The following is a 72,089-nucleotide window of genomic DNA, read 5'->3' on the forward strand; positions in this document are numbered from 1 at the left end:
TTATTTCCTTCTGAAAGCTCATGAGCCAGGTGTGCATTTCTGTTGGTATTCTGGTCATCTGAACACCAGAATCCCTGTTCAACTCTTCTTACAATAATCTAAAGCTTTTCCAGCTCACTATTAAAAAGTCTTACAAAGTCTTTGTGGGTCAAAGGTTTCTGATCCACACAATGAGTTTATTCAGAGGAGTGTCCCCACTTCTCACTACACAAATGTCTGATTCTGTTAGCTTTGATTTCACTCTAACCAAAGCCTCTGATAAAAAACAAACTAGAGGATGGGCACATGATCCCAAGGGCTCAGTCCATAGATGGCCAACTCCAATTCTCTGGGTCCAAGGTGAGTCAGTGCACTATGAGGGAAAGGCCCAGTGGAGGAAAGCTGTTCCTCTCATGGCAGTGAGGAAGCAGAGAGACAGGAAGGGATCACAGGAAAGTAGGAGCTTTCCTGGCATGACCACAGTGACCTAGCTCCTCCAGCTGCACCCCACCTGCCTACAGTTACAACCCGAACTGAAACTTGGATGCTCTAGTTAGGTTACAGGTTCCACAATCCAATAATTTCAGCACTACTGCATGAATATAGGAGTGTGTGGGGTGAGTGGACTTATGTCCAAAGTTTAACAGACTGTAAGCCTATGTACTCTGTTTACTGAGGCTGAACGATCACACATTCAAGCCCAGCCTGAGCAACTTAGCAACATTTTGTCTCAAAATAAACATATAAATAAATAAGTGGCTGGGGATGTACCTCTGTGTTAGAGAATTTCATATGTTTGAGACCCTGGGATCAATCACCAGTATGTCCCCTCAGCCAAAATAAAAAATAAAAAGTAAGTGCTTGAGGGATTGAGTTCAAAACTTCTTCCCCTTTCATCATGTGAGGATATGGCCACAAAATATTCTGATTTTGAGCTGGGAGAAGTGAAATACTACCAATAAATTACCCATTCCAAGGTATTTTGTTACAGCAGCAGGAAGAGACTCGTTCATCTGGGAAGACCTCCATTTCTTCTCTCTGTGGGAAGGACACTTTTGTCAGTGCTAGGATTCTTGGCGTCCACATTTTGTTTTATATCACTTTGAATATATCAACCCACTCTTCTTTGAATTCCAGAGTTTCCAATGAGAATTCCCTGGTAGGACTGTATGGGGCAATTAGGATGAAGCTTTACTCCCTCTTAGCCCCATAGGTGTTAAGACTGTGCTTAGGGAACAGATCATGTTGTTTCAGTATCACAATGGGAGCCAAGTGCTACTCTATTTTGACACCAATGATTTGGAAGAAAAAGAAATTGAATACCTTGAATGTAGATATGATAAGGTCTTCAGAAGCCCAGAATTATTAGAAATGTTTAGAACTGAAAAGACAAGTCCTTTTAATTTGCAAACAAGTAAATATCAGTCTCCATAACCAATGGGAGCAAAAAAAAAAAAAAAAAAAAAAAAAAATTATGTCTGGAGTCCATTTGTATTCTTGTTGTGACATGGAAACAATTCTGGAGGCCCCAAAGGGAGATGACCACTGAGGGTTTAGGCCAGGCATGATTGGTCCTTTTGTTGCTCTGACCTCACAAGGAGCCATTGTGAGGAATCTTCAAAGAGCGGGTATATAAGAAAGTGGCCAGGGCTGGGTTTTTGTCCACAAGTACAGGAAGCTCTTGGTGGTGACCTGTCGGACTCCCAGATAGTTAGTGCGTTTGGTGGTTGGTGGTTGGTATTCGGTGGTTGGTGGTTGGTGGTTGGTGGTGCTGTGGTGTTTGGCTTTTGGTTTTTTGATTTGGGTTTGTTGTTTTGCTTTGTTTTGGTTTTTGGTTTTGCTTTGTTGTTTTGGCTTGTTATTTTTTTTTAAGCTAGCATCCTTAGTTGGTGTTCCTGCTTAGGATGTTTAGCCAGAGTAGTGAGAGTAGTGAGAGTAGAGTAGCAGCACTGCAGGTGCCAGGCTCCTGCAGCGTGGCAGCCTTCCTGGAGCACTATGAGTTCCTGAAGGTCATCGGGCGTGGTGGGTATGGCCAGGTGAGCCTAGCCCTCCATCGCCTCTCAGGGGCACAGGTGGCAGTGAAAGCCCTGGATCTGGAAGTGGAGAACATTCCGGCCTTCAACGAACCCAAGATAATGATGAGTCTGGAGCACCCCAACGTGGTCCAGCTGTTTCACGTGATTGGCACCGAGAGCACCATCTACATGGTGATGGAGCACGTAGGTGGGGGACGACTGCTTGATCACATCACACGTGGCATGCAGGTGGAGGAGGTCCGGAGGGTTTTCAGGCAGATCCTGTGTGCGGTGGGCTACCTCCATGACAAGGGCATCGTGCACCGAGACCTGAAGCCAGAGAACATCATGCTGGACACCAGAGGCCAAGTCAAGCTGATCGACTTTGGTGCCGCCACGTGGTTCAGCGCTGGGGAGAAGCTGAGGCGGGTCTGGGGCACACTCCCATACCTTGCCCCTGAAGGTGTCTTGCGGCAAGAGTATGAGGGACCCCCGATGGACGTCTGGAGCCTGGGGGTCATCTTGTATTTTATGTTGACACGGAGCCTCCCATTTGACTCCACCTCCTCTGAGGACCTGCTGAAGCGGATCACTCACGCCAGGTACCGGGTCCCTGACTCAGTGCCTGTGGGAGCCCGAAGGCTCATCCACAGCATACTGACTGTGAAGCCCCCGAAGCGGCCCACAGTCAAGCAAATCTCTCGGCACCCATGGCTGAAGCAGGGTGGGGAGTGTGTACCCCAACAGAGTAGTGAGGGTCTTCCCAAACACCCAGACCCCCAAATAATGGCGCTCCTGGTTGACAATGGTCTCGATCCATACCAAACCTGGGTATCTCTGGCCAAGAGAAAGTTTGATGCAGGGATGGCCAACTACTTGATTCTGCAGCACCAGGAGAGCCAGGGGGGAGAGTGCATGTTCCCAGCGCAGCCTGTGCCTCGCAGGGTTCGGCTTTCCTCTTGTCCTGCGGGCCTTTCCCGGGGCCCTGTGCTCCCCAGGAGGAGCACGAGTGAGCCTGCCCTTGGAGCCTTGCCCTTGCCCCATAAGCGCCGGCTGCCTGAGGAAGCCGAACAGCCAGGGCAGGTGGGCATCAGAAGGGCCAGCCTGCCTGCTCTTCCTCGGGACTTCCAGCCTGCTGAGGCCCCGCCTCCTGACGAAGCCTCCCAGTCCAGCTCAGTGTCCTACTTGCCCAGCCGCTGGAAGCGCCTGGTCAGGTTAGTAGAGACAGTCCGCAGCAGTTCCGCCCAAGATGTATCCCCAGAGCAACCCCGAGAACCCAGGAAGAGCTGGACCAGGAGGATCGCTAACTGTGTCCAAAGACTGTGTTGTTGTTGCATGCCACGTGTCCGTGTCCGCAATAGAGTGTTTCCAAGGGTTCGCAGGAAAAGTGAGCCAGAGCCGGATCAGGAGACCTTTTCTGGCTCCGAGGTCGAAGTGGAGAGCTGAGCCAGACAGGACCAGCGGACAGCCTGGGATTCCTCTGCCCCCACCTGCCGAAGACACCAGAGACTGTTCTGCCTGGGACACTTCACCCTGCCCTGCCCCCTTTCCCTTCTCCCATTCCTCTGACATGTTTCTTGATACATTGATTTTGGACAAATTGTATAATAAATTTTTTGTTGCAAAATTTTAAAAAATGCTCTGATTCAAAGGAGGGTGGGCTCTGATTCAAAGAAAGGAGGGTCCTCAGGGTGGGTCAGGTCCCACCAGCCATCATCTCCCAGGCCTGGACCACTGTGCCTCCCTCTCCAGTGTAGACTCCCTTGCCCTTAGAATAGATGAGGACTCAACTTGTCTTGGTTGAGCCAGTGTAGAACATTCACTTGCTTTCACCTAATACAATCTGGTTTCTCTTGATCCAGTGTGCATGGAGTCTCTCCCATTGAGCCATTGTAGACATGCCCTTTAGCTGGTGACCATGGTCACGAGGAATACCTCCAAGAAGGCATGGAAGACCTCAGTGTTCCAGGGTATAATAATGATACATTGTGAGTAGGGAAGGTAGGGAAGGAAGAGTTGGCCAGTACAGCAGTGGCTGGGTGCCTCAGCACCTGCCATGCAGCCGCCTCACTCAAAATTGTCATGACTGTTGCTATGGGACAGAGTACTCAGGATTTCAGGACTGGAGGGGTCAGTTCATTCTATGGATGCAATTATCCATTAAGGCAAGGTGCACCCACATGGATTTACTCTTACCTTTGGATTCGATTACTAGGCTTGTCAAAGGTGACAGCCTGGGCACCTTGTTTCTCTGACATGTCCACTGGTCTGGCACCAGGAGCTACACTGACACCAGCTTCCGGCTCTTGCCCTTTGTGGTCAGAAATGTATACTATGTCAAACTGTCATCCTTGTGTAGAGGTCTGTAACCAAGAGGTCTGTCACCTCCTTGGTTACATTTATTTCTAATTTTTATAAATTTTTTTGAAGTTATGGAACACCTTTGCAGCAGATTCATTATTGGAGTAAAGAAAATGGACTGTTTTATATGTGTGGATCTTCTATCTTTCTACTTTGGTAGCTACTTTGGTAATGTCTTTGGTAATTGCTCTAATTGCTTTGGATACAGTTATGGTCTATGTTGAATCATAGTGGGGAGGGGAGAATGGACATGTTTTCCTTATTCCTGGTTTTGGAGGAAATGTTTTCAGTTTTTCTCCATTCAGAATAATGTTGGCCTTTGGTTTGTCATATATAGGCTTTAAGATGTTGAGGGAAGTTCCTTCTGTCCTTAGTTTCTCTTGTTATAAAAATGAATGGGTAGTGGCCTTTGGCAAATTCATCTTCTGCGATTCTTGTAATCCTGTGATTCTTGTCCTGAATTCTAATTATGTGGTTTGTTACATTGATTTCTGCATGTCTTCAACTGATATTTGGATTATTTATTTTCCTCTATGACCTTGAGGTGTAACATTATTGGATTATTTTTCTTCTCTATGACCTTGATGTGTAACATTATTAGATTATTTTTTTTCTCTATGACCTTGAGGTGTAACATTAGTTAGCTCTATGGTATTTTGGGTATATTATAATCTTTATAAGTTATCAAAAATCTATGACAGTGTGAAGAGAACTTAAATTTTTAGCAATGGGTTTCTATATTTTTTTTAAAAAAAATTATATAAGTTGTCTTCACTCTGTCACATAGATTTTTGTTATCTCCATTCTGATTTCTTTCCTACAATTCAATGTGTAGCATTTAATGTTCAATTGTAGGTGCTGGAATTCCTTTATTATTCCTTTATTATATTTCATCCATTATTATCTATGCAAGGAGTACTCTGTCTTTATTTGTGTTTCCTAACATTTGCTCCATCTCCTAAAATATGAATAGTCAAACAGATGTGATTACAAAGTGAATTGCTTTGTCAATGAATGAAATATTTTATTGATAAAGACATCCATTTGATTCATTGTTTTTGAAATATTTTTAGTTCTAAATAATTTTTATTTATGTCTGGATGCCATATCTAATGGTTAGAGAGCTTTGTTTAAATCCCCCAGTATTTTTTGTATTTTGATCTATTTCCTTCTTTATATTGAGAAGTTTGCTTTCTGTATGCAGAAGCACAGTTGTTTGGAGCATAAATATTAATAATCAGTATATCTTGTTGCTGGATTTCCCCCTCGTCAGTATGAAGTAATCTTCTTTATCTCCTCTAATTACTTTTGACTTGAAGTCTACTTTGACATGAGAGGAGCTACCCCTGCTTCCTTGCTTTTCCCATTTTCATGCATGTCTCTGTCTCCAAGGTGAGTGTCTTGTCAGCAACATGTTGCTTTGTATTGTTTTTTTTTAATCCAAACTGCCAATATGATTTTTGCTTTCATTATTATTATAGACAGATGATTTTTATTTCCTGCCATTTCAATTTATTTCTAATGCTAAATTCAAACTTGGTTATCCTTTAATGGACTACTCTATTGTATTCTTCTCTGCATGAAATATTCCATCAAGGACATTTGGCAGTGCAGACTACATGGTTACAAATTATTTTTGTTTCTGCTTATTGCGAAGGATTATTTTGCTGGTTATACTAATCCTGTTTGGAAGCTGTTTTTTTCCCAAGACTTAGCATGTATCTTTCCATGCCCTCCTAACTTTTAGGGTCTATGTTGAGATATCAGTTGAAATCCAAATGGGTTTACCTCTGAATGTGACCTGCTGTATTTTTCTTGTTGCTTTTAACACTCTAAGCTTCTTCTGTATATTAGGCATTTTCATTATAATGTGTCTTGGAGACGCGCCTATTTGGAATTCTATATGCGTCTTGAGTGTGGATTTCATCTTGTCCCTAAGATTTAGAAATTTTTCTCATATTCATTGAGAAGATTGTGTATTTCTTTAGTTCACCTTTCAGGAGTCTTCAAACACAATGATTCTTAAATTTGTTACCTGCAAACTGTCTCTGATTTCTGGAACATTCTGCCAATGGTCTCTTTGCATCTTTATTTTGACTCTATTTTCAAAATTATGTACTTTGTTGTTTAGATCACACTGAAAATCTATTTTCAAAGTGGTCTAATCTATTGGTAACATTTTGCCACTGAGTTCTTAATCCAGTTTGTTTATTTAGTTTTCATTTTCTTCATTGGAAAATATCCAATTGAAAAGAATTAAAACTATATTTGTTGTGTTCTTTCATCACAAAGGACTTAAACTAGAAAATAGTAAGATGAAAGAACATCTCCAAAACTTTGGAAAATAAGCACACTTCTATGTAACCTATGGATCAAGGAAGTCTAAAGGTGAACTAACTGAAAGATCATTGGGTCATTGGGCAGGAGGAATTTACAAGACCATACCATCAAGGATATGTACTTCAGGACAAGCCCACAAAGTTGTATGATTGCATGGATTGATGTAGAAATAGCACATGACAAAATTCAATACCAATGGATAAAAATTCTGAGAAAAGTAGGATTAGAGAGTGTTATGGGTTAAATTATATCTTCCAAAGCAATTGTTTAGGTTCTAATCCCACACCTAGCAATCACGGCTCCCCCTAACAAATGACTGAATTGTGATGTAATTACCATAATGGTGTCATAAGGGAGTAGGTCAAGCTCTTGGTTCTGTATGACAGACTCCTCATAAGGGGAGCGGGCAGGCTGCTCATTCAATGGCACTTTTGACCATATTTTTTACAGCAGAGCACATTACAATTTTTATTACATATATAGAGCACATTTTTCATATATCTCTAGTTGTTTACAAAGTATATTCACGCCAATTCCTGCCTTCATGTATTTTAGATAGTAATGCTTACCACATTCCACCATCATTAATTACCTTATGATTACCTCATACTCCCTCCCTTCACCTTCAACACCCTCTGCCCTATCTAGAGTTCATCATGTCTCCCATGCTCCGGCTCCCTGTTGTTATGAGGGAAAGCTGAGTAACACAGTACCTCGATATTTTTTAAAGTCCTTTGCTTCCCAACTTGGTAAGGACATTTTCCATGTATTGAATGATTATCTATACTGATCTTTAAAATTATTAATGTCCAATTTCCCTTTTGATCTCTATGTCTTTAGCTATATGTTATATACTAAGGATATAGAAATTTGATTCATTTACATTTATGCAGGAGGACTGGCTATCCTATTTCATCAATATAATTGAGAGATCCGATTTCAAAATTGACAACAACAAAGCATCAGGAGAATGCTTCCTCAAATGCTGAATAATGGTAGGAGTGTGTGCATTAGTACTCACTAATCAATCCAGTAGGTAAATATAATTGCACTTTTTTCATTTGTCCATTAGTTATGAAATTCATCAGCCAATTTTTTTCCTAAATGAGAGAGCTCAAACTTTCTGAACCACCTCCCTTTTCTTCCTTAAGTTGTCCAGACATGATATGCACTTACTTGCTCTTAATTGAGGGCTTCCATTCATGTTCCAATAGCAAAGTGAAGCAAGAGAACTGGAATGTTTCTTCAGAACCACTGGCATTTCTTAATCATGCTGTCACAACAATAATTTTAAACATCAGTCCTCTGTAACTTAATAATATTTGCAAAGTTCAGGTGATGCAGAGATTATTTTGGATCCTGCTGAGATCCAAGATTTTGGCTTATTTATTGGATCTCATTTCCCAAAGTACTGCCACATGCCAGGCAGATGAAGCTGCAGAAGGCTGCAAATTTGGTTTCATGCCTGGGTCAAGACAAGCCCTCCTGATATGGTTATGTTAGACCCAGATCACAAGGCCAGGTGTTCTCTACTATTGTGGTGAATTCATTCCTTTTCGGAGTCTTTTCATGCTAGAAAATTTGCTGTGACCTTATTAGTTCATTCCCACTGTTTCTCTAAGTTTGCAAACATGGGGTGAAAGGCACTGATATTGTGATCTTTCCCTTTCAGAATGCACTCAGCTCCTTAGACTACCCCAAGTTTGACTCTCTAGGACACACAAAAGCATTTTATAAGGCAAATAAAGGCTTCTACCATGTGAATTTTCCAAACAAGGTGTTTCTGCTTCTGATTTGAGAAGAAGAAAGCTTCCATGTTGACTTTTGGCAGCTTGTTTTACTAAAAAAATAAGCAACAACATTGCTTCTTATTGATCACTCTGATAAGAATGATATAAGCAAATTGCAAAGATATTTTTGTTTTTACATTCAGAGCTGGTTAGTATAAATTCTGGTGATGGCTTTATTCTTTTTATTGCTGAGTAATATTCCATTGTCTATGTATGCCACATTTTTTATCCATCCATCTATTGAAGGGCATCTAGGTTGCTTACACATTTTAGCTATTGTGATAATCATATATTTCTGTCTAATCTATTGTCCATCTGTCCCTCTGTCTTTAGAGCTAAATATCTCCATCACCCTAAATCCTTGAGGATGACATTTTGCAGATGCAGGAACTTTCTGCTGGTTTTGGAGTTTGTAGTTTCTTAAATAATAAGTTGTTATTCTTACTTTTCCCCTCCATTTTATTCATCTCCCTGTCAGACCAAAGTAGAGAATACAAAACAACAACTGAGTGAACAAGTGAAGAGCTGACAATGACACTTGGTGCCCAATGCCCGTTGAACTGTGATCACTGTAAGCAGCTGGCAGAAGCCCTAGCAGTTGCTGTAGTTTATGAAAACAAATGCCAGTTTATTTGTGCTCTGTATCTTTGTTCCCATAGGCAGCCAGAAACTTGATCTTTCTCTACAACAGATAAATGAAACTAATAATATGACTGAATTTCAAGTGTTCCTTTGGATCTACACCTATAATTCATCATCTGCTTAAATCAAAGGCAGTCCATTTTTTTTGTTGTTGTTGTTGTTGAATGAAGTGTTTCTTGTTTCCTTCATACAGTTCAGGTTTGCATAGACTCCCAAGACAGGGTGACTCTTGACCTACAAATGCTTATATGTGGTGCTCTCATTTCTGATATCCTCTTAAAGGTTTTAATTGCTGAGACAAGTCTTTTTCTTAATGTTTGCTACTTGGTATTTTTTCCAAATATGTGTGTGCTAACCATTGGAACTTTATTCTATTCCAGAAACACTTTTACACTTTACAGGGTGAAAAGATGCATAGGGATGAACTCTATAATGTTTTAGGATGCTATAAGTTGTTGGACTTTTAAGAGTTTGGTTCTCTGGAAAATGGTGTAAGTTTTTAAAACATCCTCTTAGTTCAAATAATTAAGTTAAATTCTTCAGAGAGGTGGTCCACACCTCACCACCAAGGGCAGGTTAGGAGAACAGTTGCTGGGGATGCTGATTCAGCCACCAGAGATGGAGCTTTATGACATCAGTGGAAAGGAAAATTAAGTCATCATTTAACAGATAATTGGCCTTTCAAGGTCAGGAAGGTGTAGATATTTCAATGTTCTAATCAGAGCTCTTATCCCAAACTTATATTTAGGGGAAGCCTCCTCTACTGGACAAGATCTAGAAGTTCAGTTGTTCAGCATGGAAAGCATCCTCCTGATTTGCTTCCCATGCAGCCTTTTGCCCCTGGATTCCCTTGCTCTGATTAACATGGTTTCCCTCACACTGACTCACTCCATTTTCAAAATCTCTACAGTTTCTTTCATGGCTGCCTCTGGAGCCATCCTCGGCACCCCTTCCTTGTCAGGTTGCCTTCCTGCTACAGTTGTCCACTCACTACTTGTGAATAAAGATCCCTTACAATTACTAATGTTAGATTTTCTTTTCACTTATTAGCTCAATGTTTATATTTTATAGTTTAGCCTTCGCAAATTTCCATTCTGTGTAATTAAAAGGATATGTGCAAATATTTTCCTCTTTGTTTTCCTTATTGAAATATTATTTGTTATACACGATGGTAGACAATGCAATTCAGTTCATATTACACATATACAGCACAATTTTTCAAGTCACCACTTGTACAAATAGTATTTTCACACCATTGTTGTCTTTACACATATACTTAGGGTAATGATGTCTAACTCATTCCTCTGTCTTTCTTACCCCCTTCCCCCTTCCCACTCCCCTTTGCCCTATCTAATATTCCACCATTCCTCCCATGCTCCCCCAACCAATCACCATTTTGAGTCAGCACCCTCTAATCAAAGAAAACATTTGGCCTTTGGTTATTATTATTATTTTTTTTTTGGCATTGGCTTCCTTCCCTCAGCATTATATTCTCCAACTCCATCCATTTACTTGCAAATGCCATGATTTTATTCTGTTTTAATGCTGAGTAATGTTCCATTGTGTATATATGCCACATTTTCCCTATCCATACATCTATTGAAGGGCCTCCACCATCAAAAACTAATTGACTATATGATAGAAGATAACCAAACTCATCATTTCTGATTTTAGTAAAAAAACTGCAAATGTAAATATAGAAGCTGATATAAGGATGCACGTTGGGTACAATGAGTGCTGTAATATTGATCTCTCCCTTAAGTGGGAGGTATTGGTAACCTGTAGGGAAACTGTAAGACAATAGGGCAGAAGCTGTAATACCTTGGGTCTACACTGGAAGAGAATTAGACACATTGACATCAAGAAAAACCAAGGGAGGAAAGTACTCCAACCAAACCAAGATGCTACAAACAATGGGATCCATAGGTACTATGGTAGTTGAAATGTAGGAGAAGGAGTTCAGAATATACATAAATAAAATGATCTAAAAATTAAAGAATGATGTAAGAGAGCATATGCAGGCAAAAATTGGTTACTCCAACAAAGAGATAAGAGAACAAATACAGGCAACCATTGATCATAACAACAAGGAGATAAGTGAGCAAATGCAAGTTGCAATAGATTTATTTCAGAAAAGGATAGAGATATTGAAAACAAACAAACAAACAGAAATTACTGAAATGAAAGAAACAATAGGCCAATTAAAAAACTCAATAGATAGCATCACCAACAGACTAGATCAAGTGGAAGACAGGACCTGAGACAATATAGACAAAATATACAATCTCGAACATAAAGTTGATCTCACAGTGAAGATGGTAAGAAACCATGAACAGAATATCCAAGAATTATAGAATACCATCCAAAGACCAAATTTAAGATTTATTGGGATAGAGGAAAGTTCAGAGATCCAAACCAAGGGAATGCACAATCTCTTCAAAAAATAATATGATAAAATATCCAAAGCATGAAGAAAGAATTGGAGAATCAAATACAAGAGGCCTGTAGAAGGGGTCAGGGTTGTGACTCAGTGCTCATCTAGCATGTGTGAGGCCCTGGGTTTGATCCTCACCACCACATAAAAATAAATAAAATAAAGGTATTTTAAAAAGATGTAAGCATAAAAAAAGAGCCTATAGGACACCAAAGGTACAAAATCACAACAGATCTACACCAAATCACATTATCATCAACAAGACTAGTATACAGATGGAGGATACAATTTTAAAGGCCACAGAGAGAAAAATCAGATTACCTATAAGGAAAGACCAATTCATATCTCAGCAGATTTTCAACACACACACTCTCAAAGCCAGGAGATCCTGGAAAACCATATACCAGCACTAAAAGATAATGGATGGGAATTTTCTTACTAAAAATGATACTAGAATAAATAAATGGGATAATATCAAACTAAAAAGCTTCTTCACCTCAAAGGAAACAATCAAGAACATGAATAGAAAGCCTAGACAATGAAAGAAAATCTTTGCAACTTGTACCTCAGATAGAACACTAATCTTCAGGATATACAAAGAATTGAAAAAAAAAAAAACTTAACACTAAGAAAACAAATCACCCAATGAATAAATGAGCAAAGGAACTGAAATAGCACTTCACTGAAGGAATGATTGGTGAAGAAATATATGAAAAAAATATTCAGCATCTCTAGCCATTAGGGATATGCAGATCAAAACCACATGGAGATTCCATCTCACTCCAGTCAGAATGGCAATGATCAAGAATACAAGTAACAATAAATATGGGAGAGGATGAGAAAAAAAAGGTTCACTTATACGTTGCTGCTGGGACTGCAAATTGGGGTAACCATTAGAAAAAGCAAAATGGAGCTTCCTGAGAAATCTTGGAATGGAACCACCATTTGACCCAGTTATCCCACTACTCAGTACATACTAAGATAACTTAAAATCAGCATACCATAGTGATGCAGCCACACCAATGTTTATGGAGCTCACCTAACAATAAACATGCTATTGAACCCAGCTAGGTGCCCTTCAACAGATGAATGGCTAAAGAAAATGTGGTATAGTAAACAATGAAATAATATTCAGCCATAAAGAAGAATGAAATTATAGCATTTGCTAGTAAATGGATGGAACTGCACATATCAAGCTAAGTGAAATAAGCCACTCGCCAAAAGCCAAAGGCCAAATGTTCTCTCTGATGTTTGGATGCTAACAAACAACAAGGGATGGGGGGTAGGGGAAGAATAGAAGTTCATTGAAGTAGACAAATGGGAGGGAAGAAAAGGAGTGGGGATAGGAATAGGAAAGACAGTACAATGAATTGACATAACTTACTTATGTTCATACATAAATACATGACCAGTGTCACTTCACATCATGTACAACTGCAAGAATGGGATCCTAACTAGAATAACTTATATTCTGTGTATGTACAGTATATCAAAGTACTCTACTGTCACATATATCTATAAAGAACAAATAAAAACATTTAAAAAATACTATAAAGAAAGATACAATTACTTGATGTGTATTTTGCCTTATTTGTTTTAGTTTATATTTTGTAAGTCTCACTTCTTAAGCCCAATTTAACACCTAAAGTCTAATTCGTTCCCTGCCACTGCCATGCCTCATCTTTCCATTATCTATAGCTTTCTGCTCAGGATATTATCTCTTTGCATTTGGTTCATTTACTTTCACGGACTCTAGGAGACTGTTAAAAAGATATTTTTCTTGTAAAATGTTTTAAAGCTACTCTTTTTTCTCCATCAATTTGAATGAAGCATCGGATCTCTGGTTCCTTTATATAAACATCCTTTCAAAATGTAATGTCCTTCATATGACAAAATCATATTCTGTATAAAATCAAACACTTATTTCTTGGAATTAAAAAAGGGGGCTCAAAACATGGCTAAGTTAAAACTTTGTAAGTTAGGTTTCAAATCGTTTATTTGTATGTCTGTATACTTTTTGTTTCTTGGAGTATAACACCTGTTTAAACTTTCATTCATTCACTCATTCAACAATCTTTTTTCTTGGATGCCTATAATGGGCTGTACAACAGAGATTTGTTTATATTCTAGTAGAAGAGGAAGAGCAAGAACTAACTTAAAAGTGATACATTATATCATGCATTATGACAATATTTCTATGTTACCACTACATTTATGTGACAGCATACATGGAAGAAGCAGCACAAGTAGAATGAAGTAGAAAATTATTGAATAATGGGATGGGGTAGGGTTTACTGAAATACTAAATAAGGTCACTTGTGTAGAGCTTTCAAGAAGAAAACATTTGAGTAGAGATTTTAAGGAAGAAAGAAATTAGATAAATAATCAAATGTTTTGCCAGATTATAACACAAGTAGTCTGTAGTCCAACTCCTGATAGAGTCTTTATTTCCTTCTGAAAGCTCATGAGCCAGGTGTGCATTTCTGTTGGTATTCTGGTCATCTGAACACCAGAATCCCTGTTCAACTCTTCTTACAATAATCTAAAGCTTTTCCAGCTCACTATTAAAAAGTCTTACAAAGTCTTTGTGGGTCAAAGGTTTCTGATCCACACAATGAGTTTATTCAGAGGAGTGTCCCCACTTCTCACTACACAAATGTCTGATTCTGTTAGCTTTGATTTCACTCTAACCAAAGCCTCTGATAAAAAACAAACTAGAGGATGGGCACATGATCCCAAGGGCTCAGTCCATAGATGGCCAACTCCAATTCTCTGGGTCCAAGGTGAGTCAGTGCACTATGAGGGAAAGGCCCAGTGGAGGAAAGCTGTTCCTCTCATGGCAGTGAGGAAGCAGAGAGACAGGAAGGGATCACAGGAAAGTAGGAGCTTTCCTGGCATGACCACAGTGACCTAGCTCCTCCAGCTGCACCCCACCTGCCTACAGTTACAACCCGAACTGAAACTTGGATGCTCTAGTTAGGTTACAGGTTCCACAATCCAATAATTTCAGCACTACTGCATGAATATAGGAGTGTGTGGGGTGAGTGGACTTATGTCCAAAGTTTAACAGACTGTAAGCCTATGTACTCTGTTTACTGAGGCTGAACGATCACACATTCAAGCCCAGCCTGAGCAACTTAGCAACATTTTGTCTCAAAATAAACATATAAATAAATAAGTGGCTGGGGATGTACCTCTGTGTTAGAGAATTTCATATGTTTGAGACCCTGGGATCAATCACCAGTATGTCCCCTCAGCCAAAATAAAAAATAAAAAGTAAGTGCTTGAGGGATTGAGTTCAAAACTTCTTCCCCTTTCATCATGTGAGGATATGGCCACAAAATATTCTGATTTTGAGCTGGGAGAAGTGAAATACTACCAATAAATTACCCATTCCAAGGTATTTTGTTACAGCAGCAGGAAGAGACTCGTTCATCTGGGAAGACCTCCATTTCTTCTCTCTGTGGGAAGGACACTTTTGTCAGTGCTAGGATTCTTGGCGTCCACATTTTGTTTTATATCACTTTGAATATATCAACCCACTCTTCTTTGAATTCCAGAGTTTCCAATGAGAATTCCCTGGTAGGACTGTATGGGGCAATTAGGATGAAGCTTTACTCCCTCTTAGCCCCATAGGTGTTAAGACTGTGCTTAGGGAACAGATCATGTTGTTTCAGTATCACAATGGGAGCCAAGTGCTACTCTATTTTGACACCAATGATTTGGAAGAAAAAGAAATTGAATACCTTGAATGTAGATATGATAAGGTCTTCAGAAGCCCAGAATTATTAGAAATGTTTAGAACTGAAAAGACAAGTCCTTTTAATTTGCAAACAAGTAAATATCAGTCTCCATAACCAATGGGAGCAAAAAAAAAAAAAAAAAAAAAAAAAATTATGTCTGGAGTCCATTTGTATTCTTGTTGTGACATGGAAACAATTCTGGAGGCCCCAAAGGGAGATGACCACTGAGGGTTTAGGCCAGGCATGATTGGTCCTTTTGTTGCTCTGACCTCACAAGGAGCCATTGTGAGGAATCTTCAAAGAGCGGGTATATAAGAAAGTGGCCAGGGCTGGGTTTTTGTCCACAAGTACAGGAAGCTCTTGGTGGTGACCTGTCGGACTCCCAGATAGTTAGTGCGTTTGGTGGTTGGTGGTTGGTATTCGGTGGTTGGTGGTTGGTGGTTGGTGGTGCTGTGGTGTTTGGCTTTTGGTTTTTTGATTTGGGTTTGTTGTTTTGCTTTGTTTTGGTTTTTGGTTTTGCTTTGTTGTTTTGGCTTGTTATTTTTTTTTAAGCTAGCATCCTTAGTTGGTGTTCCTGCTTAGGATGTTTAGCCAGAGTAGTGAGAGTAGTGAGAGTAGAGTAGCAGCACTGCAGGTGCCAGGCTCCTGCAGCGTGGCAGCCTTCCTGGAGCACTATGAGTTCCTGAAGGTCATCGGGCGTGGTGGGTATGGCCAGGTGAGCCTAGCCCTCCATCGCCTCTCAGGGGCACAGGTGGCAGTGAAAGCCCTGGATCTGGAAGTGGAGAACATTCCGGCCTTCAACGAACCCAAGATAATGATGAGTCTGGAGCACCCCAACGTGGTCCAGCTGTTTCACGTGATTGGCACCGAGAGCACCATCTACATGGTGATGGAGCACGTAGGTGGGGGACGACTGCTTGATCACATCACACGTGGCATGCAGGTGGAGGAGGTCCGGAGGGTTTTCAGGCAGATCCTGTGTGCGGTGGGCTACCTCCATGACAAGGGCATCGTGCACCGAGACCTGAAGCCAGAGAACATCATGCTGGACACCAGAGGCCAAGTCAAGCTGATCGACTTTGGTGCCGCCACGTGGTTCAGCGCTGGGGAGAAGCTGAGGCGGGTCTGGGGCACACTCCCATACCTTGCCCCTGAAGGTGTCTTGCGGCAAGAGTATGAGGGACCCCCGATGGACGTCTGGAGCCTGGGGGTCATCTTGTATTTTATGTTGACACGGAGCCTCCCATTTGACTCCACCTCCTCTGAGGACCTGCTGAAGCGGATCACTCACGCCAGGTACCGGGTCCCTGACTCAGTGCCTGTGGGAGCCCGAAGGCTCATCCACAGCATACTGACTGTGAAGCCCCCGAAGCGGCCCACAGTCAAGCAAATCTCTCGGCACCCATGGCTGAAGCAGGGTGGGGAGTGTGTACCCCAACAGAGTAGTGAGGGTCTTCCCAAACACCCAGACCCCCAAATAATGGCGCTCCTGGTTGACAATGGTCTCGATCCATACCAAACCTGGGTATCTCTGGCCAAGAGAAAGTTTGATGCAGGGATGGCCAACTACTTGATTCTGCAGCACCAGGAGAGCCAGGGGGGAGAGTGCATGTTCCCAGCGCAGCCTGTGCCTCGCAGGGTTCGGCTTTCCTCTTGTCCTGCGGGCCTTTCCCGGGGCCCTGTGCTCCCCAGGAGGAGCACGAGTGAGCCTGCCCTTGGAGCCTTGCCCTTGCCCCATAAGCGCCGGCTGCCTGAGGAAGCCGAACAGCCAGGGCAGGTGGGCATCAGAAGGGCCAGCCTGCCTGCTCTTCCTCGGGACTTCCAGCCTGCTGAGGCCCCGCCTCCTGACGAAGCCTCCCAGTCCAGCTCAGTGTCCTACTTGCCCAGCCGCTGGAAGCGCCTGGTCAGGTTAGTAGAGACAGTCCGCAGCAGTTCCGCCCAAGATGTATCCCCAGAGCAACCCCGAGAACCCAGGAAGAGCTGGACCAGGAGGATCGCTAACTGTGTCCAAAGACTGTGTTGTTGTTGCATGCCACGTGTCCGTGTCCGCAATAGAGTGTTTCCAAGGGTTCGCAGGAAAAGTGAGCCAGAGCCGGATCAGGAGACCTTTTCTGGCTCCGAGGTCGAAGTGGAGAGCTGAGCCAGACAGGACCAGCGGACAGCCTGGGATTCCTCTGCCCCCACCTGCCGAAGACACCAGAGACTGTTCTGCCTGGGACACTTCACCCTGCCCTGCCCCCTTTCCCTTCTCCCATTCCTCTGACATGTTTCTTGATACATTGATTTTGGACAAATTGTATAATAAATTTTTTGTTGCAAAATTTTAAAAAATGCTCTGATTCAAAGGAGGGTGGGCTCTGATTCAAAGAAAGGAGGGTCCTCAGGGTGGGTCAGGTCCCACCAGCCATCATCTCCCAGGCCTGGACCACTGTGCCTCCCTCTCCAGTGTAGACTCCCTTGCCCTTAGAATAGATGAGGACTCAACTTGTCTTGGTTGAGCCAGTGTAGAACATTCACTTGCTTTCACCTAATACAATCTGGTTTCTCTTGATCCAGTGTGCATGGAGTCTCTCCCATTGAGCCATTGTAGACATGCCCTTTAGCTGGTGACCATGGTCACGAGGAATACCTCCAAGAAGGCATGGAAGACCTCAGTGTTCCAGGGTATAATAATGATACATTGTGAGTAGGGAAGGTAGGGAAGGAAGAGTTGGCCAGTACAGCAGTGGCTGGGTGCCTCAGCACCTGCCATGCAGCCGCCTCACTCAAAATTGTCATGACTGTTGCTATGGGACAGAGTACTCAGGATTTCAGGACTGGAGGGGTCAGTTCATTCTATGGATGCAATTATCCATTAAGGCAAGGTGCACCCACATGGATTTACTCTTACCTTTGGATTCGATTACTAGGCTTGTCAAAGGTGACAGCCTGGGCACCTTGTTTCTCTGACATGTCCACTGGTCTGGCACCAGGAGCTACACTGACACCAGCTTCCGGCTCTTGCCCTTTGTGGTCAGAAATGTATACTATGTCAAACTGTCATCCTTGTGTAGAGGTCTGTAACCAAGAGGTCTGTCACCTCCTTGGTTACATTTATTTCTAATTTTTATAAATTTTTTTGAAGTTATGGAACACCTTTGCAGCAGATTCATTATTGGAGTAAAGAAAATGGACTGTTTTATATGTGTGGATCTTCTATCTTTCTACTTTGGTAGCTACTTTGGTAATGTCTTTGGTAATTGCTCTAATTGCTTTGGATACAGTTATGGTCTATGTTGAATCATAGTGGGGAGGGGAGAATGGACATGTTTTCCTTATTCCTGGTTTTGGAGGAAATGTTTTCAGTTTTTCTCCATTCAGAATAATGTTGGCCTTTGGTTTGTCATATATAGGCTTTAAGATGTTGAGGGAAGTTCCTTCTGTCCTTAGTTTCTCTTGTTATAAAAATGAATGGGTAGTGGCCTTTGGCAAATTCATCTTCTGCGATTCTTGTAATCCTGTGATTCTTGTCCTGAATTCTAATTATGTGGTTTGTTACATTGATTTCTGCATGTCTTCAACTGATATTTGGATTATTTATTTTCCTCTATGACCTTGAGGTGTAACATTATTGGATTATTTTTCTTCTCTATGACCTTGATGTGTAACATTATTAGATTATTTTTTTTCTCTATGACCTTGAGGTGTAACATTAGTTAGCTCTATGGTATTTTGGGTATATTATAATCTTTATAAGTTATCAAAAATCTATGACAGTGTGAAGAGAACTTAAATTTTTAGCAATGGGTTTCTATATTTTTTTTAAAAAAAATTATATAAGTTGTCTTCACTCTGTCACATAGATTTTTGTTATCTCCATTCTGATTTCTTTCCTACAATTCAATGTGTAGCATTTAATGTTCAATTGTAGGTGCTGGAATTCCTTTATTATTCCTTTATTATATTTCATCCATTATTATCTATGCAAGGAGTACTCTGTCTTTATTTGTGTTTCCTAACATTTGCTCCATCTCCTAAAATATGAATAGTCAAACAGATGTGATTACAAAGTGAATTGCTTTGTCAATGAATGAAATATTTTATTGATAAAGACATCCATTTGATTCATTGTTTTTGAAATATTTTTAGTTCTAAATAATCTTTATTTATGTCTGGATGCCATATCTAATGGTTAGAGAGCTTTGTTTAAATCCCCCAGTATTTTTTGTATTTTGATCTATTTCCTTCTTTATATTGAGAAGTTTGCTTTCTGTATGCAGAAGCACAGTTGTTTGGAGCATAAATATTAATAATCAGTATATCTTGTTGCTGGATTTCCCCCTCGTCAGTATGAAGTAATCTTCTTTATCTCCTCTAATTACTTTTGACTTGAAGTCTACTTTGACATGAGAGGAGCTACCCCTGCTTCCTTGCTTTTCCCATTTTCATGCATGTCTCTGTCTCCAAGGTGAGTGTCTTGTCAGCAACATGTTGCTTTGTATTGTTTTTTTTTAATCCAAACTGCCAATATGATTTTTGCTTTCATTATTATTATAGACAGATGATTTTTATTTCCTGCCATTTCAATTTATTTCTAATGCTAAATTCAAACTTGGTTATCCTTTAATGGACTACTCTATTGTATTCTTCTCTGCATGAAATATTCCATCAAGGACATTTGGCAGTGCAGACTACATGGTTACAAATTATTTTTGTTTCTGCTTATTGCGAAGGATTATTTTGCTGGTTATACTAATCCTGTTTGGAAGCTGTTTTTTTCCCAAGACTTAGCATGTATCTTTCCATGCCCTCCTAACTTTTAGGGTCTATGTTGAGATATCAGTTGAAATCCAAATGGGTTTACCTCTGAATGTGACCTGCTGTATTTTTCTTGTTGCTTTTAACACTCTAAGCTTCTTCTGTATATTAGGCATTTTCATTATAATGTGTCTTGGAGACGCGCCTATTTGGAATTCTATATGCGTCTTGAGTGTGGATTTCATCTTGTCCCTAAGATTTAGAAATTTTTCTCATATTCATTGAGAAGATTGTGTATTTCTTTAGTTCACCTTTCAGGAGTCTTCAAACACAATGATTCTTAAATTTGTTACCTGCAAACTGTCTCTGATTTCTGGAACATTCTGCCAATGGTCTCTTTGCATCTTTATTTTGACTCTATTTTCAAAATTATGTACTTTGTTGTTTAGATCACACTGAAAATCTATTTTCAAAGTGGTCTAATCTATTGGTAACATTTTGCCACTGAGTTCTTAATCCAGTTTGTTTATTTAGTTTTCATTTTCTTCATTGGAAAATATCCAATTGAAAAGAATTAAAACTATATTTGTTGTGTTCTTTCATCACAAAGGACTTAAACTAGAAAATAGTAAGATGAAAGAACATCTCCAAAACTTTGGAAAATAAGCACACTTCTATGTAACCTATGGATCAAGGAAGTCTAAAGGTGAACTAACTGAAAGATCATTGGGTCATTGGGCAGGAGGAATTTACAAGACCATACCATCAAGGATATGTACTTCAGGACAAGCCCACAAAGTTGTATGATTGCATGGATTGATGTAGAAATAGCACATGACAAAATTCAATACCAATGGATAAAAATTCTGAGAAAAGTAGGATTAGAGAGTGTTATGGGTTAAATTATATCTTCCAAAGCAATTGTTTAGGTTCTAATCCCACACCTAGCAATCACGGCTCCCCCTAACAAATGACTGAATTGTGATGTAATTACCATAATGGTGTCATAAGGGAGTAGGTCAAGCTCTTGGTTCTGTATGACAGACTCCTCATAAGGGGAGCGGGCAGGCTGCTCATTCAATGGCACTTTTGACCATATTTTTTACAGCAGAGCACATTACAATTTTTATTACATATATAGAGCACATTTTTCATATATCTCTAGTTGTTTACAAAGTATATTCACGCCAATTCCTGCCTTCATGTATTTTAGATAGTAATGCTTACCACATTCCACCATCATTAATTACCTTATGATTACCTCATACTCCCTCCCTTCACCTTCAACACCCTCTGCCCTATCTAGAGTTCATCATGTCTCCCATGCTCCGGCTCCCTGTTGTTATGAGGGAAAGCTGAGTAACACAGTACCTCGATATTTTTTAAAGTCCTTTGCTTCCCAACTTGGTAAGGACATTTTCCATGTATTGAATGATTATCTATACTGATCTTTAAAATTATTAATGTCCAATTTCCCTTTTGATCTCTATGTCTTTAGCTATATGTTATATACTAAGGATATAGAAATTTGATTCATTTACATTTATGCAGGAGGACTGGCTATCCTATTTCATCAATATAATTGAGAGATCCGATTTCAAAATTGACAACAACAAAGCATCAGGAGAATGCTTCCTCAAATGCTGAATAATGGTAGGAGTGTGTGCATTAGTACTCACTAATCAATCCAGTAGGTAAATATAATTGCACTTTTTTCATTTGTCCATTAGTTATGAAATTCATCAGCCAATTTTTTTCCTAAATGAGAGAGCTCAAACTTTCTGAACCACCTCCCTTTTCTTCCTTAAGTTGTCCAGACATGATATGCACTTACTTGCTCTTAATTGAGGGCTTCCATTCATGTTCCAATAGCAAAGTGAAGCAAGAGAACTGGAATGTTTCTTCAGAACCACTGGCATTTCTTAATCATGCTGTCACAACAATAATTTTAAACATCAGTCCTCTGTAACTTAATAATATTTGCAAAGTTCAGGTGATGCAGAGATTATTTTGGATCCTGCTGAGATCCAAGATTTTGGCTTATTTATTGGATCTCATTTCCCAAAGTACTGCCACATGCCAGGCAGATGAAGCTGCAGAAGGCTGCAAATTTGGTTTCATGCCTGGGTCAAGACAAGCCCTCCTGATATGGTTATGTTAGACCCAGATCACAAGGCCAGGTGTTCTCTACTATTGTGGTGAATTCATTCCTTTTCGGAGTCTTTTCATGCTAGAAAATTTGCTGTGACCTTATTAGTTCATTCCCACTGTTTCTCTAAGTTTGCAAACATGGGGTGAAAGGCACTGATATTGTGATCTTTCCCTTTCAGAATGCACTCAGCTCCTTAGACTACCCCAAGTTTGACTCTCTAGGACACACAAAAGCATTTTATAAGGCAAATAAAGGCTTCTACCATGTGAATTTTCCAAACAAGGTGTTTCTGCTTCTGATTTGAGAAGAAGAAAGCTTCCATGTTGACTTTTGGCAGCTTGTTTTACTAAAAAAATAAGCAACAACATTGCTTCTTATTGATCACTCTGATAAGAATGATATAAGCAAATTGCAAAGATATTTTTGTTTTTACATTCAGAGCTGGTTAGTATAAATTCTGGTGATGGCTTTATTCTTTTTATTGCTGAGTAATATTCCATTGTCTATGTATGCCACATTTTTTATCCATCCATCTATTGAAGGGCATCTAGGTTGCTTACACATTTTAGCTATTGTGATAATCATATATTTCTGTCTAATCTATTGTCCATCTGTCCCTCTGTCTTTAGAGCTAAATATCTCCATCACCCTAAATCCTTGAGGATGACATTTTGCAGATGCAGGAACTTTCTGCTGGTTTTGGAGTTTGTAGTTTCTTAAATAATAAGTTGTTATTCTTACTTTTCCCCTCCATTTTATTCATCTCCCTGTCAGACCAAAGTAGAGAATACAAAACAACAACTGAGTGAACAAGTGAAGAGCTGACAATGACACTTGGTGCCCAATGCCCGTTGAACTGTGATCACTGTAAGCAGCTGGCAGAAGCCCTAGCAGTTGCTGTAGTTTATGAAAACAAATGCCAGTTTATTTGTGCTCTGTATCTTTGTTCCCATAGGCAGCCAGAAACTTGATCTTTCTCTACAACAGATAAATGAAACTAATAATATGACTGAATTTCAAGTGTTCCTTTGGATCTACACCTATAATTCATCATCTGCTTAAATCAAAGGCAGTCCATTTTTTTTGTTGTTGTTGTTGTTGAATGAAGTGTTTCTTGTTTCCTTCATACAGTTCAGGTTTGCATAGACTCCCAAGACAGGGTGACTCTTGACCTACAAATGCTTATATGTGGTGCTCTCATTTCTGATATCCTCTTAAAGGTTTTAATTGCTGAGACAAGTCTTTTTCTTAATGTTTGCTACTTGGTATTTTTTCCAAATATGTGTGTGCTAACCATTGGAACTTTATTCTATTCCAGAAACACTTTTACACTTTACAGGGTGAAAAGATGCATAGGGATGAACTCTATAATGCTTTAGGATGCTATAAGTTGTTGGACTTTTAAGAGTTTGGTTCTCTGGAAAATGGTGTAAGTTTTTAAAACATCCTCTTAGTTCAAATAATTAAGTTAAATTCTTCAGAGAGGTGGTCCACACCTCACCACCAAGGGCAGGTTAGGAGAACAGTTGCTGGGGATGCTGATTCAGCCACCAGAGATGGAGCTTTATGACATCAGTGGAAAGGAAAATTAAGTCATCATTTAACAGATAATTGGCCTTTCAAGGTCAGGAAGGTGTAGATATTTCAATGTTCTAATCAGAGCTCTTATCCCAAACTTATATTTAGGGGAAGCCTCCTCTACTGGACAAGATCTAGAAGTTCAGTTGTTCAGCATGGAAAGCATCCTCCTGATTTGCTTCCCATGCAGCCTTTTGCCCCTGGATTCCCTTGCTCTGATTAACATGGTTTCCCTCACACTGACTCACTCCATTTTCAAAATCTCTACAGTTTCTTTCATGGCTGCCTCTGGAGCCATCCTCGGCACCCCTTCCTTGTCAGGTTGCCTTCCTGCTACAGTTGTCCACTCACTACTTGTGAATAAAGATCCCTTACAATTACTAATGTTAGATTTTCTTTTCACTTATTAGCTCAATGTTTATATTTTATAGTTTAGCCTTCGCAAATTTCCATTCTGTGTAATTAAAAGGATATGTGCAAATATTTTCCTCTTTGTTTTCCTTATTGAAATATTATTTGTTATACACGATGGTAGACAATGCAATTCAGTTCATATTACACATATACAGCACAATTTTTCAAGTCACCACTTGTACAAATAGTATTTTCACACCATTGTTGTCTTTACACATATACTTAGGGTAATGATGTCTAACTCATTCCTCTGTCTTTCTTACCCCCTTCCCCCTTCCCACTCCCCTTTGCCCTATCTAATATTCCACCATTCCTCCCATGCTCCCCCAACCAATCACCATTTTGAGTCAGCACCCTCTAATCAAAGAAAACATTTGGCCTTTGGTTATTATTATTATTATTTTTTGGCATTGGCTTCCTTCCCTCAGCATTATATTCTCCAACTCCATCCATTTACTTGCAAATGCCATGATTTTATTCTGTTTTAATGCTGAGTAATGTTCCATTGTGTATATATGCCACATTTTCCCTATCCATACATCTATTGAAGGGCCTCCACCATCAAAAACTAATTGACTATATGATAGAAGATAACCAAACTCATCATTTCTGATTTTAGTAAAAAAACTGCAAATGTAAATATAGAAGCTGATATAAGGATGCACGTTGGGTACAATGAGTGCTGTAATATTGATCTCTCCCTTAAGTGGGAGGTATTGGTAACCTGTAGGGAAACTGTAAGACAATAGGGCAGAAGCTGTAATACCTTGGGTCTACACTGGAAGAGAATTAGACACATTGACATCAAGAAAAACCAAGGGAGGAAAGTACTCCAACCAAACCAAGATGCTACAAACAATGGGATCCATAGGTACTATGGTAGTTGAAATGTAGGAGAAGGAGTTCAGAATATACATAAATAAAATGATCTAAAAATTAAAGAATGATGTAAGAGAGCATATGCAGGCAAAAATTGGTTACTCCAACAAAGAGATAAGAGAACAAATACAGGCAACCATTGATCATAACAACAAGGAGATAAGTGAGCAAATGCAAGTTGCAATAGATTTATTTCAGAAAAGGATAGAGATATTGAAAACAAACAAACAAACAGAAATTACTGAAATGAAAGAAACAATAGGCCAATTAAAAAACTCAATAGATAGCATCACCAACAGACTAGATCAAGTGGAAGACAGGACCTGAGACAATATAGACAAAATATACAATCTCGAACATAAAGTTGATCTCACAGTGAAGATGGTAAGAAACCATGAACAGAATATCCAAGAATTATAGAATACCATCCAAAGACCAAATTTAAGATTTATTGGGATAGAGGAAAGTTCAGAGATCCAAACCAAGGGAATGCACAATCTCTTCAAAAAATAATATGATAAAATATCCAAAGCATGAAGAAAGAATTGGAGAATCAAATACAAGAGGCCTGTAGAAGGGGTCAGGGTTGTGACTCAGTGCTCATCTAGCATGTGTGAGGCCCTGGGTTTGATCCTCACCACCACATAAAAATAAATAAAATAAAGGTATTTTAAAAAGATGTAAGCATAAAAAAAGAGCCTATAGGACACCAAAGGTACAAAATCACAACAGATCTACACCAAATCACATTATCATCAACAAGACTAGTATACAGATGGAGGATACAATTTTAAAGGCCACAGAGAGAAAAATCAGATTACCTATAAGGAAAGACCAATTCATATCTCAGCAGATTTTCAACACACACACTCTCAAAGCCAGGAGATCCTGGAAAACCATATACCAGCACTAAAAGATAATGGATGGGAATTTTCTTACTAAAAATGATACTAGAATAAATAAATGGGATAATATCAAACTAAAAAGCTTCTTCACCTCAAAGGAAACAATCAAGAACATGAATAGAAAGCCTAGACAATGAAAGAAAATCTTTGCAACTTGTACCTCAGATAGAACACTAATCTTCAGGATATACAAAGAATTGAAAAAAAAAAAAACTTAACACTAAGAAAACAAATCACCCAATGAATAAATGAGCAAAGGAACTGAAATAGCACTTCACTGAAGGAATGATTGGTGAAGAAATATATGAAAAAAATATTCAGCATCTCTAGCCATTAGGGATATGCAGATCAAAACCACATGGAGATTCCATCTCACTCCAGTCAGAATGGCAATGATCAAGAATACAAGTAACAATAAATATGGGAGAGGATGAGAAAAAAAAGGTTCACTTATACGTTGCTGCTGGGACTGCAAATTGGGGTAACCATTAGAAAAAGCAAAATGGAGCTTCCTGAGAAATCTTGGAATGGAACCACCATTTGACCCAGTTATCCCACTACTCAGTACATACTAAGATAACTTAAAATCAGCATACCATAGTGATGCAGCCACACCAATGTTTATGGAGCTCACCTAACAATAAACATGCTATTGAACCCAGCTAGGTGCCCTTCAACAGATGAATGGCTAAAGAAAATGTGGTATAGTAAACAATGAAATAATATTCAGCCATAAAGAAGAATGAAATTATAGCATTTGCTAGTAAATGGATGGAACTGCACATATCAAGCTAAGTGAAATAAGCCACTCGCCAAAAGCCAAAGGCCAAATGTTCTCTCTGATGTTTGGATGCTAACAAACAACAAGGGATGGGGGGTAGGGGAAGAATAGAAGTTCATTGAAGTAGACAAATGGGAGGGAAGAAAAGGAGTGGGGATAGGAATAGGAAAGACAGTACAATGAATTGACATAACTTACTTATGTTCATACATAAATACATGACCAGTGTCACTTCACATCATGTACAACTGCAAGAATGGGATCCTAACTAGAATAACTTATATTCTGTGTATGTACAATATATCAAAGTACTCTACTGTCACATATATCTATAAAGAACAAATAAAAACATTTAAAAAATACTATAAAGAAAGATACAATTACTTGATGTGTATTTTGCCTTATTTGTTTTAGTTTATATTTTGTAAGTCTCACTTCTTAAGCCCAATTTAACACCTAAAGTCTAATTCGTTCCCTGCCACTGCCATACCTCATCTTTCCATTATCTATAGCTTTCTGCTCAGGATATTATCTCTTTGCATTTGGTTCATTTACTTTCACGGACTCTAGGAGACTGTTAAAAAGATATTTTTCTTGTAAAATGTTTTAAAGCTACTCTTTTTTCTCCATCAATTTGAATGAAGCATCGGATCTCTGGTTCCTTTATATAAACATCCTTTCAAAATGTAATGTCCTTCATATGACAAAATCATATTCTGTATAAAATCAAACGCTTATTTCTTGGAATTAAAAAAGGGGGCTCAAAACATGGCTAAGTTAAAACTTTGTAAGTTAGGTTTCAAATCGTTTATTTGTATGTCTGTATACTTTTTGTTTCTTGGAGTATAACACCTGTTTAAACTTTCATTCATTCACTCATTCAACAATCTTTTTTCTTGGATGCCTATAATGGGCTGTACAACAGAGATTTGTTTATATTCTAGTAGAAGAGGAAGAGCAAGAACTAACTTAAAAGTGATACATTATATCATGCATTATGACAATATTTCTATGTTACCACTACATTTATGTGACAGCATACATGGAAGAAGCAGCACAAGTAGAATGAAGTAGAAAATTATTGAATAATGGGATGGGGTAGGGTTTACTGAAATACTAAGTAAGGTCACTTGTGTAGAGCTTTCAAGAAGAAAACATTCGAGTAGAGATTTTAAGGAAGAAAGAAATTAGATAAATAATCAAATGTTTTGCCAGATTATAACACAAGTAGTCTGTAGTCCAACTCCTGATAGAGTCTTTATTTCCTTCTGAAAGCTCATGAGCCAGGTGTGCATTTCTGTTGGTATTCTGGTCATCTGAACACCAGAATCCCTGTTCAACTCTTCTTACAATAATCTAAAGCTTTTCCAGCTCACTATTAAAAAGTCTTACAAAGTCTTTGTGGGTCAAAGGTTTCTGATCCACACAATGAGTTTATTCAGAGGAGTGTCCCCACTTCTCACTACACAAATGTCTGATTCTGTTAGCTTTGATTTCACTCTAACCAAAGCCTCTGATAAAAAACAAACTAGAGGATGGGCACATGATCCCAAGGGCTCAGTCCATAGATGGCCAACTCCAATTCTCTGGGTCCAAGGTGAGTCAGTGCACTATGAGGGAAAGGCCCAGTGGAGGAAAGCTGTTCCTCTCATGGCAGTGAGGAAGCAGAGAGACAGGAAGGGATCACAGGAAAGTAGGAGCTTTCCTGGCATGACCACAGTGACCTAGCTCCTCCAGCTGCACCCCACCTGCCTACAGTTACAACCCGAACTGAAACTTGGATGCTCTAGTTAGGTTACAGGTTCCACAATCCAATAATTTCAGCACTATTTCTGCATGAATATAGGAGTGTGTGGGGTGAGTGGACTTATGTCCAAAGTTTAACAGACTGTAAGCCTATGTACTCTGTTTACTGAGGCTGAACGATCACACATTCAAGCCCAGCCTGAGCAACTTAGCAACATTTTGTCTCAAAATAAACATATAAATAAATAAGTGGCTGGGGATGTACCTCTGTGTTAGAGAATTTCATATGTTTGAGACCCTGGGATCAATCACCAGTATGTCCCCTCAGCCAAAATAAAAAATAAAAAGTAAGTGCTTGAGGGATTGAGTTCAAAACTTCTTCCCCTTTCATCATGTGAGGATATGGCCACAAAATATTCTGATTTTGAGCTGGGAGAAGTGAAATACTACCAATAAATTACCCATTCCAAGGTATTTTGTTACAGCAGCAGGAAGAGACTCGTTCATCTGGGAAGACCTCCATTTCTTCTCTCTGTGGGAAGGACACTTTTGTCAGTGCTAGGATTCTTGGCGTCCACATTTTGTTTTATATCACTTTGAATATATCAACCCACTCTTCTTTGAATTCCAGAGTTTCCAATGAGAATTCCCTGGTAGGACTGTATGGGGCAATTAGGATGAAGCTTTACTCCCTCTTAGCCCCATAGGTGTTAAGACTGTGCTTAGGGAACAGATCATGTTGTTTCAGTATCACAATGGGAGCCAAGTGCTACTCTATTTTGACACCAATGATTTGGAAGAAAAAGAAATTGAATACCTTGAATGTAGATATGATAAGGTCTTCAGAAGCCCAGAATTATTAGAAATGTTTAGAACTGAAAAGACAAGTCCTTTTAATTTGCAAACAAGTAAATATCAGTCTCCATAACCAATGGGAGCAAAAAAAAAAAAAAAAAAAAAAAATTATGTCTGGAGTCCATTTGTATTCTTGTTGTGACATGGAAACAATTCTGGAGGCCCCAAAGGGAGATGACCACTGAGGGTTTAGGCCAGGCATGATTGGTCCTTTTGTTGCTCTGACCTCACAAGGAGCCATTGTGAGGAATCTTCAAAGAGCGGGTATATAAGAAAGTGGCCAGGGCTGGGTTTTTGTCCACAAGTACAGGAAGCTCTTGGTGGTGACCTGTCGGACTCCCAGATAGTTAGTGCGTTTGGTGGTTGGTGGTTGGTATTCGGTGGTTGGTGGTTGGTGGTGCTGTGGTGTTTGGCTTTTGGTTTTTTGATTTGGGTTTGTTGTTTTGCTTTGTTTTGGTTTTTGGTTTTGCTTTGTTGTTTTGGCTTGTTATTTTTTTTTAAGCTAGCATCCTTAGTTGGTGTTCCTGCTTAGGATGTTTAGCCAGAGTAGTGAGAGTAGTGAGAGTAGAGTAGCAGCACTGCAGGTGCCAGGCTCCTGCAGCGTGGCAGCCTTCCTGGAGCACTATGAGTTCCTGAAGGTCATCGGGCGTGGTGGGTATGGCCAGGTGAGCCTAGCCCTCCATCGCCTCTCAGGGGCACAGGTGGCAGTGAAAGCCCTGGATCTGGAAGTGGAGAACATTCCGGCCTTCAACGAACCCAAGATAATGATGAGTCTGGAGCACCCCAACGTGGTCCAGCTGTTTCACGTGATTGGCACCGAGAGCACCATCTACATGGTGATGGAGCACGTAGGTGGGGGACGACTGCTTGATCACATCACACGTGGCATGCAGGTGGAGGAGGTCCGGAGGGTTTTCAGGCAGATCCTGTGTGCGGTGGGCTACCTCCATGACAAGGGCATCGTGCACCGAGACCTGAAGCCAGAGAACATCATGCTGGATACCAGAGGCCAAGTCAAGCTGATCGACTTTGGTGCCGCCACGTGGTTCAGCGCTGGGGAGAAGCTGAGGCGGGTCTGGGGCACACTCCCATACCTTGCCCCTGAAGGTGTCTTGCGGCAAGAGTATGAGGGACCCCCGATGGACGTCTGGAGCCTGGGGGTCATCTTGTATTTTATGTTGACACGGAGCCTCCCATTTGACTCCACCTCCTCTGAGGACCTGCTGAAGCGGATCACTCACGCCAGGTACCGGGTCCCTGACTCAGTGCCTGTGGGAGCCCGAAGGCTCATCCACAGCATACTGACTGTGAAGCCCCCGAAGCGGCCCACAGTCAAGCAAATCTCTCGGCACCCATGGCTGAAGCAGGGTGGGGAGTGTGTACCCCAACAGAGTAGTGAGGGTCTTCCCAAACACCCAGACCCCCAAATAATGGCGCTCCTGGTTGACAATGGTCTCGATCCATACCAAACCTGGGTATCTCTGGCCAAGAGAAAGTTTGATGCAGGGATGGCCAACTACTTGATTCTGCAGCACCAGGAGAGCCAGGGGGGAGAGTGCATGTTCCCAGCGCAGCCTGTGCCTCGCAGGGTTCGGCTTTCCTCTTGTCCTGCGGGCCTTTCCCGGGGCCCTGTGCTCCCCAGGAGGAGCACGAGTGAGCCTGCCCTTGGAGCCTTGCCCTTGCCCCATAAGCGCCGGCTGCCTGAGGAAGCCGAACAGCCAGGGCAGGTGGGCATCAGAAGGGCCAGCCTGCCTGCTCTTCCTCGGGACTTCCAGCCTGCTGAGGCCCCGCCTCCTGACGAAGCCTCCCAGTCCAGCTCAGTGTCCTACTTGCCCAGCCGCTGGAAGCGCCTGGTCAGGTTAGTAGAGACAGTCCGCAGCAGTTCCGCCCAAGATGTATCCCCAGAGCAACCCCGAGAACCCAGGAAGAGCTGGACCAGGAGGATCGCTAACTGTGTCCAAAGACTGTGTTGTTGTTGCATGCCACGTGTCCGTGTCCGCAATAGAGTGTTTCCAAGGGTTCGCAGGAAAAGTGAGCCAGAGCCGGATCAGGAGACCTTTTCTGGCTCCGAGGTCGAAGTGGAGAGCTGAGCCAGACAGGACCAGCGGACAGCCTGGGATTCCTCTGCCCCCACCTGCCGAAGACACCAGAGACTGTTCTGCCTGGGACACTTCACCCTGCCCTGCCCCCTTTCCCTTCTCCCATTCCTCTGACATGTTTCTTGATACATTGATTTTGGACAAATTGTATAATAAATTTTTTGTTGCAAAATTTTAAAAAATGCTCTGATTCAAAGGAGGGTGGGCTCTGATTCAAAGAAAGGAGGGTCCTCAGGGTGGGTCAGGTCCCACCAGCCATCATCTCCCAGGCCTGGACCACTGTGCCTCCCTCTCCAGTGTAGACTCCCTTGCCCTTAGAATAGATGAGGACTCAACTTGTCTTGGTTGAGCCAGTGTAGAACATTCACTTGCTTTCACCTAATACAATCTGGTTTCTCTTGATCCAGTGTGCATGGAGTCTCTCCCATTGAGCCATTGTAGACATGCCCTTTAGCTGGTGACCATGGTCACGAGGAATACCTCCAAGAAGGCATGGAAGACCTCAGTGTTCCAGGGTATAATAATGATACATTGTGAGTAGGGAAGGTAGGGAAGGAAGAGTTGGCCAGTACAGCAGTGGCTGGGTGCCTCAGCACCTGCCATGCAGCCGCCTCACTCAAAATTGTCATGACTGTTGCTATGGGACAGAGTACTCAGGATTTCAGGACTGGAGGGGTCAGTTCATTCTATGGATGCAATTATCCATTAAGGCAAGGTGCACCCACATGGATTTACTCTTACCTTTGGATTCGATTACTAGGCTTGTCAAAGGTGACAGCCTGGGCACCTTGTTTCTCTGACATGTCCACTGGTCTGGCACCAGGAGCTACACTGACACCAGCTTCCGGCTCTTGCCCTTTGTGGTCAGAAATGTATACTATGTCAAACTGTCATCCTTGTGTAGAGGTCTGTAACCAAGAGGTCTGTCACCTCCTTGGTTACATTTTTTTGAAGTTATGGAACACCTTTGCAGCAGAGTAATATTCCATTGTGTATATATGCCACTTTTTTTAATCCATCTATTGAAGGGCATCTAGGTTGTTTCCACAGTTTAGCTATTGTGAATTGTGCTGCTATAAGTATTGATGTTTCTTTGTCCCTGTAGTATGCTGTTTTTACGTTTTGGGGGTATAGACCAAAGAGAGAGACAGCTGGGTCAAATCGTGGTTCTATTCCCAATTTTCCAAGAAATCTCCATACTACTTTCCGTATTGGCTGCACCAATTTGCAGTCCCACCAGCAGTGTATGGGTGTACCTTTTTTTCCCACATCTTCACCAACACTTATTGTTTGTATGCATAATAGCTGCCATTCTGACTGGAGTGAGATGAAATCTTAAGAGTGATTTTAATTTATTTCTCTAATTTCTAGTGATGATAAACATTTTTTAATGTATTTGTTGATTGTACATCATCAGTTCCTTGACTCATTAATTGATTGGGTTATCTTTTTTTTTTTTTTTTTTTTTTGGTGTTTAGCTCTTTGAGTTCTTTTTATACCCTAATAACATTTGTGACCTTATAAGGAGAGCAGGGTGGCTGCTGGTTAAGTGAGATTGCATCATTATAAGAACAGGGCAGGTGGCTCATTCACTGTGACTTGTGTCCTTTTAAGGAAAGAAGGGCAAGCTAATCACTGTGCGTTGTATCCTTAATTATTATCTTTTCCCCTATCTAATTGATTTTTGAAGTGAAATATTTGAATTCCCATGCCTCTCATTGTTTGGATGTTCTATAGCTATTTCTGTGTATTTAGCAAAAACAATCTCCTTACCATGAGAAAGAGAAATGACTGGTGTGAACCTGTAACAGCATAACTTCAGTAACATGGAGAATGCTGGTCTTGGACATTTCCATCCCCACCCGCCTCAGTTACTGATGTCACAATGTAACAAACATGCATTGGGCAGAATCAAAGCTGAGGTGGGCTCTGAGGGCCTATGTGCCTCAGCATGGTAAACAATCTTTTAGGCATCCTTTGGGCCATCAGTATCAATAATGAACTGCTGAGGGTGAATGTTTAAATAAAACTATTTAGAAAAATAGGCACTGGGTCATATTCTACCCATAGGCAACAGTTGACTCACCTCTGCATTATAACCCAAAGAATTAACAAACTACCACTGTGTGCAACAACTGGAAAGAATTTTTCTTCCAATACCATACAGAGAAAGAGGCCAAATGCAAAGGACAGCATACTCTTTAAATTCATTTTTACAAAATTCAATAACTTCCCACCTCAGCTATGATTACAGAAGTTAGAAGTGTGGTAGTCTTTGAGAGAAAGTAGTAGGAAGGATCAAATCAGATGCTATTAATATTCAGCTTCTTACTCTGGGTGATATTCACATGGCTCTGTTCACTGTGAAAATTAGATGATCCCTCAGAATGTGCACACCCTTCAAATATAAATTTCAATAAAAAGTTAAAATATGATTTTAAAAAGATGAAGAATTGGAAGGACTTAATAAAAGCACTCCATTATCCATTATTCAGTGTACAAAAATGGGTAACATATACAAAATGAGAATGTGGAAAATGGTGATGTTGCGGAGGATCTAAGAAGTACATGGTTCTCATAATGAAAATTAGTAACTAACACATTTTGAGCATTCATTAGTTTCTAGGATTGTGCTAATTACAATCCCTGAATACAGCCCAAATGGTAGGCAGTATTACTAGCAATGTTTTTACAGGTGAAGAAACTGAACATGAAACAATTTTGAATACTTTTTTTTTTTAATCTACAAAGCTTGTTTGTGGTGGACAAGAGCAGAGTTATATCTGAGTCAAGAAAAGCAAAAGAAAAAAAAAGCAAGAAGACCCCTGAGTGTTATTAGAACATCTATGGAGGTGAAGACCTGATTCCAGTTAGGGAAATGACAGTCTTTTTAGACCACTGAAATAATAGAGAAACTCTCTAGACATTGTGGAGAAGGATGCATGTGTTCCTGATAGTCAATTCCTTTTTGTAAAGCAAAAAAGCAAAACTGCCCCCCAACACCACCACTGGATCAGGGAAAAAATGACCCTGAAACCCCATGTCACTAAGCAGATTATGATCTTATTCTGAGAGTTTGTCATCAGAACAAATCCTTGATTATTTCATTTCTTTCTTTATCCAATCAGAAACAGGAACTTCTTAGACTATCCATAATATCTTCACTACAATCCTCATAGTGTTAGTAAGAGATGCACATTTTTTAAAATTTGATTCAATAGCCATACCTACACATCATGCAAACCCATATTTGGAAGCTGTAGACTTGTTCTTAAGTTTCCCCCACCTGTTTCTCTTCTCCAAATGTTTGTTTTTACTTTTTATCAGACCAGGAAGGACTACCTGGCCCATGTTACTTAAAGAGATCCTCCCCACAAGGCACTTTCAACCAAGCCACATTGTAAATTTCAGTTGTTCTAATTGTAATTTTAATTTATAAACTCTTTGGCAATTAATAAAGACAATCATTCACAGGTGGTGTTTTAGTCATTGTTCTCCACTGGCAGTTGGAACTTTGAAAGAAAAAGAAATATATGGGAATAAAAACACTGGGCATGAAAATAAAAATTTTAAATATGTGCATTTCCAAATTATGACTCAAGGTACCAGAATGATACATTTTATCTCTTGCCAATAAGCTATGTTATTTGTATGGGAAAAGCATTATTTTAGAGATAGATGGCTTAATAATGGGAGATATAAACTGAATCTACAGACAGATGGAAAAATACTTTTAGATAAATATATGAGGCTAATTTCTATATGAATAAGTTTAAGGTAGCAAGAAAAGTGGAGAAGGTGGTCAGAAATTCACATAAGAAAAAATATTAATGGATATTAATTGAGCACAGATATGTACCTTAAATTCCAGGTATTCACATGTGTTGAAGAAGAAAATGAATGATAAACAACCTGGAGAGTCCATCACAGCACTGCCAACGTGGTCCTCTAAAAATCAAAACTTTCACATAAAGTTAGACTAGAATGAAAAGGAGAAAACTTTAACCAAGAGACAGACATGTTAAGGAAGGACGGGGAGAAGTGAGTCCTTGAGCAAAACAAATATAGAGGCAGAAAGAAAAAATAAGCCTAAGAGTGAATCATCCTATAGAGACCGTGGATGACATGTAAAGGAAAAGAAGAATAGCTTAGAGTCTATCCTACCTAGCCCAAGAAGGGAGGTGCTATAGGACAAAAACTGTTGAAAAAATCAGTAAGAAAATAAGATTTGCATTCATGTTAATGATACCACTGGTTATCAATGACAAGTCCTGCTTCCTCACAAGTTGAAGTATAACATTTGAGGAGCACACTGAGGCAAGCAAATTAAGCAGGGTTTATTTAAAAGGGGGGTAACATAAGACTGCTCCCAGGAGGGAGAAGGGGGCCATATTTGGTATTCTGGTATCCCAAGAAGTTAGAGCATTCTGCCTCTTTTATCCATTCTAAATTTCCTCTCCTGCTCTCTTCCCCCTTCTCGCTCTCCTTCCTGCTTACATGATTAGGCTCAGGAGATGGCCCAGGTGAGAAGGCCAAAAGGTGACAAGCAGATGGGCTGGAGGGGCCAAGGTAGAGTGATCCAGGCAGGAAGGGGACCCAGGGTGCATTAATTAACAACTTTTATGACTCCTTGTAGGGAGGGAGAATCCCTGGGACAGGTTACCTTAGCAACAGGTTGGAGCAGGGGCAGGTTATTTTGATAAGGATGAAGAAAGGGATCTGAAGGCATTAACATTTTAATCCCTCCATTCTCTAGATCCTACCCTTGCCTAACTGCCTGTCTAATTCTGGCTTCATTAATTTCCTGATTTGAAATTTCAGTTATGGAAAAGAATGTACATATTTTGGGAAAATGCACAGAAAAAACTACACACACACACACACACACACACACACAAATATCAGAGACATATGTGTGAATATATGAAACTTTTTGTATAATTGCTGCAATGACTATTTGGCTATTTCAAATCATGTCAAAAGAGCACACAATCGAGAAATGAAATAACTGTGTTCCTGTTCGAGATCATAGACAAATTCTTTCACTTGAAACTCAACTACAAAATGAATTTAATCCTATTTCTATATTCATTGTGATGATCAAATGAAATTGCTTTGTACTTTGTAAATTATAAAGTATAATGCTCACAACATTGCTATTATTGTAATGTAAGTATGATGAAAATTGTAGTAGACCCAGAGATATTATCATTGTGTGTACAAGGATATTCTGTTATCATTTATTTTAGAAGGTGGATTTTATTCTGTGAAAAAAAAAGTGAATTTTAAATAAAGGAGCTTTTTTCATTTGAGATTATCCCAAGCAAAATGCCAATAATACAGAGAAAAATTCTGAGAAAAACTCCCAAATCATAAAGTATTAATAACATAGAAAAAGTGTATATACAACACTAGAAACAGAATTTATATACAATATTAATCTTATCATTCAGATTAAAAATTAGGCAATTTTTCTCACATTTGTAGAAATTTCTTCATTTTGGTTTCTTAAATTATAATTATTCCTGAGGGTAATTCATTAAATTCTGTAAATGGCATATATGAACCCCCTGTTTCTAAAACAATGGAAAAAAGTATACAAAATTTCTTTGAAAGTACTATGAATGTGCGCGCATGCACACATACACACACATGCACACACAGACACACACACACACATTCACACACACACACACACACACACACACATACAAGCACACAAACCTTTTCCTAAGGTTTTCCTAATGTTTCTGTCTAAACTAATCCCCTCCATCAGGAACTAGCTGACTCTTTCTCAAAGGTGCATTGAATCTGGTCAAGTGCAGCAAGAATTTTTGCCAGCCTTCTCCATTACCTGCTAACCCTTCTCCAGAGTCTTTTCTTTGCTATTTTCACAGGAACACCTTGTTTCACACTGCTTGAGAAACTTTGCTGTAATTAGGGTCTTAAATCAGGATCGCACACCATCTCCTTTACTTCTTTCCCTTTTTCATATACAGATGAAAGAAAATCAGATTCCTTCCTTCTCAAAGCAAATTGAAGGTTCAAGAACTTTATATAATTATAGTCATTTGGCAAAGGAGCTTATGAACCATATATTCTAATTCTATAAATTTGTAAGAAGTATACAAATATTTACTGAGAATTTTATCAAAAATTGCACTGGATGAAGTTCAACAGGCAAGGAAGGATTTCTTCAAGATTTGCAATATGAGTCAAGAACTTTGCAATAGAAGAGAGAGATTAAAGCCAACTGAAACAAAAAGTGCTGAGTTTTCAGGTGCTGGAATGAGATAGCGAAAAAGCACTGAAGGCCCTATGGAGTGAAATGGGTCTATGTGTTTAGGCTATCTGAATTTGCCAATTAGGGCTTTATAAAAGTAGACTGCTTCTCTCACACTGAACTTGGGAAATAGGAATGCTATATTTTCTTTCTTTTTATTATTTTATTGAGGTATAATTGACAAAGTATACATACTCCAGACATACAACTTTATATTTTGATATATGTATATATACATTTGAAATGATCATTATAATCAATTATGTATGCATATACATTGATTAATTAATTAATTTATTGGTGAGAACACTTGAGTTTTAACCTCTTGACAAATGGTGAGAACACTTTGAGTTTTAGCCACTTGAGGCAGGCCTAGACAAGTCTGTTTTGGTGACAGAGGTAGGAAATTTTTCAGCTCCATTATCATCTTATGAAACTTCCTTTGTATATGTGTTTTATTGACCCAAATATCAGGGTGTGATTGGTGCATGACTGCATGTGTTTATAATGTTTTTGTCTCCATTCATCTATCAATAGACTTTTTTTGTTTCTTGGCTATTATGAATAATGATGTAATGAACATCGGAGTGCAAATGTCACTTTGGAATAGTTATTTTACTTCCTTTGGATACATGCCCAGAAGTGAGATTTTTGTGTCATGTGATAGCTTTATTTTTAAAAATGTATATATATTTTTAATTTTGAAGAACATCTGTACTGTTTTCCATAATGGTGTGCTAATTTTCTGGATGGCCACATTTCAAACAGATGGCTTCCAGATCTTTGAGGAAGACATACCACTGAGTTTGTAAAACTGGCAAGAGGCTAGGATAAAATACACATCTCAAAGGTAAAGAGAAAAAAAAAATGCAGTTTCAAGTTTTCCAGAGTAAATGCTTTAGGGAAAGAAAAGTTAGGGGACTATAGGTCAGAAAGAAAAAGTATGTAAAGTTTAGTCAGGCTGAGTGGAACATCAGGGTATCGCTTTCTATTTAATTCTAACCTACCCTATATTTTATTCTGATGGGCAAAAAAAAAAAAAAAAGAGAGAGAGAGAGAGAGAATCCTCAGAGAAAATATATTCCTTGAAAATATAAAAAATCAGAGTTAGTTTTCATTTTCCTAAAGGTAGGTTATTTGATTATACAGTCACTTGAGGCAGTGTTTGAGCTGTACAGAATTACTTGATTAGTTCTTTTTTTAAAAAAAGTCATAAATTGCAAGTTACAATTGACACCTACTAATCAGTAATTCAGAGAGAAATGACTGGTACTTCCTGTTTTGAAAAGCTGCTCTGATCCTGATACAACACCATGAGGAGAGCCAGAGCCAGTACATTATCTGTTCTGAGCATCTCTCATTCTAAAAAAAGTGAAAAGAAGAAAAATGTGTTTGTTGTTGTTTTTCAAAGTTGAGTGTAAAATATAGCAGGAGAATTTACGAGATAAAGCTGAGAAGGTTTTTAACTCCAGACAGGGGGAATGTCTTGCTTTTCTTTTCATGAATAGATATGCATTATAGATACATAGTGATTGCCTTATTTTTTTAGCAGTTGCCATTAAAGAATTACTATCACAGATGACCACATTTGTGAATCTTCCAGGTGTAAATGTAAGTGAATTAAATTATGTACAAAGGAGTACATATGTTATAATTCCATTAATAAAATTTCAAAAGAAGGCAAAATTAATTTATGCTATTTACTTTAGTGGATTAGTAACTGAAGGAGATCAGGGTGAAGAATTTTGATGTTCTTTGTTAGTTGTCTATGTCTTTATTTTGGTTGAATTATGGAGATGTGTGAAAAGTCTCTGAGTTTCTATTAGATTATGTTTACTAATTAGCTTAATATTTGTGCACTTTAAGTTGTCAATGAATTAGCCCAATGTACACACACACTCACAGATCAGGCTTGCAAGGGCTTCTCTGGGAACTCCTTTAAGACAGAACTTGGTGTTCAACTGTGATTAGTGCAGTTAGCTAAGTACCTTTGGCTCTAGTACCTTTGGGATCTGTCACAAAATTTGAATGGGGGATGCATTCTTCCTGGTCAGGCCTGAACCAGTGTTGAACAGCTTTGTAAGATAGGAAAAAATGAGGCATAATGGTTTTCTTTTGTAAATAGAAAGGCCAAAACAAACTTCCATGTATTTGCAAAAGAAGTTTTCCAAATACTGCATATTTGATAATTTTCTGCTCTACCATTTAAATGAAATTCTGGCAGAATCTAATTTAAGAGGCAAAAATATTGTTTGTATAATTCTAAATGCAATAACATAATATGCTCTAGCGAAGAAAACACATTAGAGGATTAATGAGTACTTATTCATTAAATTTTAATGGGAAACAATAATTAAAATGACAATGGTTAGAAAAAGTACAGATGAATTTAGAATCAAATAATAACAGTTGTTAAAACTCTTATATTTGTCAATCACTGAACTTTATATACTTGACTTCATTTGATATGCCCAAGGAATAAAATTTAAGTAGAATTACCTCCACTTATGTATGCAATAACTAGAATTATAGTGGATATCATTTAGGATACAAATCCAAATTCTTCTCACTTGAAGAGCTCTTTCTATAAATTGCACCATTTTATTTAAAAATACAAATATTGGTATTTAGACATAGAAAAACATGGCATACTACAAATTATGTATGACAAAAGATAAACTAAGTTATGCCTTTCTAAATAAAGGGGGTATATAGCTCTGTGGTAGAACTTAGCTTAGCATGAGCAAGGTCCTGATTAGTTCCCAGCCCTTCAGAATAAATAAAATTAGTAAATGTGTTAACTAGAAAAAAATAAGAAGAAATGTTGTTGTATTCTTATCTAATGCCATAATAAAAGAAATCCAAATTGGCCTATAGAATATGAAGAAACTAATGAAATTGTCAAATCAATAAATGAGAGAACAAATTGCTAATATCAAAAATAAGAGAAACAGCACCAAAATAGAACCTATAGATATTTAAAGTACAATAGCAATATTTTGAATAATTTAATTCAATAAATGAAATGGGAAAAATATTTGAAAGATACAATTTACCAAAACTCACCTGCAAAAAAAAAAAATACATATATATATATATATATATATATGTGTGTGTGTGTGTGTGTGTGTATCTGTGTGTGTATGTAGATAGATAGATAGAGATATATGGAAAGCTTTGTATCTATTCAAGAAAATGAACTTATCGTTAAAATTCACCCCATAAAGAAAACTCGCATTCTAGATGACTTCATTGATGAATTCTACCAAATACTTGTTTTAAAAAGTAGCAATTTGGGGGCTGAGGGTGTGGCTCAAGTGGTAGCGTGCTCGCCTGGCATGCGTGCAGCACGGGTTCCATCCTCAGCACCACATACGATATTAAAAAAGAAAGAAAAATTCTCTCTCTCTTAAAAAAAAGTAGCAATTTTCTAAAGTTCCTCAAATCTCAGTAAAAATACTACAAGCAAACAATTTTTAAAAAGTGAAGTATTTGAACAGACTTGTATTTAAAGATATATTCATGGGGCTTGGGATGTGACTCAGCGGTAGAGCACTCGCCTTGCACATGTGAGACCCTGGGTTCAATCCTCAGCATCACATAAAAACAAATAAGTGAAATAAAGGTATTGTGTCCAACTACAACTAAAAAATAAATATTTTTTAAAAAGATATATACATGTCAATCATTTTAACATATAAATTATAAGCATATAAATCATTAAGGAAGTATAAATTAAGGTTAGATGACATTACACAACTATCAACATGGTAGATCACACCAATTTTAAAGAACATATGGAACTAGAATCTGTATAATGGTTGGTAGAAATGGAAAATGGTCAAATTACTTTAAGAACAATTTGGCAGTTTTAAAAATTCACCTAGTATATCACATTATAAACATTCCAACTATATGCATTTACCATGAAAAATGGGAGCATGTACCCATGCATTATATTTGAATGTTCATAGCAGGTTTATATGTAACAACCAAAGAGATACAACCCAAATCTCCAACCATATGATGAATTGGAAAAAAAAAATTTCTGTGTATCTATACAATTCCATCTTATTCAGCATTAAAAATACTATTGATACATGCAACATAAGTGAATCTCAAAAAATACTGGAGGAAAGAAGCAAGAAAACAATTGTATATACGATATGATTCCATTCCTGTATTTCCAGAAAATGTAAACTACTCTCAAGTAACAGAAAGCAATAGATGGTTTTCTCTGTAGATAAGGGCAGAAGGTTGTTGAAGAATGAATGGCTACACCTTCCTGATACCCAATTCCTTACCTCATTTGGGTTGAACTTTCTAGAATGCCTTCCCCTCAATAAATAGGATGATTTCCCACGTGCTCGCTCTCTCTTTTTCCAAAGGACCCTTGACCCTTGAGGCTGAAAGCTGTCCCTGATTCCTGCAAGCAAAAGGTATTTCTGTGTGTTGCATGCTTCTTGAACTGTTTTCTTAGTTATTTATGTAGCCACCTCTTGTGAACCAGCTCAGGTTGCCAGCCCGGCTAGCAGACATTAGCAACCTATTGAAAGATTAACTATGTAAGGGCACAATGTAAGGGCACAATCTATATTTTCATATATTTGCAGAAAGTCTAGCTCTTTTAAATTCTGGAAAATTAAATAAAACATAATCTAAGAGGAGTTTCATGTTTAGATAGAAAATACTAGAGTCCAACCTTATGAAACAGATTATACTATATGTATATATGTGCTATATATACACCCATACCACATAGTATAATGCATATCCTATTTATTATACTCTATATATTCTATTTATCATCTGACTACTTTTATTTTCAAAAAAAGTGTGTCTAGTTTGTTTTCTATTTATTACTTACCAATTTCCACTGAACATCTGTTTCTACTTGGCTCCCACAGTGCTGAAATCATGGCCAAAAGGAAAGATTGTGTGTGTGTGTGTGTGTGTGTGTGTGTGTGTGTGTGTGACCTTCTGTGTTCCTCTGGAAATGAATAAGTAGTAAGAAATTCAGAGAAATATGTGATATTAGCTCTTATCGTTATGTTCTTAGGCAAAATTAATCCATTATATCTCCATCTATCATTAGCTCCATTCATATATTATTTTTTGTGCCATGTCTAAGTACATGCCAGAAATGATCTCATTATTTCAAACTATACAGAAAGCTTTCTCTCTACATAGGCAGTCACATATTCATTTAAACCTCATAGCATATTTAAAAATATGCTAGGCATTCAGGGTAAACTTGGTATTTCACTTCACTAGATGGCAAGTGATAGGAAATGATAACATGAGGCAGTCTACAAGAATCACAAAAATTAAGGACACCAAGAGATGAAGGAAAACCTGGAAAGTATGTCATTTTCCTTGCCTCATTTATTTGTACGAGCTGAACTCTCCAGGAGTTTAGTCTTCTTGAGCCAAAGATAGAACTCAGGATCCATAGTCCCTTTCCAATGTTTCCTTCCATTGTATTATTTGACCTTCCTTAGTGAAATGAAAATTAACTATGATCCAACTTGTCTGGAAGTTTGAAGCAAGACTAGATCATTCTGGTAGTGATAAATGAGTCAAAGAAAGCTTGGTTCTTTACTCTGAGCCCTAGTTTCCTACTCTGTGCTTGTTTTACTTTTTTTTTTTTACCCCAGGGGGTGAGGGTACCAGGGATTGAACCTGGGGGCACCCAACCACTGAGCTACATCACCAGCCTTATTTTGTATTTTATTTAAAGACAGGATCTCACTGAGTTGCTTAGTGCCTCGTTGCTGAGGCTGGCTTTGAACTTGAGATCCTCCTGCCTCAGCCTTCCAAGAGGCTGAGATTACAGGCATGCACCATTGCATCTGACTTGTTTACTTTTAGAAGTATTTGTTAGGAAATATTTCTATTGGAATTCGAAAAAAATTTTAGAAAAAGAGAAGACTCCCAATGGATACTTGTAATTTTGTATTAGACCTTCATGGAACACTACTTTGCTGTTTTACAAAGTGTTCCCTAGGTCCACTAGAACACATGGGAAAATCTGTTTGCTTTCCATTTTCAGTGTAGTTCTTGTGTGAACCAGTATGTGTATATTACCCCTGTCAAAATCAAACAAAAATATACAAACAAATATCCAACAGAGAATCTTTTATTTGGGAATAAATAAAAATTAATATTGCAATCAGGTATAGGCCAGAACAAAGGGGTTTAGGAATTTTATTAACACACACACACACAAAAAAAAAAAAAAACAGAGAAACAACAACAAAAATATCCTTTTCTGGCATTTTGGGGCTTTCAAGACTCTGAGCAGTAGGAGTTACTATTTAATGTAAGTCGCACCAGTTTAGAATTCCTTGCTAAGTAAGAATAGTCTCCAAGATAATGTAGGCTGTTTCCTTGGATAGATGCTGAGGTAGTTTCTGGGGGCAGGCATCTGTGACTTGGGTGTTCTCCTTCTTTTCCATGGGCATGGACTCTATCTTATTGTGACAAGACAGGCAGTCAGTATAGATAGGTAAATCAAGTCAGATCAGATCAAGGAGGCCAAGTTGAGTGAGTCCAGGAAGTTGGAGACTGCCCCCTGAGGGAATGAAAGAGCCCTTCCTCCACCCTATCAAGGTAACCTGCCCCTGCTCCAACCTGTTGCTGAGGTAACCTATCCCAGGAACTGTTGCTCCCTACAGGGAGTTATAAAGTTGTTAATTAATGTGGTCTGGGCTGCTCCATCATGCCCTTCCTCCTTTACCCACCTGGTTTCCACCTTTTGGCCATCCCACCAAGCATTTCCTGGGCCTAGTCAGGTTTGCAGGAAGGGGAAAGATAAGGGGAAGAGGGCAGGAGAACAAAGGAAGCCTAAGACATATAAAAAGGCGGAACACCTTGCTTCTTGGGATACCAGGGTACCAGCTATGGCCCCTTTCTCCCTTCCAGGAGAAGTCTATGTAACCCCTTTTTTAAATAAACCCTGCTTTATATGCTTGCCTTGGCATGCTTCTCTAATGTTATACTTCAACATTTGAGGGAGCAGAACTTGTCATTGGTAACTGGAAGTAACATTATTGGGGTGAATAACTCCATTTTGTACAATGCATTTTCACACTCCTGAATCTTAGGCACAAAAGATAATGCAAAAAAAAAAATGGTCATTAAACACAGCTAACAAATACAAGCATAAACATGTTGTCTTTGAGTGCCCCACACGTTGGTAACTGGGGACAGATGACACAGGGTGAATAAACATGACATGGGCCTAGTTGATAAAAAGCAGATTGTGTTTTGTTTGCACTTCATCCTCATGTACTGGCCAGTCTCACAGAAGGAGGTTTGCACTTGGCAGATTAAAAAGGAACTGTGTTGATTTCCCATTGCTGCTGTAACAAAATTACCACCAACTCAGCAGCTTAAAATAATGCAGTTATTTTCTTACAATTTTGGAGGTTAGAAATAAAGCAGTGATTTTAACAGGCTAAAAGTCAAGGTGGTGGGGGGGGTTGTGTTCCTTTTGGAAGAACTAAGGGAGAATCCATTCCTTTCTTGCCTTTCCAGCTCCTTGAGTCTGTACACATTTCTGGGCACCTGGCTACACTGTCCATCTTCCACATCTGTCCTCACAACTCCTCTAACCTTTCTGCCTTCTGATTACATTAGCCTTACCTGGGTAAACCAGGATAATCGCCCTAACTCAAGAGCTTTCATTTGATCGCATCTGCAATCTCCCTTTCCAAGTAAGGTAATGTTTATGGGTTTGGGGAATTAGAGCAGGTACATCTTTGGGTGAGAGGGCAACTATAATAACACTATATTTCTCAAAATTTTCCTCATCAAAGAGAATACACAATAACCTCAGGGAAAGATGATAGTATGTTTTGTGTTAAACTTGTTCGGAACATAGGAGACTACATTTGATTCCATCTTTCAGGATGATGAAATGTCTGTGTAACTGGTTATACTTCCATCAGAGTGAATTTGTGAATGTGGATGAAGCACTGAACTTGAGGTCAGCTGCCATGGACCCAGCCTCTAGCTCTGTGAGAGTTCCTTAGCATTGCTCCTGGGAAATCTTAAGTGCTCAATGAATATCTATTTCATGTAATTAAAAGGTGGTTTTAAAAAGCTAGTAAGAGCTCTTGAAAAGATGAGCACAGTGGGTGGAAAAAAAAGAGAAGGAAAGGGCATAATTTACCTTATGGCTTTATTAAGACATAGTGTATTCCCTAAATTGAGCTTTTACCCAATTGATAAAATTTTCCAAATATCATTAACTGTAATGAGACATTAAGACATGAAATATAAAAATGAACCTGATGGTATGATTCAGCATCTAATGAACCATGCAAGTTACAGAAATTGTTTCATAAAATAATTATCTATATGTATTGGATAATAAAAGATTTGGACCCAGAGAATTTAAGATTTGGATCTTAAAGCAAATTGAGCTGACTTGGAAGGAAAATAAAGAGGAATTAGCCAATTAATATGATGGGAATCTTCCAAACAGGGACATATACATAGCTTGTTGATGCATTCTTGGATTGGTGATTGGAGAAAAGGATAACTGTGCATTTTGGGACATGTTAGTGTGACCCGCTTAACAGCAATTCCAATTTTATAAAAATATTTATAGTTGTCACATAGGTGGACAGATTAGTACTGCATTTTCAGTATCATCACTTGAAGACAGCTAAGGTAGGTTTCTTGGACTGAGGATGCAGCTCAGTGGTAGAGCGCTTGCCTAGCATGCACAAGGCCTTGGGTTTGATTCCCAGCACCTAAATTATTTATTTAAGCATAAGTTAAGGTAGGTTTCCTGACAAAGCTATGACAACAAGTCATATGTATTATCAATAATCTCCTTAAGAACATTATACAAAGACTTAAGCTTTCTGCTTTAATGTTGAACAATATGAATAGTGACATTATTGACCTTTCTTTCCCCACTTTTTGCTGTATCTGAAGCAAGATACATGCACTCAGCTTTTTTTATTTTTGAACAAAGGTAAGCATTCTCATTGCTCCCCCCAGGTGTGTGCGCATTTGTGCATAATTGGGGACATGTATGCACTCTAATGAGTTGAAGGGTGGGGTAATGAAGGATTGCAGGGTTTTATAAATGAAGTCCCTCAGTATCTCTAAGTAGTATCTGTAAGGAAAATAAAAGGAGACACAGAGATAAGATACACAGGCAGGAAAAGAAGTGGCTGCCCCTTCAAGTAGACACATTTATTTATCAAAAGTTTATATTATGTCATTAGTGTCATGACTACATTATTATTTAGTATTACTTTAATCCCAGGTGCTGGGTATCTGAGATCATAGAATTTCTTATTGAAGGACATTACCATAGTAACTAGATACTGCACCTGTGTTAGTTATCTTACCAGGTTCAAGGAGAAAACTACTGAGCCTTCCAAGCATGGAAAACAGAGTGCCAGTTGCCCCCCAGGAATTCACCAGAGGAATGCTTTCAGGTACAATTTCATGGTCAGAATAACTACAAGTCTTTCTCTTCCCAGGAGCTGTGTGCCTGAGATGAAGATCCAAACTGATAAGACTTCAACAGAGTTTCCTCATCAAGGACATTCTACAGCAGCAGGCATCCTGAGTCTTTGCACAGAAGTTTCCCAGCAGTCAGGCATTCCATGTTTTGCAAAGAAACTTCATAGCAGTCAAGCATGCCACAGTCACAAAGTTTATCAGAGACCCCAATCCCAAACACAGAACCCCTACAAGCAGACTTAACTGAAGTCTTCAGACATGCTCTTGTCTATCTGCACCAACAGAGCACAGAGGCAAATTTACAAATTAGAAGCCAGATGGAACTAGACAGCAGGAAGGATAGAGGCAGGTACTCCAAACTTCTTCTCCTCCTGTTGTCCCATAATCAAGTCTCCTCCTGGTACCTCCCAGTGGACAAACTCAGCTGTCTGTCAGAGTTTGGGTGCTTAAGCCACATAGGTTAGTCTCCCAGAGAACTAAGAAGGGAAGATAAGTAGCGAAAATGGATACGGGTCAAACACAGATTAAAAAGACTCCCTTATCTTCATTTATCCTCACATCTATCCCGCAGAACAACCACCTGAAACTTGCTAAATTATTATTTGGATCTTTAGCACCACATTTTTATTAAATTCACTTATATCATTCAGTCTTGTTTTCTCAATGGTCTCTTTGCCTCCCAACTTCCATGCACACAAATATTTTAATGTTTTTACTCTATCAATATTGCCACCTGGTTACTTTGGTAAATCAGTATTCCATCTGCATTATGAAGATTACATACATAACTATTCACAGCTGAGCTGTATTTTGCATCATGACAAGTATTCCTTGCCTGGACAGATCTTCTTTTGTTCTTGTCCTCTAATTTTGATAATGGTCATTTATTTTCATCTGTTCAGTTTACCAAAAATGTATTGTTTATTCATACACTAATTTTCTGCCAATTGCATAGATTTGCTTTTAGGCAAATTCAGATGCATCAAGTATTACCTTAATTTCTTACTAGAATTCTCTCTCCCAGGGTTCTGATGTATTCCAGTTGAGACTGTTTGTTCTTGACATAAGATGTACCACTCTAAACCTGGAATAATATCTTTACCATGTCTATATTCTGTTGTTTTGTTTCCCCTATTTTGGGTATATTACATATTCTTTTTAATTTACTTCTTTATTATGAAGGGATACAATTTCCAGTGGAAGAAATATACAGAAAGTAAAATTTCTAAGACCTTTTGTATACAAAATGGTCATCATTCCACCCTCATACTTGACTAACATTCCAGGTTTCATGTGTTTCTACCTCAAGCTTTTGAAGGCACATCACCATGGCTTTTCAGGTTACCCATCTTGTCATTTTAAGTACTCAGTCAATTGATTACCTAACAGTTTTGGGGTGGCCTATTTTGTTTTGAATGATTGGTTTTTTTCCTTCTGTATGCTAAAATTTTATGAATATACTCCTTGGCTGTTATAGCAATTTATCCATCTTATTTCCAATAGCATCTCACCAAGAACTAAATGCTGGATCAATTATGCTATAGGTGCTGGAGGGAGGGCTTCACCTTGGGAAAGTGGTTCAGTGACACACATACCTTATTTTTCCACAGCTCTTCTTGAGAGAAAAAGGTTCATTTGTATCATATTTCCACTAATTAGTGTCATTCACTAAGGAAATCCTATATAGGTAAGACTGGCTAAAAATATATGAAATTACTATCTACAATTAATGCAATGCCTACCTACTATTAAAGCAATTCTTATATTAAAAAAAACTTTCATTGTCAAAATTCTCAATGTTATTAAACAGAGAGGCTGACCGTCACTGAGATTATTTACCAAGAACCTTACATATGGCACATAATAGTGATGAAATTCCAAACAATGTATGTAAATTCAAACACTGGAGTCCTTAATCTTTGGGAGAAAAGAAGGCATGGTGCTTACTTATAATTTCTTAGCATCTGTTAGTTGTTTAAATCTTTGGTTCAATAAATTTCTCATGTGTTTTACACTGTGTATTCTCAACTTTTAATTCTTCACGTAGAATTAAAATATAATGATAAATTTGGGTAAATTAAAAGTTTTAATTCTGTGACATATATCCTTCTGGAAAAGACTGACAGTGCCTAAAATAATTAAAATATGGTTATTCTATCCTGAACCTTCATCCTGTGTGATGGTGGTGTTGGGTGAGAGAATGTAGAGAAGGAACGCTGGGATCTCAGAAGAAAACAAGAGGTCCAGGGATTATATACTAGGACCAGATTCTCAAGTCTCTTTATATGTCCACATTCAGATTTCATTTGTTTGGTTGGGTTATATGGACTCTGGTGCCCAAAGAGAATCTGATCAATTTTGCTGATTTTATTCCACTTTGATTCTTAGAACCAATGAAGCCAAGCAGATGGTAAGACAGAATAACAAGCACTGGAAGGGGCTGATGCTGCTTGAGTTCTACCTGAAAATACATTTATATAATACCCTTTATCAGATTAGCTTCTGATTGGTCCAAGTTCATGACTGCACAAAGCTATGCAGGGTGAGCTCTGTATAAATTTGTTTGATGTGGAGAACAATCTGAGCCTAAAATGCAGTCTCTGATGTTCTTGTCATTATATATGCTGTGGCCCAACAGTTGCCAAAAAGCAGTAGGGTTTTTTGTTTTTTCTATTCATAGAAAATTGATTTATGTGCTACTGGAGAGGACTAGAAAGCAGAAATTCAAGTCTGCTTATAAGCAAGGGCAAGAAACCAAACCTTAACCCTGAAGCCACATAGATATGTTTACTTGATTAAGTCCTCATCTCCATTGAATTATATTCATTGGAAGTAATGCAAGCTCTTGAATTTTACCTTAAACTTAAATTTAAATCAGTTTCTCAAAATGTCTTCAAATGCATTACAAACAGATACAACATTAACACAAAAAAGATTAGATATACAAAAGGTTGCCTGTGATAGAAAATTTAATTAAAGGTAGTCAACAACAGGAAGTCTCCTAGAATAGTTATAGAAAATGTCACAGCCAGGAAAGGTGGGTGTGATTGATTCATCCTTGGAGAAGGATCACTTAATGTCTTACATTGATGTAGCTAAAGTTTCCAGGTGATTTCAACAGAAACTCTTTATAATCCATCTGAAAGTAATTAATTCAGGAAGATATAAAATCTAAATGTTACTTAAAAACAAATGACAGGGCTACTCATTTACATACCTCAATATTCTCTAGGACAGCTCTTAGGAGCCAAAGGGTTCAAAAAGATGAGCTCAAATTGAAAGAAAGAGTTATTCCGCTTCTATGCAAACATTAGAAGAATCTGTGGATCTGGAACCAGGAGAAAGTTTAAGCTAATTCTTTTTATTGCTGGAAATTTTTTCCCCGAGTTTGACTTTGACTTTTTGTTATAATGGATATTTCTAATTCACATTTTAATATTTTAGGCCAATTATAACTTATAACATAAATAAAATAAGTTCTAGCTTTCTTCACATTTTGCCATCATAGACATTACATGATTGTTGTGTGCTCCTTGAAAATACTTCAGAATACCCATTAACACAAAATGGGTTTGAATTCATAAGGATTGTTTTAGGTATATATGAAGGAAGAGAAACTTTTTTTCCTGTTTTCTACATGGAAATATATATATATATATATATATATATATATATATATATATATATAGTGGTTCCAAATATAATACAACTCTTGAAAACAAACAATTGGTAAAAAAGAAAAAACTTACCAAATGTTGTGCAAGAAATTAAAAAGACAGAAAGAAAAGAAGAAAAACTTCAATATAGAGAGACACAGGATGAGAAGATAAAACCATTACTTATCTCTTTTACTGATTAAGATATAATATTAATAACATTCAGATATGTGTCACATATCCCTCCTCTTGAAATATTTTTGTCAAATTATAACTATGCTTTGAGTCCAGTGTGTGCAAGTTACTTATAAAACTCTTAAATATATCTCTCAGGTATGGATATATTGAGATTTTTCTGCTAATTTTGACAATTTGGCAGTTCATATATTTTTAAAAAAATCATTCCACTGAGATTTTAAAATGTATTCATAAACACTTTATTATCATCTATTATTATCTCTTTTTATATATCCTCATTCTCTCCCAGTCTCTGAGTCTAGAAATATACCAGTTATATATGTATATTTATATAAATACACATATACAACCCAGTCAAGAATTTTTAAACATATGCAATAAAAGTCCCATAAAAAGGAGAGAAACAAGAAAGGTAGGCAGAAGCAAGCACTGGAGAGAAAATGACTAGTAAAGCTCTTAAAATGTTGAAATATATCACTCCATAGTTTCAAGAAGCTCTATAAGATGACAGGCAGAAAAAATATAAAGAGAGTCCATCAAAGTAAGACCTGGTCAAAGTGATGAAAAACATTGAAACAGAGGGAGGGAAAACCCTTAAAATTGAAGAGAAAAAAAAAGCAGCTGAAATGATATTCAAACATCCAAGATCAAACAGGAAGAGTACTATAAAAATGCTAAAACAGAAAAACTGCAAACCTCTAACACATTGCCAGCAAAAGTATCCTTCATAAATGAAAAAGATATAATATTCTCAAATCTAAACTTGTTGCTTACATATTTTTACCAAGAAAAATCCTATAAGAATTTTTTTGAATATGGAGAAAAATTATTTCAGCCAGAAATAGCAATGCAGAAAAGAATGAAGAGTACTGGAAAGGATAAATATGTTGGCAGATATGAATAAAAATGAATTGTGTAAAGTGGTAGTGTTTTAGAAAATCTTAAATACTTAAGAATTAAAATTCATGGCAAAAATGTCTGGAAAGGGTATATGTAGTTAAAATGTGATATCTTAATGTTACTGGAGAAATTGCCTAAGCAATGGTTTTAATACTACTTGTAAGTGAAGACATGTTGTAATTTATTTGATAATTCTGAAAATAAAGAATCTTGTTCTACTATGTATACATACATACATTATGATAGATATATCTGTATATATATACATTATGATATATATACACATATATACATAGTATACATAATACATTATTATACATAATATATAACACATTATATATTTTATAAATATTATACATATCATATTATATAAAATATATAATATACATACACACAGATATACATGGACTCATAAGAACATATATATAAGAGGTTAAATGGAAAATATTTTATTAATAGAAATGTTCCAAATGAAAATAAAAATGACATAAAACATGTAAGTTCATTATATACAAATTCCTTTTTTTAATATTTATTTTTTAGTTGTAGTTGGATGCAATACCTTTATTTCACTTATTTATTTTTATGGGGTGCTGAAGGATAGAACCCAGGGTCTCGAATGTGCGAAGCGAGTGTTATACCGCTGAGCCACAATCTCAGCCCAAAGTTCATTATATACAAATTCTTAAATGATAGTTTTTAATCAAACAACAGATTCAGTCGCAACCACTGCAAATGAATTATCTTAAACAAGATTATCTGATTGCATATAAGAAAAAAAATGCTGATCACAGATTGGTGCTTAACTATAAGGATCCAAAGGTGGGTTTTTATTTATTTATTTATTTTTTAATGGGCTCTCACTTCCATGACCTTCTCCTGATTTGCATCTCCTCTGCTGACTGTAACCTCAGTTCTCTGCTACTTCAATCCGCAAGGTTGCTATTTTCTGCTACTGGAAAAAGAAGATGCAGAACACCCTAATGATATTTTTAAGCCACAAACTCATAATTCTTACATATTACAGTTACTGTCTTTTCTAAAGTTAATTATTCCTATTTTAATTTCCCATATTTATGGGGTACAGTATGATAATTTGATATACATATGCGCAAGAAATTATTAAATCAAAGTAGGTAGAATTTTTATCCCTTAAGCTTTTAAAATTTATTAACATAATAACTGTACATATTTATGAGGTACAGTGTGATATTTCATTACACATATATTGTCTTTCAAGAGAGAATTTTCTTGCAGTTAATTTCAGCATTTAGTCACATACCAGATAGTGTCTTCAAATTGATTTTTGATGAATATTTTAAGTTTTATAATTATTGTCTATGGAAAAGTTTTCTGGATCAGACTATGACACTACCATTACTGGATGTAATTTTTAAATAATAATTTGGAAAACAACTTTTTTGAGAGAAAAAGATTATATTAAAGCTTTATTTTGCTATTTTTTGTAATTACTAGTGGGCATTTCCTTATATTCACCTCCATTATTATTTCTTCTGCTAATTGTCAACTAGTCTTTTTGTCATGTTTTAGATAAGCTTTCACTGATCTACTTCTAAGATACTTAAAATTTATCATGTATTTGATTATTCTATGTATCAATTTTATTTTAATGAGAATGTTAACTTTTAATTGGCTTTAAATAATATATTTCTACCATATTTCCTCCTCTTAACCTCTGAGCTTTATATGTATGTCTGATTTATTCAGTCCTAAAATAATTTCATATTATGTGTTTTGTTTTATTTTATATAGAACTGGATTATATCTTAGCATTAAGCAATCTTATTAGTAATGAAAATTTAGATTCAATGCTCCACTTTCTTGGTGTGTTTTATCACTTCTGCTTTTCAAATGACATTCCCTTTCCATTTTGAATTATTGCGAGTATTTTTGGTTGGATAGAGTATTTCTTTAAGTGGTATATTTTTGACAAAGTACTCATGAGGAAGGGCTCTGGAGTATCTGACATTTTTTTCATTTTACTTCAGTATGAATGAAAAAAGCTTACCTACTTATTAAATCCTATCATCACTGTATTTTTCTCTTGAAAACTCTAGAAACTTATTAGCTGCTTTTACTTTTAAATTTACAAAGAGAAATTTGAATTTTGCTTATGTTTGAATGTCTGTGGGTTTTTTTTGTTTTTTTGGTGAATATTTTAAAGAATTAAAAAATATATATTTTGAAAGACAAATAATTAGCTTAATTATGTTCAGGTATCTGTGCAATTTTTCCATAAAACTTGGCAATTTCTTTTAATATTCAGATACTGCCCTCTGGCAAAAATTAAAACCAGTAAAAATACCTCCCTAATAATATCTAACATACAGATAAAAGGAACCAGAAATGATGAATAATACTATTGAGAAATATATGGTAAGTGACTTGATTTGAGACATCAATTAGAAGGACCAAACTAGACTTCACACCAATCTGCCCAGAGCTGACAAATGTGTCAAAAAGAAGTCAATTAATAGAAGCATACTTCAAGTAAAGTTCAGCTAAGTCCAGGCACCTCTCCAAAACCTTTGTAGGCTTATTAGCTATACTTCACTGTTTTGGCTTAATACAGATTGCTTAAGAGGTACAGTAGCCATCTTATTGTTATGTTTGATCTTCCATCAAGTAATAAATGGAGTTACCAGTCTTGCCTACAATGGAATGTCCAACATATACCTCCACTTCCCTTTCCCCTTATATTGGGTCTTTCTTGTTATGCACTTAACTTCTATGTGTATTGTTAACTTCATAATGTGCTTCATTAAAATTGTTTTTTCTTACAAAGATCAACTGTCTTAACTGGATTTCTTAACATAAAAGGAAATGTCTCCATCTTCTCACTCACAGGTGCTATCTCTGCTGTTCTTTCTTTGTAGGGTGAATCTTCTGGTTTCTTTTGTATTAAGAACAACTTTACTTCTCCTTAGGTTTTAAAAGATAGTTTTCAAAATATTGTGTGTATGATTCTAGGTTATATTTTTTCCTTTTACTACTATAAAGGTGTTGAGCTTTCCATTTTTCCAGTGAGATGTCTGCCCTCATTCTTTGATTCTCCAGTTGATTGTAAGATTTTTCTTCTTATTGGTAGTTTTAAGTAGTTTGATTATGATTTGACAATATAAAATTTTTTATTTTGCTTGGAATGACATTCTTAGAAGCATGGATTTAGAAATTTCATCAAACTTTGAAAAAAATTGGCTGTTATTTTTTCAAATATGTCTTCCACCTTCTCCTCTTTCTCTTTTTTTAAAAATTTTTTTTAGTTATACATGGGCACAATATCTTTATTTATTTTTATGTGGTGCTGAGGATCGAACCCCATGCCTCATCCTCTTTCTCTTTTCACTGATATTTTCTATTCATATTTTTCAGTCCTTTTTCTACTTCAAGTAGTTCATATAATTGTCTTCAAGTCAACTCATATTCTCACTAAATTAATGTTGATGCCAATAAATATATTTTAAATCAAAATTTTGTTAATCCCTAAAATTTTCCTTTAATTCTTCCATGTGCCTCCTTAACCTGCTTATGCTTTCCTTTGCCTTTTTGTATATGTGAGACATCATTATGATTGCTCTTCTTAATGTTCTTTTTTGACAAATTCTATCATTTGTGTCATTTCAGTGACTTTTTATTATTAATTATTCTTCTGGTTATTTGCATGCCAATTAACTTTTTGTTGAGTGCCATTGTTAATTATTTGCTTTTGGGGTAGCTTTCAAAGTTTACTTAGACTTGTTAGGCAGGACCAGAGCAACAGTCTTGAGCTTATTATGCCCAATAATCTAATAATGATTTACTGAGTGTTCCATATGCATTATGAATTTTTTCGTCCTTGTTACTGGGAACATAAACTTTCTCCAGCCCTGTGTAAACTCCAGAGATTTGCTTCAGCTCTTTCTTTTGCCTCATATAATTTATTCACAGACAGGTGCAAATTCTACTCCAAGGAACACAGATCCTGCTCCTTTGCACATAGATTCCTCTTCTATAGTACTGTTCCCTGAAAATTCTAGCTGCCTTGCTCCATCAAAGTCTCAATCCTGTTCCTTAATTCAAGAAGACCACCAAGCTCTCCTTGCCTCCCATGCCCCCTTTCATGATAACTAACAAACTCTTCCCAGATAGTTGGAGCATTCACAGGGCTCATCACATTTAATTCCCCTCTCTCATGGAACAGTAATTGGTGCTATTGTCCATTATCTGGAAATCTATTTCCTGTTACTCTATGATGAGCAGAATTGGAAATCCCCAGCTGGTGTTTTTGAACTCAGCCCTTCTTTGCTGATACGCAAGCCTTTGAGAATAGGACCCTGCCAGCTGGTGCTGCTCTCTCTGAGGTGGTATAGTGTAGATGTCTCTAGGAGAATAAGAAAAAATGGACTTCAATTCCAACTGCTGCTGGATGCAACTCTCACTGCAAGGGCAAAGTTAGGCTGGGTGACGCCAATAGAAATAGCTAGCAACCCAGAAAGAATGAGTTTTCTCTTCCAATCTCCCTGTAGTGCCTCCTTCCTCAGAGGTATCTGATGAAGGAAAACATATGGTTTTCCACACCCAGCTTTATAAACCAAACACAGGGTTACTCAGACCAGCCCTGGGAGTTGTTATAACAGTGTGGATTTGTAGCTCCTTCAGAGCTTACCTTGGCTCCTCAGAGATACCTCATTCCAGAACATACCTATTCCTAGGCAGATTATACTTAATGACTATTCTTTACTAGGTTGTATAGGCCTGGCCATTTGTAGGACTATCCTGATGAGTCATAGATAAATCCAAGATTCATGTAGGACTGTGCAAGTTTTTATCATTCCTATGATTAGTTATTATCTTCTTCCTCTTCCCAATCTTGCTTCCACTCTTCCTCCTATGAGTATTTCTATTATATCCTGATTGCCAAACACAGTCTGTGTCTACTTCTGGAGCACCCCAACCTGGCAAGGTGTGTATAGAGCTGAGACAGAAGCTTGATCAGCAATGGAGTCCACCCCTTTGGTTACTCAGTATGCCATCTCCATGTAGTCCAAGTTCTGTGTAACAGTAACTCTTTCAAGATTTTCAACCAACATTTCTCTTAAAAATCATTATTTGAATGTGTGAAGAACTGTCATTTTCTCCTCCAAGGGGGAAGACACAGAGTCCCAATAGTCAATGCACTCTTTACTGGATAATTGTCAAAGCATCAATTTCTGGGAAGTGTGAACTATTCCCTAAATTTGCTAGCAGTCCCACCTGAATGTTCAGAATCTAAACCCCAAATCATAAAGTTAACCATCATGGCAGTCCTTATTTTAGATACTTAAGTAGCAGAAGGGAGAGAAAATAAATATTAGTTCATAAAAACATGTAATAACAGAAAATAATATTCATAGCTACTACTATCTTCATTCCAGATCATGAATCTATAATTTAGATTAATAACTTCAATTTTTACTTCCTACTTCTATGTACACCTGCAATCCATGATTTCTTTATGTCACTGAGGATCTCAGTTTTTGCTCCTCTTTATCTTATGGAGCAACGAAATCTTTCAGTTTTAAAAAGTCTGACTCCACAATGATACTGCCTTTCATGATTGACACAAGATATAAAAGTGATATAAGACAACTATTCTAGAGACAGCTGAGGCCCTTTATTCTACTCCACATTGCTTATCAGCAGCCCAATTTCTCCTTGATAATTAGGATCAACCACCCAGCATTGCAATGAAGTAGCCATCTTCTTTACATATTTCTCTGATGTCATGTGGAGAACAAAAGGTTCCTTTGGTAGAAATATTTCTTTATTGACTCCTAGACCTTAGGTCAGCAGAGTTAAACATTGTGGAAACAGAAAGCACAGATTCTGTGGCTATGTTATTACAGAGTTTAATGAGAGAGCAAACCCTGCCTTTCTTGATTTACAGATCCGTATATTCCAGTTTGGGGAGAAATGTTGATCTCTTTTAAGGTAAGAACAAAACCGCTCTGTGAACTTAAGCTGCATCTCACAAGTAAACTCTTTCCCATTGCTGTAGCTGCTGAGATATTTGTGTAGGCATGAAGCCATCTTCAGAAAGCAGTTTGAAACTACTTCTCTAGAAAACTTAACAGCTGCATTCTATGACAGAAAACCGTTGTTTCAAAGTGTTGTTTTCCAACTTGTGTCAGAACAATATCTTAGATGATAATTACACTGGGCCCCAGTCCAGTCATCAAAAGGGCAATAAAATTTCAGAGAAGCATTCCCAGCATTATAAAGCCAATAAAGAAGAGTGAGTCTGGAGCCAGGAGACAATGGTTTATTAACAGAATGACATGCCTGCAAGATGTGTGTATGCTCTGCATGCCCATAGATCCCTGGTTGAGTTCAAACTTATCTAAGGGTTATGGTAGAGAATTTGGGGCCAGCTAACGACACAATTTTGTTTCCTTTTTGAAATATCGCTCTAGTTATTCTGTAGAGGAAAGGTGCTCTCTTTGAATGTTAATTATGAAGTACTTATTGACCATCCAAGAGAAGATTTTGCAGTTGTATGGTCTGGTACTCAGTGAAGTGGGCTGCTCTACTCATTCAATTTTAAAAGTCATCATCAGCATATTGTGTTTTAGTTAGCTTTTTTTTTCACTACTCTGAATAAAAGACCTGACAAGAACATTTTAGAGGAGGAAAAGTGTATTTGGCACTCATGATTTCAGAGGTCTCAGTTCATACATAGCCAATTCCATTGCTCTGGGTTCTAGTTGCAGCAGAACATCATGGCAGAAGAGTGTGCTGGAGGAAAGCAGCTCAGAATGTGGCACCAGGAAACAGAAAGACAGAGCTCCACTCTCCAGGAACAAAAAAAAAATATATCCCAAAGCTGAAGCAGCACTTCCTCCCTAAGATGTTTCTTTTTCTTTCTGTTAAAAACTGCAACCTGCTAGTTTCTGCTTCTGTAATCATTCTTTCTTAGCAACTATGGCAGGAACCAGAGCTGCCTGAAGAAAGAGGAGAAAATCAAGGTGACTTGCATGAGAAAGTCTTGAAACCAAGAAGTCCATATAAAAGATACTGAGAACACAGGGCTGTGCTCTGCTTTCTACTGAGCCTGCTCCAGTGCTGAATAAACCTTGCTCTTCCACATCTCCAAGAGCTGCTTGTCTGTTTCCAGAGCCATACTTTTCCTTTTTTTTCTTTTTTCCTGCATTTTCCATAACAAAAGCACCCCCCCCCCCATGACCTGCCTCTTCCAGTCACACCTACCAGCCTATCAGGGGATTAGTGCACAAATTAGGTTAAAGCTCTCATAACCCAATCATTTCACCTCTAAACTTTCCTTCATTGTCTCACACGTGGTGATCTTTTGGGGTATACCTAATATTTAACTCATAACATCAAGATATATAGACTGTGGCTTAGGTCAAAGAATGATTAGGATCACACAGGGAAAATGCATAGATAGAAAAATTGAATGGAGAATTCTGGAGCTCTTCTATTCTTAAAAGTCGGTAAGAACGTAGCTTCTTGGGAGTCCTACTTGGTGAACACTCTGGAGGCTAATTTCTTTAGGGCCATATTTCCAAATACCTATTCTAAAATAATTTTCAGATCATAAAATCTGAGAAGAATAGATTGTCTCTAGCTTGTTAGTGAGCAGGAGCTCAGTGCCTTATTTATCTGATACTTTTTTTTTTTTTTACTATCTCACTGTTCCTCTTCTCTCGCTCACCCATCTTGGTGGTCTGTTTGTTTTTTGTAGATGGACCCAATACCTTTGTTACTTATTTATTTAGTGACTTAGTTAGTTATTTATTTTAACTGGTGCTGAGGGTGAAACCCAGTGCCTCACACTCGATAGGTAAGCACTCTATCACTGAGCCCCAGCCCCAGCCCCATCTTGGTGGTTTCTTGATCCTTGTCATAAAATTAAGTCTTTAATAAACTAGTGTTTTAGAAAAGCAGGGTCTAGACAACTTGTAAGTTCAGTTTTCCAACCAAGATGAACTTAAAAAATAATTCAAAATAGCAAAGCTTTCAGATACATTTTACCCAACCAAGTAAAATGAGTTCAGGATCTTAAGTCACTCATTATATAACCTTGAACAAATTATTATTTTTTTCCATCAATTTATTTATTTATTTATTTATTTATTTATTTATTGGTTGTTCAAAACATTACAAAGCTCTTGACATATCATATTTCATACATTAGATTCAAGTGGGTTAGAAACTCCCATTTTTACCCCAAATACAGATTGCAGAATCATGATACTTTTAATATTATTAGCTGTGGCTCTGAAGCACTCAGACTTGCAGAAAAGAGTTTGTAAAGTTTTGTTCTAGTTGGTCTCAACAACGTTGATGTATGCCATTTACCTCAATAATTATTATAGAGTTCACACTTCTCATTGGGAGGCTCAAAAGTATGCATTTTAATGATCTTTGCCTGCTCTTCTCTTTTTTCTCCTGAATTATTCCAAAAAGGCAGGATTAGGGCTTCAGTGAGTAGCAAAATCTTAGGCAGTGACATTGTATAACAAGTATCAATGAAATAGTTTAATCAACATTATAAGGACATAGAGTTTTTCATTGGTAATGCATCCTGACAATACTATTGATCATCAGAGCCCAAACACCTTTTTCCTGAAAGCCTCTCCAGTAGATTGTTTTGGTATGTCAGGAACAGTGCTTTAGATTTGCTATTTGTGGAATCCCTATAGATGGTTCTGAGATCAACTGTGTTTGGGACTACTCAGAGGTTATTGAGAGCAAATTATGGCAGTGCCTTATAGCTGACTTATCTGGTCAGTGAAATGGTAATGGCGTGTGATTACCACAAAGACAACAAATTACAACAAAGCTCCACTAGTGAACCACCATTTGTATCCAGGGAGGGCTGCTGCCTTTAGATACTTCAGTCTTAACACAGAGCAGCTTGGTCAGTGAGACCTGCCCTCCGGCTTGGGTACTAGGATGTTTGGTGGGTACCCCTTGCTAGAGGTATCCAGGACCCAGAAGACTCCTCTCACATTTAGAGATAAGAGTAGGGAGTTTTTAAGCACTCTGTTTAGTCATTTTTACATGCTCCTTTCCTTGATGTATGCCATTTACCTTTTATTGCCCCTAAAATTCAGTTGTAAGGTTTTTGTTGCAAACTTTCAGTGAAGTCCACCTTATGGAAATTTAGACAACAGGACATTAGTTAAATGATGTTTAGATGTGATTTTCTCCCCAGTTAGTAATTCAGCTAAATGAATTATTTATCCAGGTAAATAAATGTCTTCTGGAATATGAATCCATGAATGTACATGTATCTGTTATTGCCTAAATCAAATAGGTGTTGTTAAACCTTTAGTCACATTTTTACCACAAGTAAGTTTATGCTTTTTCAACAAATACACATTTAGGAAATCTTACTCCTTACTTTGGTTGCATATAAAAGTTATCATGAGGGCCTTTAAGCATTAGTTCCTCAAGGCATTAGATTAGTTAATGCCCCTTTGAAATCCTAAAGAAAGAAAAGATTTTGCAATATATCCTAGAGTAACATAAAGTGAGGAGCTACAATACACAAAACTATTGCTACAGAGCACCTCCCTGAACCAGCCCCTCACATCACACAAAATATCTATCTTCGAATCTCAAATCTGCTGTGGGAAGGGAAGAGATATTCAGAGAATATGAAGAACTCTGAGTCTTATTCATGTCAACATAGAATCAAAGTGAGTGGGCTGGATCTTTGCACTTCCTCTATGCTAAGACAGATGCCTTCAGGAATAGTAAATCTTAGCTATGACTACAATAACAAGAAAAAAAACCATTGTAACATAATAACCACCAATGGTGGCATTTATCATCAGAATTAACATTATATTATAGCTTCCATTTAATATGAATCTCTAAAATGTTAAGCAGAGTGTTAATACTTTAGAGACTCTTTAAATTTTAATTATGTTTAATTCCCTCTTTTGCTCCATAAAGAAATTATTATTACCCCTATTTTACTAATGAAACACTTGGAAAAAATTAGTTTACTTAAGGTTACACAGAGAGTGATAGAATAACTATATTAGCCCAAATTAAAAAAAAAAAAAAAACTATATTGGACCTGAAGATGGCTTTGGTTTGGCTGGCACAATATTGGAATGGTTTTGTTATTTGAATGTGTTCAGGGATACATTAATTTCCCTATATTGCTGTTGGTTTGTTCCTCCTTGACTGCTTTGCTTTATATTAAATACTTTATTCATTTACTGTGGTTCTAGAGATCAAACTGGGGCCTTGTGCATGCTAGGCAAGCTCTCTCTCTGGGATGCATCCCCAGCCCATTACATACTTCACAATGCTCATTTTAATTCCTTTGTTAATTTTTTGTTAATTTTAACTATATATTTTTAAGTTACTTTCTCAGTGTTTGCTCTATGATTACAATGTGCATCATGATTTATTGAAATCTACTTCATAATACTAAATGAATTCCACCAAAATATACAAATTTTGCTCCCATACAGCTTCATTCTCTCCTCCATCCCATATGCAATAATTTTCATGTACATTTTTTGGGGAAGGAAACAGGGATTGAACGCAAGGGCACTTAACCACTGAGCCATATCCTCAGGCCGATTTTATATTTTATTTAGAGACAGGGACTCACTGAGTTGCTTAGGGCCTCACTTTTGCTGAGGCTGACTTTGAACTTTTGATCCTCCTGCCACAGCCTCCTGAGCTGCTATGATTACAGACATGAGCCACCATTATTGGGCTTTTTAAGCCCAATAATCAAGTGCCATATTTTTTTAATGCAAACTCCTCTGTTTTTATAGTATTTTAAAATAGAAATAGAAGATATATCTTGGGGTGTTATAAAAATTTCCTGTTTTTAAAATTAATATTTGGCCAGTTTAGGGCCTACATTTTGGTATAGTTCTAGAGATATATTATGTTGAATATTTGTTGATAAGAGGTGCTATTGATTTGAAGAGACATCGTTCAGTGATGCCTGTCAAAATTTGCACTATTCAGACTCTTGGCCCAAGACAATGTTTATGTTGAAATCCAAGATCACCATCTTGGGTGTTCTTCATTTCTGACTGTATGTTTTATTCATTCATCAGAATTTTCCATTTTAGTCTTTTGGTCTTTTTTACTTATCTTGGAAAGTATGTTCTCAGTAATAGATACCTTCAAGCTCTGTTTTCCTGGAAATAGCCTTATTTGACTTCAATAAAATACTTTAACTTAACACATAATTCAACCATTTCAACTGCACAAATATAAGTACTTAAAATAAACTTACGGAGTTAGGCAACTATGACCATAAAACAAGTTTAGATCATTTTCATTGCTTCATTATGGTGTCTTATGTTCATGAAGTATAGCACTCCCCAATCTCAGGCAAATATTAATCCACTTTCTATATTCATTGAATTTTCTCATTTGGACACTATAAAAATATAATAATGCAATAATTGTCCTCCTGTATCTGGCTTTCATCACCCAGCACAATGCTTGTGGGGTTCATCTATGTCATATGAACATTAGAAGTCTGTTTTCTACCCTGCTGTGCATCATTACTATAAAGATAAACTATACTGTTTACATGGATCCACCAATCATTGACACCAAGTCTGGCTCCAATTCCTAGTCACCATTGAACATTGCCACTGAGAACATTTATATACAAATATCTGGGTGGGTATATGTTTTAATTTCTCTTGGGTAACAAACAGGGCTAATAATCATAGGATGGAGGGTGGGCTAGGGAACCAACTATGTGACTTGAGGATTGGAAGATTCAATCCCTTGACTTCTGGGAGGAGAGGAGATAAAGGTTGATTTATCCTCAAGTACAAATATTTGATCAAACATGCATATAAGATGAAATCTATAGAAAATCCCAAAAGGACAGAGCTTGGGGAGCTTCTTTGTTGCTAAATATATGGAAGGTGGTGCATCCAGAGAGCATGGAAGTTCCATGTGCCTTCCCCATACCTGCTTTAAGCATCTTTCCATCTGGCTATTCCTGAGTTGTACCTTTTTACAAAAAAAAATGTGAAGCAGCAAGTAAAGCACTTTCCAGAGTTCTGTGAGCCATTGTAGCAAATTACTGAACACAAAGTTAATGGGAGTTTTTGGGTTTTGGTAATGTGAATCACTGGTTTATAGCCTTGGTATGAAAGCACCAGTTACAACTTGGACTTTTGTTTGGCACTTGATGTAGGAGAAAGGGCATTCTGAGGGGACTCAACTTATGCCCATTGGATCCAACTATCTCCAGGTAGATAGTTTCAGAACTCAGTTGAGTTACAGAACAGCCAACTGGTGCTAGAAAAGTAAATACATGGAAATAAAATCCATGTATTAAAAATCAGCATAAGTGTTCCTTGTTGAATTTTAAAATTAGAGGAAAAAACAATTTGTATTTGTTCTTATACATTTATACTCAATATTTTTAGTGTTTTACTATAAGATTATTATATCGAATACGTAAGATTATCAGAGATCAAAATCCAAATACTCTTGTAAATAAATGCAGACAAAGTATTGAATAATAACCATCACTCACTTTTGATTTAGAAAAAAACTGACTCTGAATAAGAACACATATACATATATATGAATATACATAATTGTATGTTTATCTATGTATATATATATGCACATACATATATGTACAAGTATACAAATATGTATAAGTATACACATATTTATGTACACATATATACACAAACATACACACACATATATATACAAATATCCTTTATTGATAAATGAAAAACCTACCAAAACACAAGCCTTAATGTTTATAATAACCTCTGCTTAAACTTGTCCTGAAAAATCAGTCTAATATATTAAGTGAAATAAGAAAATCCTAAATATTTGAAAGAAAAAGTCTTAGGACTGCCTCCACCAACCTGCACAGAAGCCTAAGCCCAAGGTAGGCCCAGGTCCTTCCCTCTATAAGCAGGTCCACACTGGAGCTCAGGCCCAGGACCACCCCCACTGACCAGCAGATCCACTCTGGAGCCCAAGCCCAGGCCATCATCATAGTGCACTGCATGCAATATCTTCCACCTTGTGACAATAGATGGCCTAAAAGAAGCTCCATCTCGGAACAGACATCCCAAAGTCAGTGAAGGCCCACACTTTCAGCCCCATCTCTGAAAGAAGTTTCATCCATCTTGGGACACCCCCACTGCTATCTTAAGTCACCTCCACTCTTGCCACCACCACCTTTAGTTGCAGTAACATCCATTGTGGGACACCAGCAGGGTCTGGAAGCCCAACACCAAGATGAGGCACAGATAATTTGCATAGATACTACAAGATTATAGGGTAGAAACTGTAATACCTCAGGTCCTCACCACAAGAAAGGAAGACAAATAGACAACATGAAAAAACAGGGAAGAAAGTACCCCAAGCAAATCAGGATACTACAATAATAGCACCCATGGTCAGTGCAGTTGATGAAATGTCAGAGAAGGAGTTCAGAATATACATAATCAAAATGATCTGTGAATTAAAGAATGGCCAAAATAAGCAAATACAGACAAAAATTAATCACTCCAACAAAGAGATAAGAGGGCAAATACAGGCAAACATTGATCACACCGACAAAGAGATAAGGGAGAAAATATAGGTAGCAAAATATTATTTTAAGAAAGTTATTCTGAAAAAATTCAGAAATCCTTGAATGAATGAAACAATAAAACAAATAAAAAAACTCAATAGAAAGCATCACCAACAGACTAGATCACTTAGAAGATAGAACATCAGATAATGAAGACAAAGTATACAATCTGGATAAAAAAGTTGACCACATAATGACAATAGTAAGAAACCATAAATGAAGCATTCAGGAATTACGGGATAGCATCAAAAGACCAAATCTAAGATTCATTGGGATAGAAGAAGGCACAGAGATTTAAACCAAAGGAATACACAATCTCTTCAATGAGATGATATCAGAAAATTTCCCAAACATGAAGAATGAATTGGAAGATCAAATACCGGAGGCTTATAGGACACCAAATGTACAAAATTATAACAGATATACACAAAGGTACATTACAATGAAAATGCCTATCATACAGAATAAGGAGAGAATCTTAAAGGCCCCAAGACACAGGAATCACATCATATATAGGGGAAGACCAATTTGTATCTTGGCAGATTTTTCAATCCAGACCCTCAAACCCCGGAAATCCTGGAACAAGATATACCAAGCTCTGAAAGAAAATGAGTGCCAAGGAAGAATCTTATATCCAGCAAAATTAAGCTTCAGATTATGATGAAATAAAAACCTTTCATGATAAACAAAAGTTAAAAGAATTTACAGTGAGAAAGTCTGCACTACAGAGCATTCTCAGCAAAATATTCCAGGAGGAGGAAATAAAAGACATCCACAGACTGAAAGTGAAAGGGTGGGAATAAAATGTACCACTCATATGGACCACATAAAAAAGCAGGAGTTTCCATCCTCATATCAGATAAAATAGACTTCAAACCAAAGTTATTGAAAAGGAATAAATAAGGACATTTCATAGTGCTTAAGGGATTCATACATCAACAAGACAAAAATCATAAATATCTATGCCCTAAACAATGGAGCATCTATGTATGTCAAACAAAACCTTCTCAAATACAAGAACCAAATAGACCACAACACTTTCATACACCTCTTTCACCACTGGATAGGTCTTCCAAACAAAAATAAACAAACTAGAGAACTCAATAATACAATCAATAATTTGAATTTAACAGACATATATAGAATGTTTCATCCATCAGTGAGTGAATACATTTGCTTCTCAGCAGCAGATGGATCCTTCTACAAAATAGACCATATGTTATGCCACAAAGCAAGTATTAGCAAATAGAAAACAATAAAGATACTACTACTTTATATTCTATCTGACCATGATGGAATGAAATTAGAAATCAATGATAAAATTTAAAAGATAAGCTATTCCAACAAATGGAGATTGGAAAATACTCTATTGAATGATACATGGATAACAGAAGACATCAAGAAGAAGATAAAATAATCTTAGAGGTAAATGAGAGCTCTGATACAGCTTATCAAAATCTAAGGGACATTATGAAGATAGTGCTAAGAGAAAAGTTCATTGCATTGTCTGGAGTCGGGGGTCTGTTTGTATGTTTCCACAGGGAGAACAACAGCCAATTTGGATTCCAGAGAGATTAACTAAGGCGATTTCTACAGACCAAAAAGAAGATGATTTGGCTCAAAGCCATAACAGCTGATATCCAAAACTCCAGTTTGGCTATCCTTACATCTGCGACAGAACCAGGATGCTTTTTTCAATATCTATTTTATTATTACCCTTTCCCACATCATGAAGTTCTATTTTGCTTTTTGAGCTCATACAGACCTAGGTTAATGTTTTACTGATCAGTTCTATTTTTTGACTATAGAGTTTTTAAACATTGCAATGGAGATTTCACCTGTAAAAAGTTACAAGGCCTTTACTACTATGTTATGTGTTGTGTGCACACTTGTGTTTTACGTTGTATGTTTGTATGTACGTATGTTCATATATCATATATGATGAGCGCTCATGAAAAAATGGATCCAAATATTTTAAATGGTTTAATTTAAATTGGGTAAACAGCTGTTGAGGATTTTTTAAATATGTGAACAAAAAAAAGGAGGTTAAAAGATCTGTTTGTTTACGTTCACCTTTCCTTTTCATTATATTTAATAATTCTCTTCAAGATAATGTAAATTGTTAAGAAAATTGTTTTCTTTTAGTGCCTTCTGGAATGTTATACAATTTTTTCTTTAGCCATTATTGCCAGAATTCCTATCTTCATCCCAGTGCGGGTGAAGACAAAGATAAAACCAATCTACAGCTTCTGCAATAGCCATCACTGAACTGCTTACAGAACTTGCCTGGACTATGAATCACTTGTATGCATTGGGAACTCACTTGTATGCATTTTGAACTATCTGTTGGTGCAGCGACTTGTGGTAGTGTTGGAGTATTTATGCTGATGATGTCATCGGTGGTACAATTTTTCCAAAAGGAGCTGTCAATTGGCTTGGTGTATCTTCCTCCCTTCTGCTTGTCATGGTCATTCAGCTAAAATTTGGGGGCCAACAGAGGTGAGGCAAAGAACCTCACCCCCCCACACTGGTACCAAAGGCCTATCCACAGGTTTGGCTGTATACTGTACCCGTAGTCAGAGACGGGTAAGATCCAATTGCAATGGTACCAACCTAAGACAGGAGGCTGACACCTTGAGGTCAGTTCATCCGATAACAGGTAAGAAACTTATGTACTATTGGACAACCTAAGGCAGGCACAGTCCCTAAGCCACATGCTTGTTGTTTAAACAGAGAGGGGGAGATGTTGAGAGCCACAGCTGAAGGGGCCCCAGCAAACTTCCAGCTGCCAGCAAACTTCCAGCTGCCTGCTGATGATTGGCTCACAGCGGCCCCAGCAACTTCTAGCTGCCAACTGATTGGCTCCTTTGCGGTGATGCTCATTGGGCTGTTTCCCTGCCCTTTCAGACCATGGAACTGCTCATTGGGGGACTTTTTTGGCTCCGCCCACACGACCCAGCCAATTGGCCTCAAGAGCAGAAGGAGTGTGGGAGGTAGAGAGGCTTATGGGAAGCCGGTGGTGGCAGTTGGGCTCTGAAGGTTTTTCCTGAGGAACTGTTTTGTTTGGCAGTGTGTGGTTCTAAAAATAAAGTTCGTTTCTTTTGACAAGTGGCTCCTGAATTGTGCCCAGCCAGACTGCGGCACTGGTTCTTTGAAAAAATTAATAAAATTGGTAATCCTTCAGCCAGCCTAATGAAAAGAAGGAGGATAAAACTCAAATTACTAAAATTTGTGATGAAAAATGAAATATCATGACAGACATTATTGAAATACAGAAGACAATTAGAAACTATTTTGAAAATTTATACTCCAGTAAAATATAAATCCTTGAAGACACTGACAAATTTCTAGAGGCATGTGATTAACCCAAACTGAGTCAAGAGGACATACACAATTTAAACAGATCAATTTCAAGCAAGTAAATAGAAGATGCCATCAAAAGCCTGCCAACCAAGAAAAGCCAGGGACAAGACAAATTCACAGCTGAGTTCTACAAGATCTATAAAGAAGAATTAATACCAATCCTCCTGAAATTATTCCATGAAATAGAAAATGAGGGAAGCCTTCCAAACTCATTCTCTGAGGCTAGTATCATCCTGATAACAAAACCAGGCACAGACACATCAAGGAAAGAAAATTTCAGACCACTATCCCTGATGAACATTGATGAGAGAATTATCAATAAAATTCTGGAAAATCACATAGAATAACATATTTAAAAACTAGCACCATGATCATGTGGAGTTCACTCCAGAAATGCAAGATTGGTTCAACATAAGGAAATCAATAAATATAATTCAGCACAGCAATAGACATAAAAGAAAAGAATCACATGATTATATCCATTAATGCAGAAAAAGCATTTGACAAAATACAGCATCCTTTCATGTTCAAAGCACTAGAAAAAAATAGAGCTTTGTAGGAACATACTTCAACATTGTAAAAGCTATCTATGCTAAACCCAAGGCAAACAATATTCTAAATGAAGAAATATTGAAAGCATCTATCTTGTTCCATCTAAAAACCGAAACATAATAGAGATACTTTCTTTCACCACTTCTATTCAACATAGTGCTTGAAACTCTAGCCAGAGCAATTAGACAGACAAAATAAATTAAAGGGCTACAAATAGGAAAAGAAGAACTCAAACTATCATCATTTGGTGATGACATGATTCTATATTTAGAGGATCAGAAAAATTCCACCAGAAAAGGTCTAGAATTAATTAACGAATCCAGCAAAGTAGCAGAATGTAAAATCAATACCCATAAATCAAATTCATTTCTATTCATCAGTGATGAATCATCTTAAAGAGAAATTAGGAAAACTACCTTATTCACAATAGCCTCAAAAAAATAAAATAAAGTAAAATACTTGGGAATCGACCAAATGGTGAAAGATCTCTACAATGAAAACTACAGAACACTAAAGAAAGAAATTGAAGAACACTTTAGAAGATGGAAATACCTCCCATGATCTTAGATAGCCAAAATTAATATTGTCAAAATGGCCATACTACCCAAAGCGCTATATAGATTCAATGCAATTCTGATTCAGATCCTATCATCATTCCTTATAGAAATAGAAAAAACAGTTATGAAATTCATTTGGAAAAAAATAATAGAACCAGAATAGACAAAGCAATCCTTAGCAAGAAGAGTGAAGCAGGAGGCAGCACAATACCAGACCTTTAACTATACTAAAGAGCTATAGTAACAAAAACAGCTTGATATTGGCACCAAAATAGACATGTAGACCAAAGGCACAGAATAGAAGACACAGAGACAAACCCACATAAATACACTTATCTCATACTAAACAAAGGCACCAAAAACATACATTGGAAAAAAAGATAGCTTCTTCAACAAATGGTGCTGGGAAATCTGGAAATCCATATGTAGCAAAATTAAAATAAACCCCTATGTCTCAGCATGCACAAGGACCTAGGAATTAGTCCATAGATCCTGCGCCTAATAGAGGAAAAAGTAGGCCCAAATCTTCATCATGTCGGATTAGGCCCTGATTTCCTTTACAAGACTCCTAAAGCAAAAGAAATAAAGTCAAGAATTAATAAATGGGATGGACTCAAACTAAAAAGCTTCTTTAGAGCAAAAGAAACAATTATGAGTTGAACAGAGAGCCTACATTTTGGGAGCAAATTTTTGCCAAACGCACGTCAGATAGAGCACTAATCTCCAGGATATATAAATAACTCAAAAACTCCAAAAAAAAAAAAAAAAACACTAATCCACAAATGGGCTAAGAAGCTAAACAGAAGAAGATATACTTTCAATCAACAAATATATGAAAACATGTTCAACATCTTAGTAATTAGAGAAATGCAAATCAAAACTACTCTAAGATTTCATCTCACTCCAGTCAGAATGGCAGTTATCAAGAATATAGACAACAATAAATGTTTGTGTGAATTTGAGGGAAAAAGCACACTTATACATTGCTAGTGGGACTGCAAATTGGTGCAGCCAATCTGGAAAGCATTATGGAGACTCCTTAGAAAACTTAGAACCACCATTTGACCCAGCTATCCCACTCCTCATTTTATACACAAAGGACTTAAAAAGAGCACACTATAGTAATGCAGTCACATCAATGTTCATAGCAGCTCAATTCACAATAGCTAAACTATGGAAGCAACCTAAATGTCCTTCAATAGATGAATGAATAAAGAAACTGGTATATATACATGATGGAATATTACTTGGCATTAAAAGAGAATAAAATTATGGAATTTGCAGGAAAAAGGAATGGAGTTGGAGAATATCATGCTAAGTGGAGTAAGGCAATCCCCCCAAACCAAAGGCCAAATGTTCTCTCTGATAAGTGGATGCTGATCCATAAGGGGGCAGAGCATGGGAAAAATGGAGGAACTTTGATTGGACAAAGTGGGAGGAAGGATGGAGAGGAGGCATGGGGCCAGGAAAGATGGTGGAATGAGATGGACATCATTACTCTAGGTACCTGTATAACAGCACATACAGTGTGACGCTACATCATGTGCAACTAGAGAAATGAAAAGTTGTGCTACAACTGTGTACAATGAATGAAACTACATTCTGCTGTCATATGTACCTAATTAAAATAAATTAAGTAATTAACAAAAAAATTCTTAGAATTTATAGCAGAATTTAGAGTATAGTTTTACTAGATATAAGGTTGCTAGACAAGAGAATACTTACAGTGTTTCTTTATACAGACAACAACCAATGAAACCTACAGTGTTCCTTTATACAGACAACAACCAATACAGAAATAGAATTTTTAAAAGATAACATTTGCAATAGTAAAGAAACTATTAGAAATCTAGTTGGTAATAGATCTTAAGACTAGAGTACTAATGAAACAGTGACAAAAAAAGAAAGAATTTAGAAAATATATATTTATATATATATGTATATCAGAATATGGTATGTAACAGGTGTACAAATCAGTGGGGAAATATCTGCTTATTAGTAAATTATGGAGAGTTATTATTTCAATAAA

General features: G+C 37.6%; 3 protein-coding genes across 3 annotated transcripts; all 3 read left to right on the forward strand.

The window, feature by feature from the left end:
- Positions 1-1,883: 1,883 nt before the first annotated feature.
- On the forward strand, positions 1,884-3,440 carry LOC144253340 (sperm motility kinase 2B-like). Its single transcript, XM_077795455.1, has one exon. It carries the CDS (start codon positions 1,884-1,886, stop codon positions 3,438-3,440), a length of 1,557 nt encoding a protein of 518 aa, XP_077651581.1.
- Positions 3,441-15,887: 12,447 nt separating this feature from the next.
- LOC144253341 (sperm motility kinase 2B-like) lies at positions 15,888-17,444 on the forward strand. The gene has a single exon (XM_077795456.1). It carries the CDS (start codon positions 15,888-15,890, stop codon positions 17,442-17,444), a length of 1,557 nt encoding a protein of 518 aa, XP_077651582.1.
- A 12,440-nt stretch (positions 17,445-29,884) lies between these two features.
- LOC144253342 (sperm motility kinase 2B-like) lies at positions 29,885-31,441 on the forward strand. The gene has a single exon (XM_077795457.1). It carries the CDS (start codon positions 29,885-29,887, stop codon positions 31,439-31,441), a length of 1,557 nt encoding a protein of 518 aa, XP_077651583.1.
- The last annotated feature ends 40,648 nt before the right edge of the window (positions 31,442-72,089 follow it).

The sequence above is a fragment of the Urocitellus parryii genome, chromosome 2 (genome assembly GCF_045843805.1).
Source record: "Urocitellus parryii isolate mUroPar1 chromosome 2, mUroPar1.hap1, whole genome shotgun sequence".
Taxonomy (NCBI): domain Eukaryota; kingdom Metazoa; phylum Chordata; class Mammalia; order Rodentia; family Sciuridae; genus Urocitellus; species Urocitellus parryii.

Coding starts and splice junctions, on each gene's coding strand:
- LOC144253342 (XM_077795457.1), top strand. CDS start 29,885: ATGTTTAGCCAGAGTAGTGAGAGTAGTGAGAGTAGAGTAGCAGCACTG.
- LOC144253341 (XM_077795456.1), top strand. CDS start 15,888: ATGTTTAGCCAGAGTAGTGAGAGTAGTGAGAGTAGAGTAGCAGCACTG.
- LOC144253340 (XM_077795455.1), top strand. CDS start 1,884: ATGTTTAGCCAGAGTAGTGAGAGTAGTGAGAGTAGAGTAGCAGCACTG.